Source organism: Trachurus japonicus, chromosome 5 (genome assembly GCF_045865225.1).
Source record: "Trachurus japonicus isolate A0001 chromosome 5, Traja_1.0".
Taxonomy (NCBI): domain Eukaryota; kingdom Metazoa; phylum Chordata; class Actinopteri; order Carangiformes; family Carangidae; genus Trachurus; species Trachurus japonicus.
Window position 1 is genome coordinate 10,650,756 of NC_140911.1, and position 55,426 is coordinate 10,706,181.

General features: G+C 43.7%; 1 protein-coding gene across 1 annotated transcript; it reads left to right on the plus strand.

The window, feature by feature from the left end:
- Nucleotides 1–204: 204 nt before the first annotated feature.
- slc25a26 (solute carrier family 25 member 26) lies at nucleotides 205–55,014 on the plus strand. Its single transcript, XM_085776143.1, has 10 exons — nucleotides 205–370; nucleotides 1,714–1,870; nucleotides 3,726–3,844; nucleotides 11,149–11,253; nucleotides 11,984–12,031; nucleotides 35,385–35,429; nucleotides 39,105–39,174; nucleotides 42,769–42,833; nucleotides 45,852–45,925; nucleotides 54,340–55,014. Exons 1-10 carry the CDS (start codon nucleotides 338–340, stop codon nucleotides 54,434–54,436), a joined length of 813 nt encoding a protein of 270 aa, XP_085632269.1. The 5' UTR covers nucleotides 205–337; the 3' UTR covers nucleotides 54,437–55,014.
- Nucleotides 55,015–55,426: the final 412 nt, after the last annotated feature.

A 55,426-nucleotide genomic window follows, 5' to 3' on the forward strand; every position in this document is an offset into this window, starting at 1 on the left:
AATATTATTATGTAGAATTCTTGTATTAGATATTAAAATATGTCAGCACTTTTTTTTTTTAATTAATAACTGGTACGACGGGGTGGCTGCAGTCAGATTGTGTTTATTTCTTCCTCGGTTACACACTCTTCTGTGAGAGACGCCAGTGAAACCAGCAGCACTCTCTCGAAGGCATTCGACGTCACGTGACTAGCGTGCGTCACGGCGTAACGCGGAAGTACTCCAAGCAATATGGCAGCGTCCTTGACAGGCATGTTTTGATTTGGGTGCAGTGTCAAACCATGCTAAGGAGTTGTGGGTTTGACGGAGCGGACCGGTGACAGACAGAGAGCGGAACATGGAGAGACGAGAGTTCGTGGCGTCGCTGGTGGTAAGCTGCTGTTTCCGTGGTAACTGCTCTAATACGAGCCAATAATGTGACCAGGCAGCTTCTCCTGTGACCACAGCTCATCACCCCGATGAATGAACACAGTATACAACTAGAGCTTAAGCTATAGACTGTTTTCTTGTTGAGTATATGAACTAAAAAAGTATGAACCTCTATGGAAAATACATTATCAGACTAGAAAGGAACACAGTTAGATCACGTGCACCTCTGAAGCCTCGTGCACACACAAATGACCTTTTAATTGCTCTTAATGATCCTCAGGTTTTTCTTAGCTCAGCAACTGTACAAACTTGAAAACAGTCTGATTTCAAGGGGAATAGAATAGCTAATTTTGTTATTATGAAGATTATCACAGATGTGCTGTCAGTCAAGTTAACCAGTTCTATTTGGTTTTATTTACTATTCTCAGTGTGTTTAAAGTTACCTGGAGCTTCTGACACTTGTGCTTGCAATAAGTCATGAGGAATGAAATAGCTCAGCACTGAGAGTAAGTGAACAGAAATAGACACACATAATGTACATTATCAGTCTGAGGACACTCTATATTACCAGGGTTTACAAAATAGCAGTAACAAACAAATAAGCAAACATTACAGCATCTTTCAGCATATATCTCATTTACTTCCAGACTTGAGCCATAATGATGCATGCATGTATTTTTCTCTTTCTTTCTTTCTTTCTTTCTTTCTTTCTTTCTTTCTTTCTTTCTTTCTTTCTTTCTTTCTTTCTTTCTTTAACACACACATCAATGATTGAAAGCACGTCTTTGTATCATTTTGGCGTTAACGGGCCTTAAAATGCTCCCAATTTCAGTAAATAGTTTGAAAACACATTTCTAGTTTGTGTTCACAGACAAATTGAAAAAAGTTTCAATCAAATCTTGATCACACAGGGTGCCATTCTCATGGATCTAGACAGCTGTGTTCCCCTAAAGCAGCTTATTGTTTTGATTGTGCAGCTATCTGTCTGTCTACCCAGCACCATGTAGTGTTTAGATCATAGTGGAGCATTTGGCAGAGTTCCCCCCCAGGATTTGGTAGAAACCCTGCAGAGTGATAGAAAGCTAAAAGAAGTATGAATTTTGGACTTAACATTGCTGGCCAAAAATATGGTGTGTCTGTTGAATGCATGATTTTGATTGAACAATAACAACAACTATGATGTTAGTTTTCTCTGTTTGTCTGTCGGTTTCTGTGCTGCCCTCAAGTGGCCGACAAAATCAATTAATTCAGGTCTGAGTAAGATATCTGAATCTTTGTACCACTGGAATCCAAGTGAGTATATCTTCAGCTCTGTGTCTTACAAAGTGATTTGATTCTCCCCAGGCGGGAGGCTGTGCGGGGATGTGTGTTGATCTGACCCTCTTCCCCCTGGACACCATTAAGACCAGACTGCAGAGTCAGCAAGGCTTCTACAAGGCAGGGGGCTTCAGGGGCATCTACGCCGGGGTCCCATCTGCTGCTGTCGGCTCTTTCCCCAATGGTAAGACACTCATTTTGATAGCTGGATGTATGTTGTATGTGAAGGACGTTTTCTCAGAGGTACACACTGAACAATGTACTGAGACTCAACACTGCACTGTGTTGGTTATAATGTCCACAACGTGTTTGAGTTGGATGTTTTGGAGCTTCATTTCACTGTTGCACATTAATTTATTTTGTTTACTTCTCGCGCCTCGAGTCACAGTGCAGTGATAATGAGTTAGAGTGCTGGATCGCTCTGACCACTTTGAAAGTTCACAATCAAATTAGTTTTCGTTCTTTGCTTTGTTTTGTATTATGAAGTTCTCAGCTTGCATCCTCATTAAATCAGTTCATGTTGTGAAAAAGTTCTGTTTTACATTATATTATATCATACATGCATATTTGTTTCTTGTTAAAGGTGTACAGAAATGGCCGTTTGTCCTGTTTGTCGCGCCGAGTTGTCACGAGCTGCAACACGAGTTTACCCGAGTAAGGAAAACGAATTTGATTGGTCGTTATCGAGCGGGCGGGATATTCAAAGCTTGGGGCGAGCCCGAGCTCCGCGTGTGTGTGCGTGTCTCAGACGTTTGAATGACGGATTACGGATCCAATATCAGTGGCTGGTGAATCGTGTACAGGCTGACGTATAATCCGTGCGCCTGCATTATCCAATGCGAAGAAAAAAATACACACTTTCATCCCGGATTTACTCAAAAATAGAATTTTGCACAAAGTTTGGCCTACATCGTCTGATAGATGAGTTATTACACTAATTTTATGACCCAGAGTGGGCTTAAATTCAATTTTCTTTTCTGTACACCTTTAAGAATGTTTTGAATGAGGAAACATATCTATGGTAATGTATGATTTACAGGAAAAGCCAGGAGTTAGATTTTTATATTGAAAGCAACATATTGAACACTTTTTCTTTGTACATGATTATATATCCAACATACTGACAAACTTATTAAAGGCCATCACCTATCACCACATTATGTCCAATATACTGAATTATTTTCAAGAATCACCTTGGATTGAGGTGACTCTCTTTAAGTATTACACAAATTTGTAATAGTGAGAGGTGGTCTGGGCCACACAACAGGGTCATCTACTCAACTGACGTCCTCTGTCACAGTTTCATAATGAACCAAAAGCCTTTCACAATTTCAGTCTTATTTCATTTCAGAGCTGTGTGCAGTGCAGTGATTCACTCAGCCCCTCCCTCCCTCTTTCTCTCCCTCTCTGTCTCTCTCACACACACATACACACAAATACACAAACAAACACACTGACAATGGCCCTGTCTGTCATAGTTGGACTAGCTAAAAACCAAAAACACATACGGGTTTATTTGCATAGAGCGGGGGAAGTGAGACCGGATCACAAGTGGTCACTTGAGACACATATGGAAACTGGTTCTAATACCAGGTGTGAACTGACGTACTAAGAGCTGTCCACTCCTGGTCGGACCACAGTCACACCAGACGCATCTTAATGCCAGATCTGACCAGGGCCAGAGCCTGAGCCCTTTTTCATGAACCCCTCTGGTGTCAGAGAGAAACCGACTAAGACAAAGACGTGTGAGTCACATGTTGTGAGGTTTGAATATAATTTATCCGATGCCGTTTCCTTTTGAATTCAGTTCTTCTGCACGATGAATTTATTTGAATAATGAAAGTAAAGCCTGAACTTTTCCCCCACAGGGACACACACTTTCTTAGCTTTTTACCTCTATTGCACATAGTGTGTAGACACAGACACACACACACACACACACCTCAGTGTCTCCCTTGTCAGTGGTAGTGAGGGATATTAATTGCTGTATGCTGGTTGACTAATGGGCCTTAAATGGCTGTGGTTCTGCTTGGTTTCAGCTGCTGCTTTCTTTGTCACCTACGAATGCACAAAGTCCCTGCTTGGCGCTGGCGGAGCCCTCGCAGCGCCACATGCGGCACCTGTCACTCACATGCTGGCGGCCTCCCTGGGTGAAGTAGTAAGTCTTCGTGTCCCTCATTCTCCCAACTTTTGTTCTCCAATTTCTCTCTTCCAGTAAACCTTAAAGCCGTGCCGTTTGTGCGTGTTTAATTGAATCTCAGCCGTCCTATGTTTAGAAGGCCCACTGACCTACGCACTTGTTGTTGCTCTTCCGTTCCACTTGCTGCTTCTTTCCCACTGAATGTAACTCCCAAATGAGCCCCACGTTGCGCTAAAGTTATTGCCTTTCAAATTTCACAGACAAACTATACAAGGGGGCAGCGGGGGAGGAGGGGGTGGATGTGTGGTTTTGGCTCTAGGCCCCCACGGTCCAGCTGGGGGAGTTACAGAGGCTTCCTCAGCACTGTCCCAGCATTTCCCCTCACCAGCTGGGTAAATAAGCTCTCATTACTGCCTATTGACTCATCTACTTTCCCAGCTCAGGCCCCCAGACTCTGCCAATTTAGTCAGGGGAATTCGAGCTTGAAAGTAACGAGGAGCGGCGCAATTTCCTCAGCCCATCCTCTCCCAATCACTCGCAGTCAACCACAGAATCTGAGCCATATGGGGGCCATGGGTATTCGCGCTGGCATGAATGGATGAGGGGTATGGAAAGAGCGATGCCCCCCCCCTGCCTATACCACCCTGGTTTTCTGCGAAATACCAGGTTTTCAGTATTCATTGCTTTTGGATGGATGTAATTTAGCCAAGTTTTGCATGTTTATGAAATGGGATTATCCCACATGGGAGGGTCGTTGCTGTGCTGAGTTGATCTGCGTCTTGGCGTGTGAGCGTTGGGGAGAGGACATCATGTTACTCCCGGAGTTGGTGCAAATTCAATAAGCATTTCACCTGTTTTGGATCATCTTGTTGTCATGATAAACACAACCATGATTGGGTGATACTGTAGGAGCACACTTAAAAGCCTGCACATTTTTCAACTTTTTCTCTATGGCACAGCACAGATGAGTGTAAGAGGTGAGCCTGAGGTTGCCGCTACCTTTAACCCCTTTCCTGCTGTTCTGGATTTGAGCACATCAAACACTTAAATCCTCAGAGTTGAGCTGAGCAGAGCAGGGGCGGCATCCCTCCGCATTCTGGCAACTGGATACGTCTTGTTCAAAGGGAGTAATCTTCAGGCTTAGCAATGAAAGGTCTACCTTAGTGCTGCCCCCGAGTTGCATGCAAGGCCCTAATTGCCTGTGCTATGATGCAACTGCTGCCACATACGATTCTGCGTCTCCTCACTCACTGCTTGTGACTTTTAATTAAAAGTTATTGCACTGAGGGTCTAACAGAAGTGGTGGCAACCGGAGTAGCTTAGGTGCAATAGATTTGTTTTGTCTGTCGCCATAGTGATCACATGGTTAATCAGTTAGCTGATAAACAGGAAATTGATTAATGAGAAAATAATCTCTGAGCAATTGTTTAATTTGCTTATCAAGCATAGTATGTCTTGAGTTTGAAGGTGTATGCTCTTAAAAGTTTCCACCTTTTGAAAACTTTAGGATGGTGGGTCAGACAATACAATGTTTGTTACAGATGAATAACAATAAAAAAAAAGAGCTGACATATAACCTGATACCAGTACCTGTAGATAGTTGCAGCCCCCTTCATATATTGGGTTGTCTCATTTGATTGGCTGCTGATCATCATTGGCTGATTTTTATTCAAACTACATGGCAAATAGATTGTAATTAATGCTGCTAGTCACTTTTCACCTTAAAACCAATCGTTTGGGCTTAATATTCTAGTTGCACTGAGACGTAATGGCCGTTGTGTAGTGTAGTCCCGCCTCCCGCCTTGTTCAGTGTGTGAGACTGATATAATGTATTGGATTGAAGTTCTCTGCTCTCTTCAACCTCAGTCCAAAGCTGAAGCACAAACCACATGGATGCCAACATGACTCCATCAGATTTTCAATAGCATAATATTTCATCTTCCACTCCTTGTTGTACTCTAACTCGTACTCTCTTGTACTCTAGCTGTTCTGGCAGTGTAGGACGACAGGGCGACTTGGTTTCTTGGGGTGTTTCTCTGTAGTTCTTCCTCCTTCTTGTCTCTCTTCCTGGGAGCAGCTGGGTGCTGGCAGGCTTTGACACACATGGAGCTTGAAGAAGAAGAACTTATATTCGGTCTTTTACTGACTTCCCAACTCTGCCTCCTCATCAGCCTGTGATCCTTTCCCCAGGAGTCCATTTAGTTGTGTTTTACCAACTGTTTCCACTCTGCAACATTCGCAACAGAAGCTTGATGGGACTTAGTGCTTTGCTAATCCCATCCCCAAGCCTCCCTCTGTGGAAGATGCGCTCGACTTGGCACTAACTCACGAGATGTGGACTACATTCAAAGTCTATTATGATCGTACCAGAGGAAGTTGTAGGTCAGAATTTTATTCTGCATGAATATATGAGATGGGAATTGAAAGAAAGAAAAGAGAACACTTACACACAGTTCACAATTCTTTATAGTCAAGCCTTTAGGGTGATTTATGATGGGTGATCTGCCTGCACTGAAACAACAAGCTTCACCCACTCTGTATTTGAAATACAGGAGGATTATAATATAATTATTTTCAAAATAAATTATTGATCTTAAAGCAGAAGTAAGTGGTCCGGTCGTTTTCGCTAATGCTGCGTTCCAGGCAGGCTTTTGAAATCGTAAATTACAGCTTCAAGTCACAACTTACGCCTTTGTAGCGTTTCAGGCAACCCACTCGTGTTTTTCCGACCTGTTTTACCGGTGAAAGTCACTATAACGGCCACTCGTAACTTCCGACCGTTGAACTCGTACCAGATCGAACTGGTACCACTTCACGGTTGGAAAAATACGAGTTTCCTTGAACGCACCATAACAGTCCTCGTCGCTACGTCACCACATACACGGCGTTCCTTGGCTGCACACACAGCCCTGCATGCCGTTCTCTCTCCTCATTGGATAAAAACTGTAGGATACGATAAATGTTTTCTCCTCGGCTCAGAGCAGAGCAGAGGGACTGAGAGACCCGTGTTTCAGACCAAACACTCTATGTAAGTGATTGCTGTCGGAAGATATAACTATTTAAGACTTATATTAACACAAATATATCACTTACTTCTGCTTTAATTTGCTCAATCATTAAAATTCAGGTAGTGGGAATAGACATGGTCCATGGATATTGGGTGTAAATTTACTACAACTTTTGGACAGTGGTCTTCAAATGACAACATGATTACCATTTCTAACCTACTTAACGCCTGGCTTATCTTGAACACAAAAGCAGGACTGCAGAGACGGAGAGGGGGACAGTCGGAAGTTGTAGAGGGAAATAACAAGAGGGTCAAGACAATGAGAGAGATACCCCCCCTCCAACCTCCCCCTCCCTCGCCAGAAGTGTCCCGGTGTTTGTGTGACTGCAATGGTGGGACGCTCCCATAAAGAATGTGTAAGCTGATGCCGTCTGTCAGGCTCTAGCAGGCTGTTATCCAGCCATTAAATCAGATTTATCTTCATTCCCATTCGCTCGACGTCTGCCCTGAAAGCTCATTTGTCAAGGCCAGGCGGCGGGCTTCTCCCGCATCTATAAACCCCCCGCCTCACCACCACGCGTCTGTGGGAGGATGTACTGGAAAATACAGTGTGACATGACAAGATAGGGGGACAGAAAGAAGGAGGTAGCACAGGGGAGGAGTTTTTTTGGGGGGGAGAAACTGGCAGCCACTTAACTTGGCACTGAGAAATAATCCATGCATCGCCTTTGAGCAGCGCCACGCTCTGTGATTTATTGGCTGTTGTTTCAAAGTTGGAGACACACACAGTGTCCTCATCTCTTCCCCTTTTCTCCATGACCTTTTTTCTTCCCTCTCCTCCTGGCTTCTTCCTTTGTCGTCTCATATTTCAGTCTGTCTTTGCTACTATGATGCATTTCCAGGAATAGGCTTATGATCAGGAACCTAGAAAAGTCATGGGAATTTGATGCTCGTACATATTGTGGCTACAAAGGCTTTACCGTGTTGCCACTGAGATTTCAGATGTGATGTTTGTGATGCGAAGGTTCTGTTATCCCGACACAGGTTAGTGTAACGACATATGAACATGGTTTTAGGGTATTTCTGCTCCTGAACACATTTCATCATCATTGTGGTGACATGTTGAGATGTGTTTAGTAAAAGTTTAAGTCAAGATAAACAAACCTTTCTGATGGAGGTAATTTCTCCATTGGTTTGGGTATTGTTAAAGTCAGGCTCTATCTGGCACTTATATGAAAATAATTTTACATTCTGCTCAGTTATCACCACATTGCACATTTTTAATTGGATTTTTCCCTCAGTTATTTGCTCGTCAGTTTCTTTATATGTGTGATTGCAGAACTTCCTCTTTGGCAACTTGCTGGTGAATGCAGTACATTGTAATGACAAATAACCCCAAATAATTAAGACCCAAAACCAGTTGCAGCCTGAATACTTTTCTTTTTCTCACCTGTTGTCTCTCTGTGATGCAGAAGAGTAATAACAGCCCTGATTGACTGACCACTGTGTCCTGATGGCCATGAGCATCTAATAGAGGGATGGGGGCGGGGGGGGGGCAAAGGAGCGGAAGACAGAGGGATGTTATGACTCCATTTGCAGATAGATTCGCTGGCTATGCCGATAATGTGTTGCGAGTCACCGCTAATTTCCCATTCCTTACTGTTGTTTTGCCAGTGATTGAGCACCGGCTCCGTACTGCGTTGTTTGGCGGCCATTGCTGGAAATTGAAAACACGCTCTGTCATTTGGATTAACAACAGCAGGCCAAGGGAAACTGAAAGGCTCCAATCACAGGCAGACAGCCTCCTAATTAACACCGCCTGATGGATCCAACAGCTTGTAAATAAAGATGAATGGTAGCAGGAATTTAAAAGACCGCCAACGGGTTTATCATAAGTTTACAAGCCAAAGCGCTGAGAATGAAGGGCGAGCAAAGTAGGTGAGGAAACAGGCGTCTTTCTTCCTGTCAGCCTTCCACCTACAGCCCTCCTCTAAACGTGAGGCAACAAGATTGCTTTTTAATGAGGGGCCCCTTCCTACAGCTTGTATTCCTTCTTTCTTTCCCTTTTTTTTTCTTTCATTCTCTCTAACATGATAGCGTACTGCTTCTACATCACCAGGCACGATGTGACTCTATGATCCAGACTTTCTTTCGCCCCAGCCTTATTTTATCATGGCCCGATTCATCACCACTGTTTCCCCCATTTGCTGAGATCTGAGATGGCCTCAGAGGCTGCACACTTCATCTTCTATTCACTCAACATCCTTCTCTCCACCCCCTGGCGCACAAATTACTCCCAAATAAACAATGTCCCTAATTTATTTGGTATAATCTCTGCCTCATTCTGCCTTCCCCTCTGCAGTGACAAGAGAGGAAAGGCCGTCTCCACTCCAGGCCCCCCATCCAATTACGTCAGTAATTACTTGTCATAGCCACTTTCTTTCTGTTTAGCTGGCTTATTCTGCTCCTTTGGAGAATTGGTTTGGGGAAAACATGATATACAATGTATTATAAATGGTAACTTGACCAAAGGGAGGGTAAATGGGATCTCTGAGATGGATGCAGCCAGCGTAGTAGTAGTTATCACAGGGGAGCGATGCAGGGGAAAGTTCGGCCACTTGGTGGTACTGTTGCACCGTAGTTGGGTTGCAGCTGGAACGTGGTCACACTCACCTGAAATACCAATGAGCATAGCACTGAAGTCTCCATAGACACTCATTCAGATGTTTTGTTTTTGCTCTCAGAGAACGAGGTTTCTCTATTTGCTTTGGCCTGCAGCTAAAGTGACACAGTGAAGATAGAGACAAATACAAAGATTTAAAAAGTAATTGATAGTTTACGGGATGTGTTTTTTTTTCTAGAGATACAGAGCAAAAACTTTGCCTGTGTAGTTCATATGTGATCTCTGCTTGGTCTGTGATTTCACTTGCCTTGCAGCACTGCTGACTTATCCCTTCTCCTTTGTGCTCCTCATAAATTCACGTTCTCGCTCATGAGGCGTCCTTGGTGTCTGGTAGAGGAGACGACCGAGAGGACGAGCAGCTGACAGAGATGAGCCCTTTAACAGCTGTCGTGGTCGCCTTTTCTCCCCACTCGCAGAACACAGCGGCAGAACTTTATCCTCCGGGGTCCGTCCGCTAAAAAACTTCTGCCGGGGTTCCCATATATGTATCGCTGAATGGAGAAGGGGTGAAACACAAAAAAGGGGGATGCATTTCATCTTTATTGCATTGCCTCCATCACTCTTCCTCCCTCTTTGCTCCTCTGCTGGCTTTACGTCGGTGAGGTGGGGCGAGGGTGGCACCGGCAGACTGGCATCTGTATGACCGAGGGGAGTCACAGCAGGGGGGGTGGCTCACCAATCGCTCTGTAAGATTGCTTGCCGTTAGCCAGTGCTTCTGCTCCGATGCAGGATAAATGGGAAATCAAGTCGCCAGGTGGGCAGCTGTGCCTGCTTGCCTGCCTTGAGGGCGATGGGAGTTATGAAGCATAAATATTCATGTCTATCTTCACTAGCTGTTGGCAGTCCATATTTTTGTTGACATATGGTGGATGAGTTGTAACTTTTAGTGGGAAGTGTGGTTACTGGGGTGTGCAGTGCAGGAGTGTCTGGACCTATCAGTGTGTTTGATGGAAGCGCGTGTTGTTTGGACACAGACACACAGTCGGTGCGATGACCTTTTTCTCTGGTGCTCAGGTGTCATGTCTGCTACGTGGACCGGTTTTGTTAATTGGCCCACTTGCACACTAACTAAAGCACTTGTTAACCTGCCAGCTCCATGTAATTGCTCTCCTCCGGCTGTGACATATCATGGCCACCTGCCACATAGCAGAGACATACACGGGGGCTAGCATCATGTACAGCACCTAGTGGAGCAGTGTGCGAGGTGGTGATGAGTCTCTGTTCACACACACCGACCTGCAAATTTATGCCAAACTGTGTATACACTATACAAAGTCCTCAAGAGGCAAATACAATAGGTGCATCTCAATAAATTAGAATATCATGGAAAAGTTTGCTTATGTCAGTAATTCAACTCAAAAAGTGTAACTAATACATTATATAGATCCATTACATACAGAATGAAACATTTCATGTCTTTATTTATTTAGTTTTTAATTTCAAAGGCATTTTTAATATGAAAATGTTGCCCTCTGAAAAGTATGTCCATCTACCTATATGTACTCAACACTTGGTTGGGGCTATTTGACTTGAACTACTGGAAATTTCCATGATATTCTAATTTATTGAGATGCATCTTTTATATATTGAGATTGTAGTAATGTGCTGTTTTTGGTTCTCTCCGTCCTGTAGGTGGCGTGTCTGATTCGGGTCCCCACAGAGGTGGTCAAACAGAGGACGCAGGCTTCTCCATCATCCACCACCTACCGCATACTACTGGGTACACTCAAAGAAGAGGTACATAGCAATCAAAGGCACTTTTTTTGTGTGTGGTTTTGGTCATCATTCCTATTGGTGATTATAGCACTGTTGGGCAAAGAGGTAGTCAGAAGATCAAAGAAATCTCACCTAAGGACTACACACAAAATATGGAAGGTTGAGGATGTGCTGAAAAAGAACATTTTAACATATCTGAAAAGAAAATCAGCTCTGCAACTGAAGGCCACACTCAAAAGATCTGGAAAGCATCAATTTGGGAATAATAGCAATACACTGTTGCACAGTCTTTCCTGTATTGTGGACCCAGTTGTCTGCTTTGGAAAGGTAAAATTGCCACCAGGGTCTCAGTCAGGTCTAAAATCAGGGTTTCAGTTGATGTTAAACCATCTGACAGGTGTTTTGTCTTGAATATACCAACATGTTCATCCTAACCAAGTCATCAGCAGCTACTTTGATGTGCAAAATGGAAAAGCCCATAATTATAAAAGTTAGAAGGTTGTAAAAACTGGCTTCATTATTCTTTAATCCTATATTTTGCACATATAAAGTTTGACCACAGGCCATAGGTTGTTGTAAAAATGTTTGTCTCTTCAGCTTGGATAAATATGATGTATTTTTTGATACGGTGTCTGCTATCCAGTAAATATTAATGGCTTCTTATATTTTCAGTTGATCAAATCAAAACCAGTCAGATGATATTAAATCAAGTGTGCGTGTGTGTGACAATTGTGTGTTTCTCTCCGAGCAGGGTGTTCGGGGCTTGTACAGAGGATTCGGGAGCACAGTTCTCAGAGAGGTAGGATTCATTCAGATGTTTTTTTTTTTCTTCCTCCACTCTGTCTTTCACTCACTCACTTCTTACCTGCCTGTCACTCATTTGTGATAATGATCAATTGCACAAAGCAGATCACATGCATTCTGTTCGTCCGTCTGTGGTTAAGTTCAGTTTGTACGGTTAAGTGAAGAACATCTTCCAGATCTTATTGAAATCAATTTCACGAGTTTATACTAAAGACAATTAGACGACTCCTCAAAGGCTGCATAGTGAATTCTTTTTGATAGGCCGGACTAATATTGAGAGTTTCCTTCTGCTCTGACTGAAGACAGTTTAATTTCTCTTGGGCTTTATTGAAGTTGGAAATATTGATTTACAGTTTTTTTCCCCTCACTTTCATCTCATTCAATTACTTTTTACTCAATTACTCTTTCATCTCCCTTGTTCAAGACGCACTCCCTTCTATTGGAAGTACATCTGATTAATTAATGCAATTAGTTACGTTATAAATGCAAAACAAAACAAGGATAAATGAGCATCGGGCTGCACTCCCTTGATGGCCGCTCACCTTTTTGTAATGAGAAAGCCGCTCTAGTTCTTTGATTCATGATCTTCTGTTTAATTGAACCTGCAGTGCATGATAACACAAAATAATTGTGCTGAAAGTGGTATAGATCTCTTACTTTAAGCTTCGCCCCCCGCCTGCAGAGTTTCAATAGAACTTGAAAAGAAAATGAGAAAGGCAGACAAAGAGGGAGAAAAGAGTATATGAAGGTGACACTTGTCTTTCCATCCTGTTTTTGGGGAGGTGGGAGAGGGTGTAATCTAGTCCCCTCCGCTGTGCTAGCCTGTACTTATTTTCTGCCTCACTAAACTGATGTTATTCACGCAAATTCCATCTGGACAGCCAGGGAAAAAGGACAACAAGACACTGTGATTTCTCCGAGGGGCTCTGAATAAATGAATACATTTGGAGGCTGGCGCGCGGCCTGTATGCATACTAACACTGGCAGATGAAACGCAACGGTGGCGGCAGGGATTTGGGACGCGGGAGCGGCAAAGGATGCGCCGCGGTGATTGGCTTTAACGTGTGTCAGGAAGGTAATTCATTTTCTCTCAGCCTCCTTCGCTATCCGCCTATCTTCCCCCCCCTTTGCTGAAGCGACCCTGTCAAGATAAGTTTGTTTATGTGGTATGGCTTGGCAGCCCCGCGGCCCCCCCCTCCTTTAGCTGGCCCACTAATTGGGGTCTCTCTGTGCTATATATTCATTAGGCAGCCTTCAGAAGGCATTTCTGGTGGGCATGATATCACATTAGTGTGGGATGTGAGAGGATGCACCACGGTGGGGAGGCTGGACTGGAGTCAGGAGGTGGAGTGGAGGTGTGTCTAACTCTGCATCGGACCAACCCACATCCACACCACTGCACCTGTTTGAAACGGTTATGCTGGCCTTAACTTTTTATTTAAAAATCTGTATGTGGACCATTGACTAATTTTTTTTTCTTGTGCACCACATTAATCTTTTCTTTGGTCCACTCTGTCAAGTTGTCTGCTGAGTCAGCACCTTTTGGGTTCCAGCCGAACAGAGCATGAAATCAGCGCGATTCAGATTGCGGGGGGATGAAGTTGCGCCGTGAAAAATGACTTTATTCTGCACTGAAAAAACGAAGGAGTATTAATTAACATCAGCAAGAGTTTGTTCAGGACTTTGTGAGAGAGCCGACTTGTTCCAAGCTCCAAGTCCCAGTAGAAGCCGTTCGTGCTGTCATGGTGCCGATTTGTATTCAGTATGTGAAAACACACAGGGCAGCCGTTTTAATCAAGTCTCCAACTGTATTTCATCATCAAGTGATGTTTGTCGTTTTGACAGGGGTGTCTACATTTCAATCTCTAAGGACGGCCTTTGTTTGTGATTGATACCGCCTGGCACCACTAGATGGCGTGCTAAGATTAGCACTGCTTTACACAGCTGCGTCTCAGTTTCTCTTTTTACTCTTCTCCCCTCTCTTTACTGTACAACCCCCCTCTCTCTCTCCCCTCTCCATGCCCCCCTCCCCCCATCACACCAATCCAGCCATATGACATTTATGAGCTGCAGAGCTGCGGTGAGAATGATGGCTTTTTTAAATTTTTTTATGGCGAGCCCTTTATTTTTTCTGATCAAAAGCGCTGTGAGCTGATCTCAGATTTGATCTTAACTGCTGCAATTTGAGTTTGAGTAATGGGCCTGAGATGGGCTATTAGATAGTAATTTATTAATGTGGTGGTACCAGGACTGTGGCGGGATAGGTGTAAGTGAGGTTGACAGTTTTGACTCAGGCACTTGGAACATCACCTGATTGAGTGTAGCATATGGTCACAGTGCGTTAGAGCCGGTGCTCTCATGCTCTTTCACCTACACAGTCTAGAAGCCCCTTGATCTGAGTCCTCCTTTACACACATCTAAGTGGGGAAGCTCACATACGAGGAAGGGAGGTAATTGAGCTAAGCCGAGTGAGAGTGAACAGTCCACTGCTCAGATGAAAAATGTCTTCCTCTTTTTCCCTTTTCTGGCGTTTTTATATATGTATATGTTTTTTTTTTCTTCTTAAGCCCCTGAATCAGCCCCAGAGCTTCTCCTTCCCAAGCAGCTGCATGGGATCTGGCAGTCTGAGGTGGAGGATGTGGTGGCAGGGCTTATGAAACACCTCTCCATCCATCCAGACTCCTCCTTACCACACCTCTACTTCCTCTTTATCCTTCTCCTCTTAAGTTTGATCCCTTATCTGCTTCCTCCATCAAGGACATGGCTGTGAGGAAAGACTTGTTGACTTGGGTTTTTTAAATGGGACCAACAGGTGATATTACATTGCTCCAATTTGAGGATTCCTGCAGTTGCTGCCTGTTTCTCAGCTGGTGTGAATGTTTTTACTGATCGTTTCCACCACGACTCCCCAGAACAGCTTCAACTTAGTTTTTCCATTTATTCACATTTTTTTTAATCTATAGGTCTATACACTTCCAAAGGCAAAAAGGCAGCAGCATTTAATTCTTACAGTTTTGATACAGATCACATATTTTGGATTAATTTGTTGAAAGTTCACAAAAGAAATCAGATAATCTTTATTCCATTAATATAAAAAGCACCCATCATTATTTCTCTTTGATAAAGCAAATATTGTCTGTTTTGCCTGACAAACAGTCTAAAATCCAAAGAGCAGTGGATAATGTGACTCAGTTTTAATTTTCAGTCAGTTTTCTAATCAATTAATTGACTTATTGTTTCATACTCCAGCGCCACATTCTCTTACTTTCATTCTCTGTCTTCATCTGTACCAGGGCCTTAGTCTAACCTCCTTCCAGTGTGTTTGATTTCCCTTGTTGTTTAACCTCCTCTCGGCCTCAGGCAGACTGGACCCAGGAGTTTAAAAGGTGGAGGTCTGGGTGAGAGTCTGCATGTTTGTGTGTACGGTATGTGCAATCACAACCGTGCTCTGACGTGGACACTTGTGTTATGATTGTCCGTCCAGAGCAGCGAGGGAGTTCTCCTTCCTCAGCTGTGGATGATGAGGTTGGATCTGTATCAACAGGCACGAAGCAGAGCGGAGCGGAGCAGAGCTGACCCCTCTGTGGCTAGTTTTTTGGAGAGGAGCCACTTTTCACTGTCTGACGCAGGTTCAAAAGGGAGAGGTGAGGGGAATCTCTCATATCCTGTCTCTGTGCGCACTGATCCACAGAGGCTCATGTTTATACACCCTCACATGACTGAGACAGAGCAGAAGTGAGGCAGAGAGACAAGGCAGGGGAAGCAAAAGGTGTTTATTTTCCTTTACATATGTAAAGTCAGGATTTGTGGGACACGTGTGGAGGAGCGGACGGTTCCTCCTGTTTTGTGTTTAGACTTGGACCCCGTCGGAGCAGCTGCCATTAGTCTGTCAGAGCCAGACAGTAAACCAACTCTCCTGAATGACTTCAACACCTCCGAAAAATCTTAACAAGACTGGATTAAATGAAATGGAAAATGTCACGAGATTGCACTGGAAGAAGGGAAAAAATAAACCAAGGAAAATATTAAACTCTTGGTTGAAAATGGTGTATATAATACCTACCAGTGAGATGAATGTCTACTCTTACAGTATATTGTTTCATTTCAGGCTGTTTTGCAAGGGCCATTTTCAAATGGTAGCTGTTGCATTCACACAGTCATAGAATAGATTTATTTCATCAGTCTTCTGAAAGCCAGTAGAGGATGAAAGACTCTGAAATGAAGTTTTGCTCTGTGGGTTGCAAATATGGAAGTGAATGTTTGAAAGAGTATGAGCTACTGGTGTTACTATCTTTTTACACTGTGATCAATGAGTAAGAAGACTGAGAAATCCTCTTGACCCTTGTGGATTTGACCTTTCACATGACTTAACCTATGAGGTGTGTGTGTGTTTGTGTATGTGAAGAGTCAGTGCTAGGTGTTAGGTGCTATATTCTATTCTATTCTATTCTATTAAGGTAGCCTATGGTTGTAATTGTTAGAGACACAGACGTACTGTACAAACTGTACATATGCATCTACATGAATAGTCTGAAATAGTAGTTCGGCCTTATTTGCTTTTTTTTTCTCAGAGAATCAAATGAGGACATTGACGCCAGTTATATGAGCATAGGTCAAGTTATGAAGCTAAAGCAAGCTAACTTTGTTTGGCGCAGTAGAGTAGGGTAGAAATTGAGGAACTTGGCTCCGTCCAAAGGTAACAAAATCTGCCTATCAACGCATCTAAAGCTCATTAATTAAGATCCTGAATCTCGTTTGTGTAATCTACACAAAAACTGAGGTATGAAAACATCAGTTTGCCGTTTTACAGAGGCCTATGTACTAGACTTTTTCTTGGCTGGCACCAGTCATTTATTCTGTTGATTGCCTGGCAGGTGGTCCCAGTCAAGAAATAGTCAGACACACAACCCCCTGTAAAAAAAAAAAAAAAAAGGTTGATATTTTACTACACTTTGTATCATGGTTGTCTCATCCATACAAAGTCTTAATTAGTGACCTTTAAAGGTGCTGGTTTTCAGTCTTGGATTCATATTTGTAACATAGACGTTAGTAGTATAAATTATCCCCTAGTTCCCGGCAAGGAAAGCAAAAAAGTGTACTTGGCAAAATGTTGAACGTCTAATTGTGTCTCCTTTCCAACAACTTATTGACTCTTTGAGCGTTCCTGTTAGTTGCTTCACTTTTTGTCCAAGAAATTTAGACAGGAACTCCACAACACAAATAATGCTATACCAGTAATATGCCTGCTTATACATTATTGCTCTATGAATTCTTCTTGATCCTCTCTCTACTGCTTATCTCTTTGCAGAGCGTAGTCAATCACTTGATTGCTACATGCAATTATGGTCGTAATTTATTGATGTATTGTAGAAGTAATTGAAGCAAAACGGCACAATAATTGCCAGTTACTCAGTTGAATTTGCTGATTCTCTCCATTTTATGACACTGTAAGGTTTGGATGGATGCTCAGACAGCACAAGACATTTGAAGATGTTACTTTGGACTCTTACTTTATTACCTGACATTTCATAGGACATGAAATTGTCAGTCTAATCAGAAATAAAGATATAGCTGGAAAGTTCAGCAGCGGAGGGAAGGGGAGTGGAAATTTTCTTTTTTTCGTGTAGGCCACCAGAATTCACTACTAGCCAGTACTTAAAGAACAAGTAATAACCACTTTCATCTATCTAGGCTGTGGTCAATGAGTAACATAAAGTATAAGAAGTAGTAGGATGGATGGTTATGGCTTTTTTGAGGCTGATCTTGATTTTTACCTCAAGATCTAATAGATTTCCATTGAGAAGCAGCTAAGATGACCTGTGTTGAGGATGTCGTCATTCAAGCTTTTTTTATTATGGTTGGTCCAAGGTGAAGCCATGTGTTTGTTGCCTGATGTGTCTGTTTACATCAGGGCCTGTAACAATATCGACGTCTTTGATGAATCCCCTGTCCACCTGCTTGAGTCATAGAATATGAATTTTGAAAGCTGTCCCCCGTTTGAGTTGTTTGCAGGTCAAGCTGACATTTGTTTTAAGAGTAATGGCCTTCTTAAGCCACAGAGAGCGATTCCTCTCTGTCACTGGATGATCTCTATCACTTTACCACGCACGTCACCTCGGGGATTAATGCTTTACTCCCACCGTCACTCTAGATAACGGATGGACGGGCTTCTGTTCACAGTGAATGGCTGCACCTGTCATTCACATTAGCGGTAGCTGTGTGAATACAATCGCATCTTCACATTTGTCTTTTTCTGCGCCTCATCACGCGTCCGTGCTGGCTCATGCATCCAGAGCCGTGCATCCCCCTCATACATCCAGTCCCATTTGGGCTCCACATTGGCAAGAGGACTAATGGTGCAAATCCGACTAAACCTCCGTAACCTTTCTTAGATCAACATGTGGTCGTATTGATGAGTTCTACAGTCGTAAGGAGTGAGCTGCCATGCTACCTGACCCCCACGTGTGCTTTGTGCTCTGTGCAGATTCTGCTGCGGGACAGTGCAGGGCTTTCTGTATCCCCCCCCTCTGTTTAGGATGATGCATTGAAAGTCTGTGCCAGTGAGACCCATGGATCACACACAGAAGTTAAGTGCCTTTGTCCCCATCGAGCTTTTCAATCCACTCAAAAATCCATCATTGCGTGGATATAATTTGTAATGCAGGGATTCTCCCTGCGTTTCCGCGTTTTTATTACCAAAATCATCTGCCAGACCTTTTTCCAGGAAGAAGACAGTTTTTCTTGACAGATATAGTTGTTTTTATTCCTCTACTCTCTGTAGTGTGTGTGTGAGTGCGAGCACTGTGTACATGACCATGGTGGCCATGTCGGTGGTGTGTGTTTTTCTCTGGGACTCGGTGTATGTTTGCTTCCCACAACTTTATGCATGTTTGTCTCAACCGAAGCAGAAAAACTTTGGTGCTCCACATGTGTTTCTAATAGCACACAGCCCCGTCGGCCTGGCAAGGGACTGAGGGTGTGTGTGTGTGTGTGTGTGTGTGTGTGTGTTTGGGGAGGGGGGTTAAGAGTGTGTTTAACGGAAAGGGGGAGTAGGCCTGGAATGGAGGGAAGTAGGACAGCAGTGGTTTGGATGTCATGTGGAAGGAAATAAGTGTCAAGACTACGCTCCTGTATGTTGGAATGTGGTGCCAGTATACAAGATTGAGAGTGATACATTATTCCCCTGACAGCAATACTTGCACTGCAGATTTCTTTTTCTTCTTTTTTTGAATTGGGCACCTGCTCCACTTGAGTTTAGTAGACATTAAAGTGACATAATACCCTAACTGTCTAATCACTGTAAAAACCATCAAGTCAATCAGCCCATTATAAAGTCACTGAAACAAACGTTTACATAAGTTAACCCTTCAGCCACGACTTATTTTCACTATAAATGCATGGGATGACAGGAGAGAGTGCGAGTTAAGGGAGTGGAAGGAGGATAAATCAGCGTCTGTGCAATAGCCAGACATGGGGAAGCACCCAGTAATTAGAGGTTAGCCTAACTCTTTTTTACAGCACCACTACACTTTTCATGAGAAGCAACAATGCACATCCGTCTCCCTCTCTCTCCGTTTCTTGCCTCCTCTCCAAAAACCAGTCCCTTGTGAATCCAGTTGGCTTTTGGAATGTAAATCATTTCAGACTGCGAGACACACAATTGGATTTTTCAGTTGCGTTACCATCGCTGTTGTTGCACTCTATGAGGTTTTCTGTTGCATAAGTGGCCTTTTTCCCAGACAGTCATATGAGGCTTTCCAGAAGAAGCACCTGCCCCCAACACCCCCCTCCCCACCCCCCACGCCCCCCTCCTCCTCCTCATCCCCACCCAGGCAACCATATGCCTGCCCCCGTTTCCTCAGCCGCAGTCATCATCTTGCTAGCAGCAGTGCTTACGACCCAAAAGCATCTGGAACAAACCACCTGAAGGTCAAGGGTCAGTCTGTGATGTCACTGCTTAATGTTCGATGGAAAAAAGAAATATAAAGTGTCACCGGCACCACGAGCATTTACCTCACTCAACCCCAGCAGAGGTTAGGAGTTCAAAGCAATCCATAATTCAACACTCATCTGCATTCATGGCAAGCTGAAGCTGTTCTTTAAGTGAGCCAAGGGGTTACTTTAATATTTGTGCTCGGTGTACCATGATAATCACTCAAATTATGTCGTATTCATGACAAACTGTTTTTCTGCGAACATTTTGGTGGCAACAATGAGAAGGTCTCGACTAAAAGAAAGGAGTGTTTGTCTTGAAAAAGACCATCGGTGAGTTAAACACTCTGGTTTCTACTGAAATATCTCAACAGCTATTAAATGAATCATGAATCACAGCAGATGTCAGGGAAGGGGTGGGAGCTGGGAGTGCTGTTATCCTTTGTTTTGTTTTGATTTTTTTATTCCTTCTTTCTCTGATAACTTATGAACCAGACGTTCAGGAGGTTTTTCCAGCAGCCAGATTATCCGTAGAGGTGTCCTCCTGTCCATAACAAACATCCAGAAACAACCATAAAGATGTTTCACTTTAAAAATCCGCATTTCAACTTTACATTTCAGGAAACTGGACTGACATTTACAATTCACCCTTTTTCTCTGAAATCTTACTTCACTGACTAAAACACTCATCTGGTTCAAAATGATGTGTTGAAATCCACCATGTTGCGAAAGGTGTATGTGGTTTAAAACAAGGTCAGTTTTGAATTTCTGGCTTGACAACCACAACGCTGACCACTATGAACAAATCACAGACATAAAGCAAATTTACGTACACACATCTTAATAAATTATAACACTTGTCTTGTCATTTTTAAGACGTTTATATGACATGACAGTGTAGAGTGAGAGGAATTGGATTCAGAGAGCAGGGCGGATGACATTTGCGATTGCCTCATAATTTCTTTTGCAACCATCACAAGGTCAGAATTTTAATTTGTTTTCATCACCTTCAGCATAGTTTGTTTGTAGTGCTAATTAGCAAATTGCAGTATTTTAACATGCAAAATTAATGGTGTCTAGCTTGTCAGTGATTTTTTTTTTAAACACTGGCATATTAACATTAACGCTGTGAACATTTAGCTTGCCAATTTTAGCATTAAGCTCAGATGTATCCAAGTGCAGCCTCATAGTGGCGCTAAGGTGTAAATACAGGAGCAAAGATGGATTTGTTTCACAATCACTGACAAGCTTGGGAACATAAGCTTTTACCTGAAGTTCTTGGTAGTGTTTTTCTATTCACTAATGTTTGTGTAGCTCAGCATTATGTTGTGTTGTGTCAAGGTCCGTAACCAATAGATCAGGTCCATACATGGGTTGTTTGACAGTCTCATCTATTCGACTGTGTGTTTGAGTCACTGCCAATATACACTTGTCTCACTATGGAGATTCTGTTATTTCCAGCTGTGCTGCTGCTGTGCTTATCTGATTTCCAGCTGATAACGTAGGTCCACATTTGTGTGTGTGTGTGTGTGTGTGTGGGAAACAAGGAGACAAACATTTCAGTGATTAGTTTGCTGGAATGACTCTGGTCTGTGTTTTATTGCTGTGGGCATTGCTTCCAGAAAACAGTGTGTGTATGTGTGTGTGTGTGTGTGTGTGTGTATGTGTGTGTCTCTATCACGTCACATCATTACTGTGGTTATTTCACAAATGTTTCAAATATAGCGCTGGAAAAATACATGAACAACTTTCAGCCAACATGACTGTGTTGCTGCAAACACTGTACTGGCATAACCGTCAGCATGCAGCTGCTTTGCCTGGCAAACAACCACAACTTTGCATAATCAGTTAAAACACAAAACAATTAAACTATAGAGCCATTTTTTTTGTGTGTGTGGGAAGTTTCACAGCAAATAACAAATTAATGTGGTGCTGTTGTTTTGCTGTAGCAGCTCATCCATGGTGACGTTCCTTTGTTCTGCTGTCTGCATTTGAATCTGATGAAAATATGCAGGTTAGGGTTAGGGTTAGGGTTAGGGTTAGTTACATTTGTCGCCGGAGCTGCCCAACTTTGTTTGCTGCCGACTGTGTAAGTGTCTATATAGCTGAGCAACTGCTGTTGTTCTACTGCAGGCCCAGGCTTCATATCGGTTCCCCAGAGTCTGTAGCCTGTTAAAACTGCCATATTTCTCCTCATGTTCCCTTCAGTTTGCTGGGATCAAAGTGCCATTCTCTTCAAAAGCCTGTCTGCACTTAACAGTACCAGTTAAAAACTTTGGACACATTGTCTCATTCCAATGATGCCGCCGTGGTGTGGTACTATAAATCATTCACACTGAAACTCATCCCACGCTCTGAGTAAACATCGTTGGCACCATCCAGCTGAACGTTATGTCAGAGATTCTCCAGAAATCTATTTCATTTGTAAACACGATTGGAAAAGACAATGTCAAACGACAATGTCAAAGCCGAAGTGGGTGGCAACTCAAGGCCAAGAAATTGCATGGCTCTAAAAAGCAATAAATAATATCAGCTCCAGACTTGTTATTGATACCAAACCTTTGTTTATCGTCACCTCTACCACCTGCATCCCATCCTCTCCTGTGCTCCAACCTCCCCATTCACTTTGAATCCTCTCTCCCATGTCTGACTGCTCCAGCCTCAGCCAGATCCTCAGGCAGCCGTTCATCTTTCTTCCTGTCAGCGGCTAATTGGTCGACCCCGGGGGCATCCTGTGTCGCAGCACACCGCAATTCGTTGGCCAATACGCACATCGATGTCATCTGTCAGTGGCTATATGACGGATTCAGACTGACATGTTTTTAACCATATGGAAGGGAAAGAAAAGTCTCAACCGAAGAAGAATCATTGCCCAGGTTTTTCCATCATGCAGATATCCTGTACAATTTCCCCGCTATTAACATGTGGACAGATGGCATATGGATGTGTTGTCAGCCTTTTTTGCTTATGTATGAAAGCTGCTGCTCCCTTCATTAAAGGCTGTGGAGAAAGAGCAGCATCAGGTGTCTGCTGATAAGGGAGATTGTGTGTTTTCCTTTCGCCTGTTCTGCTGTGTCACGCGTCCATTTTGGAGCAACAGTTCTGCACAGAGCTGCACACAGGTGGGAGGAAGAAAAAAAAAAAATCACCAGCGCAACATAAATATTATTCCGAGTTTCTGGGAAGCATTTCTCTCATGTCGATGGAATTGCTCTCTTGAATCTTTGCCAGCGCACTGTTTCCCCCCCACAACCACCTCTCCCTCTTTTCCTTTGCCCCCCCTCCACCTCCCTCGTCCCCTCTACCTCAGAACAAGTCTTAATTTGTCAGGAGTATTACTGCCCTGCGCCGACATTTGCTGGGCTGCAGCAGCTTATGGGAACCGGAGCCAGCTGCAATGTGATTGGCTCACGGGAGAAGTGCCGGCGCGAGAACCTCTCCTTAGTTTAGCTTGTTTAAACATATACACACACACACACACAGAGAGAGACACACTCACACACAGACCGTGCTGCCTTGGCATTCAAAACTGTCAGGTGGAATTCCTCAGCAAGTGCAGTCACACTCGTTCTAGTTCCTACAGCGCCGGGGAGTTGGAACAGTTGGGATGAGTGATTGCTCGTCGCTTAAGGCCGAACACTCCTCATAGTTACACAGTATAGGCCTTAAAGGGACACATGCTCCTGCTGCAGGATGCGTACAACTGCGCGGCCTCCAACACTCCCTAATCTGTGACAAATTTAGCTTTTGAGGAACTCCACTGAGCATGAGGGGGAATTATGCTTTGTATGTGTTATGGGTTTAGGTTTAGATAGGCATATGATTTGTGTGAAGTGTGCCTCTGGGGAGAGTAAAGACAGGTGTGTGTGTGTGTGTGTGAACTGTGAACTGAGACATGAGCATGTAGGGGTCTGTTTTTTGTAAAATGGGGAGCAGGCCTGAGCCTCCACTAACCAGCACTGCAACCTCCATGAGAAAAGTAATTCAACCTTCTCTCTCTCTCTCTCTCTCTCTCTTGCTTGCTCCCCTCTGTACTCTCAGTTTCCCCCCTCCCTCCCCTCTTTCCTCCCTCTCTCTCTCTCTCTCTCCCTCAGGCCTGTCTTATGAAGTGAGAGGCCAAACACAGGCCCAGAGTGCCGGATCAGGCTCCTTCTATCGATTGACTTTATTTATGTGTTTGTTTATTTATTTAAAAGGCCCTGAACCTCTCTGTCCCAGAGGTGTACTTAGGTGCTACACACACACACACACACACACACACACACACACACACACACACACACACACACACAGCCCCTCTCTCTTACTGGCCCCGTGCTCATACAGAATCCTCCTGTGCTCCTATGTTTAGCCAGGGGTTTTGCAGCGTCACTGTCGGGCAGAGCGTGTTGTCGTCACTGCAGTAACTAGGTGTGACATTAGTCATACGTGCACACATGACTTGGAGTCTGGTGTTTAGTAACATAACAAACACTGAACTGCCCCATAATAGGAAAATAATAAAACCCACCATATGTGGTTAAAACAGTGACAGTGTTGTACGATTCAATAGGCTGGTGCAGCCAGATTGACCCAGTTCTTAAAGTGTTTAGTAAATGATCAGACAGCTGGATGATCAATTATGATTGACATGATGGAATATTTTTTTAAACAGTTTTTGTTTTGAATAGTGTAAATTGAATCTATTATAATCTACTAAAAAAGTAAAAATAAACAGGCAGGTTAAGTTATTTATTCATGTGTGTGTTCTTTAGAAAAACTTTATTGACATTAAAATCATTTAATTTTCAATATGATCTTGTATATTATTAATATTAATATTAACAACAACAGTAAGTGCAGTGTTTTGTTTGGATTTCATGAATGTTTGGTGTAACTCGGAATTGTGAAATAGAGTTTATTTTTCTCACATTTTGTGTAGCATATTTGTCTTAAATCCACATTAACAAAATATTAAATAAATATAATTTTGACTATTGGCTTGAGGTCATAGTCAAAAGCAGCTGGAGTTATTTAGGGGAATAAGTGTTGCCCCCCACTGTTCACTCTGAGCTCAGGGTATTGCTACATGCATCCTTATCACATATCTGTCATACTTCATTAGAATAGCACTAACCAGCAACATGTCTCTGTGTGTTCTGGTTTCTCTTGTGCTTACTGGTGTTTTTGTTACCTTACCACCTTTGCGTGCATGTGTCATGTTCATATGTTGATCCAAACTGTCCCTGGGTGACAGACAAACAGGTCTGGCTTCTTCCCACACAGTGGTTTTCTAAGAATGAGGTTAAACACTTGGCAAAGTAACATATGGAGGTGTCCAACACCACCGCGCTCTCTGACATGATTAATGACTTTATCAACTTTCAACATATTAAAATCTGATCTCTGTCTGTTTGTTATCAGTGTGTCACCGCAGTCAGCTCCTCGTCATACTTTTGTGACACACAGCATCAGGAATGTGGGTGTGTCTGAATACTTGTGTGAGAAGTATGAGTGTGTGTGTGTGCGTGCGTGCTTGTATGAATTCGGCAAGTGAATCCAGCTTGCAGGCCTGTTGCATTAGCAGGTAATAAATGTGGACTTAGACTTGGGGCTTTGCTACACCTGGCCGGCCCATATGATTTTTTTTTTTTTTTCATTTGTGTGAATGCGTAGTGTGTGTCTGGTTGTGTGTATCTGTGTCTTTGTCTGTGTGTGTCTCTTGGTCTTCACATGGCCCGCAGCAATTCCTCACTTTGAATAAGGCTGCTGCTGATCACTTCACCATCTGACTCGCATCTGTTTTCTCTTAAAAAAAAACAAACTCCTCCTCTCCTCTCCTCTCCTCTCCTCTCCTCTCCTCTCCTCTCCTCTCCTCTCCTCTCCTCTCCTCACCTCTCCTCCCCTCTCCTCTCCCTCCTCCTCAAGATGTATGTAAAACACTGTTGAACTTGTAGCTTGGCCCCAGCTCTCGTTCCTGCTACCATGAAGAATTAAAATAAAATCTCATCTCATTTTTTTGGACACGTTGACAAACATTATTCAGGTCTCTAGGGTGTACTGTGCTACTACTAAAAGTATCAGAGTGCAAGGAAATGCTGCGACTGACAGATTGTGGTGCAGCTGAAAACAGCCCTGAATAGGACAAACAAACAAGAGGACAGTAAATCTGTTGCTCTAATCTCTTAACCTTAACTCAAAACTGACTCACTATTTCTCATAATGACTACTTAGATATCTGAAAGAAGCTATTGTTGATTTTATTTTCTGTATAAATTTAATTTGAAAGAGTACACATGGTCTCATTTGAAATGGTACATTTGGTAAATTCCAAATCCTCGGCTTTGCCAAATGGATTTGGAATGGTCACTCAGCATCAAGTACTAACAGCGGCTCCAGCAGACTTCTCTGGCTCATGAATCATTCGCTCTTTTGCTCATTTGCTCCACATCTGGTGGCAAGAACGGAGCAGAATGAGCGTGGAAGTTGTTGGGTTCAAGATTGCACCACAGTGTCTTGACTGTCTTGAGTTAGAGTGTGAGTAGTACTCTTCAGAATACTGTTATTTGTGTCTGGGATTTCATAATGTAGCGGTGAAATCTGGGAGGGCGGATTTTCCTGTCATTGTGATGACAGTAAACTGTCATCAATCCTCTACTGGCCTTTTGAAACCATAAAATCTGAATTTTGACAAGGCTTTACTAAGGTGGGAGGCTTTACATGTGGAGGAAACAAAAACCGATGCTCTCTTTTTCTCCACAGTGCTTGCATCTCAACCTGAGATAAGGGTTATCAGCATGACGGCAGTGTAAACAGTCAGATTGTTATCCATTGTGGAAAATGATTTGCTTTTCATGTATCACATTAAGAATTACATCATCTTGCATCAGACACATCAGAGATTCTTTGCCACAGTTAAAGGTACAATGTGTTCAAATCTCAATCTAACCCCTACACATTTGTAATGTATAATGTACATACATTACATTTCCATATATGACATCACAGTATGTAGCTTGTATACAATAAACATAAAAGTATTTAAACATCATGTATCGTTATCAAATCAGGAGTCAGAATAGTTTTATATATTGACATATTTAATCTTGCCCATATAAAGATGTATATATGTGTATCATATAATGTGTTAAATAAGTAAAAATCAAGCAGAGCCTCTAGTATGTTGATATTATGTAAAGTAGGGGCAACAAGGAAAACATATGTAAGCATATACATTTTTATATGCATACCGGTTTAGGCAGCACATACATATACAGTACAAAATATCACCTTATGCCCTATCATATAGAGTCTAGACATTTCAATATATTATGTACATATACAAATTTTGCAAAATATTCAATCTAATAGATGTAGCCTATGTTCAGAGGGTGTATATTCAGTAGTGATATACGTAATCTGGCAATCTGACAACATCACACATACTATGTGGGGACATACTGTACATCACATAATGTATTTCTGTCTGAGATTTGTAGCCACAGTAGCAGTTAGAGATGGCAGCGTTGGACAATCCACCCCTGAGGGGTCAGTTTAACTCACTGTGGGCTCCGTGTTACCCGCTGAGTTTTCTGGTAGTGTAATGTTGAAGTTCTTGTTTGTCGGCAGTTTAGAGTTTAAAGCTGTGGTTAAAGAGTTGACCAGATGTTGTCCTGGTGCTGATTTGAAGAAATGCCTGCCAGCTACGGTACTTTTTTCTTTTCTCTTTGAGGGCTATGGTAAAAAAAAAAAAGTCTCCAGTGTGCTGTTAATGTTAAGTGGAAGGTACACGTTAACATTATGCAGTTTTAATGAAACTGTATTATGATAAATATAAGACATGCAATGACAAATTGTTACATTTTGTTGGAGAGCATCTGAACTTTGGTTTCCAGTGAAGTTGGCTTTGAGGAACCTTTCCACAGTAGCAGTAGGTAGATGTTTTAAAGTAGGAAAACTCCAGAGATTGAGGGATAAGGTGCTTTTGGAAAAAATGAGTAATGTCTGTCAGCTGTTGCTTTGGCCATCTATACGTTTGTCTGCTTGTCCTTCCATCTTAATATCCATCTCCCTGACTCGTTCTGTCTCCTTCTAAATACTCATCAGTATGCAGAGGCTGTAGTATGACCTATTAAAAGTCATTTGTCAAATTGCAGCCAACTGGCTTGCCTGCAATCAGGCTCAATGTGAATATATTTTGACATGTGTTTTTCCTGCCCTCCACTGAGTGCCTAAAGACCTGTGACAGCCTGGAGCCTCTCTGAATACTAATACAGTTAGCACTAATACAGTTGGCAAGGACGCTTATACACACAGACACACACACTCAAATTGGGGCACTGTCAGCAAAATGACACAGCAGACGCAATCTCCATATTCATATAATATAGTACCTGACAGTCACAGCAAGTGGCACTGTCACCTTTGATCATTTACGAAATGTGTCAACTAGCAAACATGTAACGCTGCTCTTCAGACACACACACACCAGCAGAAATATGATTAAGCATGCCAACATATTTTTTTATACAAAAAAAAAACAAACAAAAAACACTCATAACACATGCAGTATAGCTGGTCCGTGTGAGAGCTGGTCATGCGTTTCCCAGCAGGGGAATCCTGTCACCGGAGGCCGGCTGGATGACACAGATGTTTGTGGGCTTTGGGAGCAGATGCTGCTGAGCTCCTGGAACACAGTTTTTACGCCACGGCCAAGGTTCAGAACCATAGTTTGGCTCGATTTCAATAAAAACTGTGCCTATAGCTCCGACCTCAGCTCAGAGGAGACCAGCTGTGATCCTCGCTGTTTATTTCAGAGTAGTATGCAGCGAGAAACACACAGGGAGAGAGGAGCGGACATTAAGGTGGTGAAGGTAGATTTGGTAGAAGGAGTGAGGAGACTTTGATAAAGGTTACGTGCAGCACAAAATGACAGATGCATTACAGGGCCAGAAAATCAAGGGCAGACACTAGAAACAGAAACAGTGGGTCAGACTACTGTGTGAACAAAGGGCTGAATCATCTCAGGAAAACTTGAAGCGGTCCGGAGGAGTGCAGCTTCTGGTCTAACTGGGCAAACTGTGTTTTTCTAACTCAAAAAAATGTCTCCTTCAAAAGAAAAAAAACCAGGCAGGGCCAGGTTTGGATGAAAATGGGTTTGGGCTTTGATTTAAGATTATTTTCATTCTCAATCTGCTTCTTCAGATAGTAAATCTGGTGTGAGTGTGTGTTTTCATGTTGAGATTTTAATGTCAGGTTCACAGGTCAGTGTCTGCAGCCCTCGACGTGTCAAAAGCATTGGGTGTGTTCATGTCCCTAGTGACCGTTTGGATTCGTTTGTTGATAGCAAACTGATCGGCTTAAGTTTGAGCTTTAAACCTCAGTAGCTTCCAATGGACATAAACATGGCTGCTGCTGCTCGGCCTTTCGGGGAAGTGATTTTTCTTGGTAACCGATCCTCTAAAAAAGCAGCTGCACATGTATTTTGTGTGAAGTGATAAACTGAGATAAAAACATGCTCTAATTTATTTGTTTTGTCAGTGAACAGCCTAATGTGATGCAATGCATTGGGATCCGGTTTGTTTGTGTCCCGAAGATGCTGATCCATCGTTTTCTGAAGAGACTCATGAAGTCAGGCCTGTTTTTCTAGAGTTTCAAAAGGACCCTGGATTCAGTGGCCATGAGCACAAGCGCACACACATTTGGCTTAGCTTCATGAGGCTGAATAGGCCATGGTAGCTGAGGCATTATATGAGGCAGTGGGATGAGACACAGTCAGCAGTTAGCACCGTGGATTTTTATGCTGCCTGGCTGCCTGCATGGTAGCCTAGCGTAGCACGACCCTGGCAGCCTTACGGCGCTGTGCTAGACTGCCATGTCATAGCTGAGGTCTAAATATGCCCTCAGCGCTTGTGGCAGACCTCTGTGTAACACAGTAATATATTACAAGCATGTGGTTTGCCCACCGGCCCAGCAGTTACACAAAGTGTCCCCTCTTGACTTCAGGTGCAGCACCTGCAACCAGTTACAACCAGGTGGGCCCTCACATTTTCCTAGAGCCGCTCACTGGGCCCCAAACTCACTCTGTCACAATCTGCACAGTGTAGGGGCTGCATCAAACAGGCTTTTTCATTAGTGACTAAATTGGTTGCCGTTTGCTCTTTGTTGGTTTTTATCTGTCTTGTGGTTGTATGCTTTTTGTTTTACTACATTGTTTTTTTATTGTTGACTTTTATGCATTTTTATTACAAATTGTGCAGCATTTGTAAGGGCTGCTTTGAATATTTCAGTATGAATAAAGTTTTATTATTATTATAAACAGATCAACTGATTAATAGCTGGATGGCTGACAAATGTCAAAACATAGTGACAAATACCATTAAAAATATTGTCAGAATCTGAGAAGAAAAGACCAAAGATATTCAGTTTATTAGTGCAGAACAGAAGAGAAAACCAGCAAAAATCCACATTTGGAACCAGAACTGAAGCTTTGGCCAGAAAATATTGACATTTTGTGCCAAATAAAAATAGTTTTATAATCTTTAGACTCATTGTCTCAGCTCTAGCACAGTGCTTGTTCATTGATGAATGTTTATCATATTATTTTGTAAATGGTAACTGCGTAGAACATTAATAACTGATGTGAAACTATTGCATTTCAGTGTTGTTCAAGTCAAAAACCACTTGAATGTTTTACTGTGAAGTCTCCTGTATCAATAAAGTGTTTCCACTACAATAAAAATTCAAATAAGGACGAGGCGGGGGAGGAAGGCTGGACAATAGCTGAAGTGTTGAATCCAAACTGGACTTTAACTGGAAACAAATCGAGTTATAGTTTATGAAAACCAGGTTTATCCACAATAGCAGAAGATTTGATGTCCACTGTGATGAAATGGTGTCAAAGTGGTTTATGATGAGTTTTTGCACAGTCCCCGTTTCCCCCAGAGCGTCAACTGAGTGAGAGGCTTTAGCAATTAAAAATGAGATCAAATAAATCTGGAGGCAGTGGGATAACCGTCATGTGTGTGTTTCATTATACCTCTCACAGTTGTGCAAGACCATGATTTTTTTTTTCTTTTCCAGTGGGAATAAAAGGCATAAAAAAAATAATTTTGAAAAACACATTACCCAATATTCAACCTTGAGGCACTTACACAATAATCCAAATGAATAATAACTTTCTCACGTCATTCTTTAAGAACTGTATTTACAGATCCACAGTGTGATTAGCATTTGAGAATTTAACCCTTCAGTTGTCTGATACTGTATCTTTATATCTCGGCTCATTACAGTGACCTTTGTAAAAGTGGCTGCTGATACAGTAGACTGTGAAGTTTCTCTTCACAATCCTCCTCCTCCTTCTTCTTCCTCCTTCTGACTTCTTGAAGGTTTAAACAAAGTTTTATGGAATATGAAGAATTTGCCCATGAATGGTCTGAAAGGAATAGTTCAGCCTCAGACTTCTCATCAATGTGCCACAGAGTAATGAGCCTTGAATGGACGGAGTATTTCCTCCCCCTTTGGAAACACATGTGGTTCAGATGATCTTTCTTCAATCACAACTACTGGGACAGGAAGGATATGAGTGACCATGTGTCTGTCAGGTGCAAAGGTGGCGGACATGTCTGTTGGCAAGGTTAACGCCGCCTCAAAGACAAAAGACGAAGAAAAACAAAATGTGCTGCTCGGTGCTCGCTCCTCTGGGATGTTTTTTTTTTTTTTAAATCTTGTGTTTTTATTGCAAGCCAGAGCGGTGACACATGGAGAGATTGCTGCCGAGGTGAAAAATGTATCCCACAGACGGTAACACGTTGCGCACACAGCTCAGTAGAAACTTAACTTAAAGCAGATATCAGTGGAATGTTTTTGTTAATATAAGTCCTAAATAGTCCTATTTTCCGTCAGCAATCACTTACATGAAGTATTTCAGCCTAAACACGAGTCTCTCCGTCACTCTGCTCTGCTGTAACCCGAGGAGAAAATTTTCCTTGTGGGATACAAGTGTTATCCAATGAGGGGAGAGAACGGCATGAAGGGCTGTGTGTGCAGCCAAGGGATGCGCGTGAATGTGGTGACGTAGCACGAGGACCAATTGATGCCTGACAAGGGCGGGGGCTGCTAACTCATGGTGCGTTCAAGGAAACTCGTACTTTGTGTTTTTCCTTCCTGTGAAGTCATACCAGTTCGATCTGGTACGAGTTCACGGGTCGGAAGTTACGAGTGGCCGTTATAGGGAACTTTCACAGACAACAGGACGGTAAAAACACGAGCTACGGGTTACCTGGAACGCTACCAAGTCGTAGTTGTGACTTGAAGCTGTAACTTACGGTTTCAAAAGCCTGCCTTGAACACAGCATTAGCCGAAACGGCCGTGCCACTGATATCTGCTTTAAGGTTGCTTTTGATTGGGATGTTCACAGCGAGATCAAGGTCTAGACTAAGAGAGGAGGAAGTGAGAGAGGGAGAGATGGATTACGTGTCCAATCCCCTCTCTTCAGCACTTCTCTCTGTCTCTGCCCATCTTCGTTTCTCTGTCAGACGAGAGATTTATTGTGTCTCTCGTCTCCGTCCGGTCGCAGCTTCAGGTTGTGTGTTAGGCTGGTGAATTAGAGCACGCTGCTACGAGATGAGTCGACTCACTGCACTGTGCAGTGATTAGCTCAGGTATATCCTCCACCCCGGCCTCCACATTCAATTTAATAACTCAAATAAACAAACACACACACACCTGGATCCTGCCTTATGCCACGTCTCGTCAGGTTCATGCATGTTTCAAGTGTGTGTGTGTGTGTGTGTATGTGTGTATGCGTGTGCTCCCTCACCCCTCCCTCAACTATAAATGGCTTATCAGTTTTAATCAGACCACATCTGGTTTTCAGACGTTCAATCTCTGCTGGGCAACACAGGCACACACACACATAGGCACACACGCACTTACACACATATTCACACACACACACACACATGCACACACACCGCAGGCACAGTGTGCTAGGAGTGTCAAACCAAGTCATAAATCACTGGTGGATCAGTCTTTCCAGATCCTCTGCTCAACCCATCTGTCTTCCCCTCTCTTGCTTCACTTGTTGCAGTGCATCAAAAAGTCCAGCCCAACTTTAGTGCACGGTTAATGAAATAATTATGATTTTTTTTTATTTTGAAGGTACAATTTAAACAATATAATAATATTAAGAAGAAGAAGAATTTGTATTCACCACCTATATGAGAACAATACGTTGTGATAGGAGTCTGTCTCTCCCTCCCTTCCCCCCTCTCTCTCTCTCTCTCTCTCCCTCTCTGGCCTGGAAAAGCAGAACTCATCGAGGTGGTAATAAAAGACAGGTGCACTTTTATTCCTTCTGAAAGCTCGCTCTCATCTCACCACAGTTGGAAAACAGAGGTGTGCTCGCCGTTCGTCGTATAACACCCCTCTTTCAGGGGGCTGCATACCAGACCTCTTGTCCATCAAATAAAGTTTTTAGATTATCTCAGAGGACTGAGAGAATTTGCCTCTGTCTGTCTGGATCGACCAGATGGGCATGAAGAGTTTCCACTGGAACATTTCTGTTGGCTCTGTGTGCCGGCCGGGTCTGCTTTATCAGGCAACGACCATGTGTGTGTGTGTGTGTGTGTGTGTGACTGGGCTGTGGGCTGCGTAATAAACCCTCCCCTCCTTCCATGGATGCATAATAATTAATATAAATTTCTTCATACCATGGGTCCTGAATTGAGTGGTTAACTTGTTGACAAATGATCCAGACACCTACGGCATAAGGAAATTTACGCTCCTGCACTCAGGTCATACTTGAAATAAATGCCATATTGTCTCTAACTCATTCATTATTCCTTATTTTTAGACGACTGTGTCATAAACAAGCTCGCTGCAGCTGTTTTTCAGCAGATTGAATTTACAGTCGTAGCAGCAAATGTGAAGCCTGCTTTTGTTTATCTCTGAGTGAAATTGAAGGCTCATGTCAAAAAGTAGTAAGTCTGCCATGACTCTCGCTGTAAGCTGCACTGTCTGCAAGGAGGGAGAGATTGACAGGAACTAACAGTAAGAGTGTAGTGGAGCTTAGTGGACGGCCAGTTGGAGCGTACACTAATCATCTGTTGATGTTTACACTACTTTTACTATGCTTGTCTTACAAGGCTGATTTCAGAGCAGTATTGACTTTTCATGGATTCTGGTTGAAACAAGTACGAAAGCAAATTTAAAAATATACCGAGGTATTCTGTTTCTCATTAGATGATGACTGGAGGCTTCTTTGCTTCTTTCTCAATATCTCCACTTATTATGAAATGGGCTTGTTTCTTATTTGTCATATTTGGCTTTTGTACAATTGATCTTTTACGAGTTCATTTCAGAAATTTAATTTGATCTGCTCAATTGAATTTACGCTTGTTTGACAGCTTTATGTCTCAACTTTTGTTTTTAAATGGCCTTTAATAAAGCTCAGTCATTATAAAAAGATCCTAAAAGTTTTACGCTCAGCTCTCGGAGAGCAGATGCGGAAGATACTCTTGAACCTAATCTACCGCAGATTGACTGTTTACATGAGGTCACTTCATTTGGACTAAGAGCTTAATAAGCTCATTAAGTGGCATAAACACAGCTCATGTATGGTCTTTGTGTTTGTCGCTGACTCACAGTTGGATCAGTCAGGTGCTAACGTAGTCTGATGGAACGTGTTGGCGCAGGCGGCACAGATGGATGAATGATCCGGTTGTTGCTCTGATCAAAGACTGATGACACAGCTCGGTGTCACTTTATTTATTTCTCTCTTTGGTTTTTGTTTTTGTTCCCTCTCTTCCTTCCTGTGCTGCTCTGCCATTCCTGCAGCGTCAGAGGACAGGAAACATGTGCATGTGTGTGTGTCAGTCTGTGTGCGCGTGAATGAGAGAATATATGTGTCTAGGTTTAGTCTGAATTCGTGTTTTTGTGTGTCTCTCTGTATGTCCGTTTATATTAAGTATTCCCATTCCTGTGTGTGTCTGTGTGTGTGTGGTCTGACTGTGTGTCATTTGCCCCTTGATTTGGCACTGCCATTGATTTCCTCCCGCTGTAACTTCCTGCCTGAGGCGATTTAGTGTTTCCAGTGGCAACACTCACTCTCCAACCATCACTCTAGACTCACTCCCTCCCTCCCTCTCTCCCTCCTTCCCTCTATTCCCCTCTTCCAAGTTTGCTCAATCCACCCATCCATCCATCTATACATACACGACTGTCAGACCACAGCCCCGTCTCATTCATTAATCATCAGCAGTGAGAAGGAACAAGGGAGCAGTCAGACGAGGGAGGGGGAAACAGAGAAAGGTGGCAGGAATGACAAGTGCAGCCGACTGGAGGTTAAAGATGAAACTTGACCCTGCGGGGAATCAGAAAGTAAAACTGACATAACCCTGAGAATTACAACTTTGTTTCTTCTGTGTTTTTTCAGATCCCGTTCTCCCTGGTGCAGTTTCCACTTTGGGAATATTTAAAGGTATAGTATCATAAATGTTGTCCCGCTCATTTTATTCGTCTTTATTATCCATGTATTTTATTTCTGCCTCGTCCCTCCACTTCTCCACCACCGTTCCCCCAGCACCATCATTTACACTAATTATTCCCTGTGGTAAATCCATAGTAAAGTTCTAACAGTGTGCTTATGCTCTGACACATTCACAGCCGGCTCACCCTCTGCATTCCCCCGTATCAGCGTGGCAGGAGAAAATGGCACTTTTTACGCCTCGTTTTAATGGGTTGTCACGACTACCATCAAACCAGCCCAGAATTTATTGTAACGTCTGAGCATATCCAGTTTTTTCTTTTTTTTTTCTTTTTTAAATATCCCTCTTGACCTCTTTCTTGATGTCTTTCTCTCCCGTGTCTCTCGGCTCCTGTTGCCTCCTCTGTTGTTACATTGTGCGGCCCTGAATACATAAAAAGCCGTTTCTTTTTTTGAAAAAGACGGAGTGACATCATGTCTCAAGGGCGCGAGAGGCGGACAGTCAAACATTCCATCAACGTTGAGAGAGCGAGCAGGCCGAGTTTAAGATGGAACAATATGTGGCACAGCTGTGTGTGTATACGCGAATGTGTGTATCTGTGCATTTGTGAGTTAGAGAATGTCGTTCACAAGTGTCTCTTTGTCCCTCAGTCAAAAGGCCTTCTCTCTCCAGACCATCTGGACACATCCGTTGGCGGAGAGCTGAACTGCTGGAATCTGGACCTCTCCTCTCCTCTCCTCTCCTCTCCTCTCCTCTCCTCTCCTCTCCTCTCCTCTCCTCTCCTCTCCTCTCCTCTCCTCTCCTCTCCTCTCCTCTCCTCTCCTATCCTCTCCTCTCCTCTCCTATCCTCTCCTATCCTATCCTCTCCTATCCTATCCTATCCTATCCTATCCTATCCTCAACATGACATGATGCTCTGAATAATGAAGTTACAATAGCAGAGGCCAGGATGAAAATATAAAGCAGCTACCTTGAGGTGTTTTTTTCCAGAGTGACCACCAAGATGTTCAGAGGCTTTTATAAATAAGAATAACTTGATTTAGGTTGAGAAAAAAAAAGCCCAAGTTGAAGAATTTGAGAGAATGAATGTGTGTGGCATGATCTCCCATCTGCTCTGTGGAATAGTAATGTGCTGCGTTATGATCTCTTTCTTTTTATTTCACAACGAGCCAGCACAGCTGTCAGTGAGAGAAACAGAGAGAGGAAAAGGAAGAAAACCAACCACCCAACTGCTTTAGGCCTCTTGGAAGAGGAGTCAGCAGACAAATCCTTTCGCAGAGTGCATTAAGTTCAACTGGTCATTGAATTTCTTGGATATCGTGAACAGGTTTGTTGCAGGCAGGAAAAGTCGAGGGATTTGGAGAATTGATTGAGCAAGTCGCAGGATATGAAAGAATTTGACACATTGGTCACTGCATAGAGATTTAATGCCTTTTCACACCAGAAACTATTATCCATATGAATATTTTTCCCCTCTTTTTCATTTCACAACAGTGTGGTTTTCAACTGTGCAGTTTACTCCATCTGTTCTGACCTCAAAAACAGCATTAGCAGAACAGAAGGGTGTAACACTTTTAGGTTATGATTAAACACCAACGAACAGCCACAAAAAATTAAAGGAATTCTGCTTCACAGGCATGATGGGAACTCAAATGAGTCAGATGGACAGCACCATCAAATACACACACACACACAGGCACGCAAAAATACAAACACATACGTGACGTACCGACACTTGCACACAGACCCACCACCTCTTTTCCTGTGGGAAGCCATCCAGGTGCAAACTCTGACCCTGACATGGGGGTTCACAGGTCAAAAAGTTTGTTTTCCCAGGTTTACCCCTTATTATTTATTCATGAAACAGAGGAAGAGAGAGGGAGTGAGTCAGAGAAGGGAGAGAGACAGAGAGGAATCCCCCAGCGTGAGGCCTTTGATGTGGAAAACAAAATCTCCTTTTTAATCTGGCCTCTAATGGAATACACATGACACATCCTGAGCTCGTGTGCACTCTCTGCCGGTCCCTTTTTTTTTCTCTTTCTCCCGTCTTCTTCTTCTTCTTCTTCCTCTGTGTTTACTTGTTTGTGTTCGCCTGCGCGTGCACGCACACATGGCTTTGTGATGTTCACATGTGTGCGAGATAGGAGGAGAATGAGATAACATGTTACAGATTAAATGTGCACGGGGTTGGAGGGTGGATGGGGGGCGAGGGGGGTTGGATGGATAGACAAAGAAAATATTAGTAATCGCTCCATGCTGTTTCTCAATTGCTCTCCCTGAGAAGTAATCATACCTTGCAGTGCCCGAGGCAGCCCAGCTGTCCGTGTGCATTTTATACAAAGACTAACCTCGCCTAGCCGCTCTTCCTCGCTGCTTTGCTGAAACTACTGGGGGGAGAAAAAGAGACAGCCTTGCCCCCCCCCCCCAAAGTCCTGAGTTCATCCTCAAAACAAAAACATCAGGTGGTTTCACTCAGTAGCCAGTTGCATTTGGGCAGGAAGTCCTGTGATTTAAGGGGTTTGTTCGACACAGAAACGGCTACATCTGTCCTTGTTTTCATTTAACATTACGTTTTAATTTGTGTAAATCAAGAAAATGCTTTGGAGTAATGTAAACAGAAATCGACTTGGCAAAAATTGATATTCTTATTAATGCACGTCAAAATTAACACAGTCTGAGAACAGTACAAAAAATGCATGCAAATGAACTCTGTGTACCAACATACCTAAGGATAGTGGCAGTATCCAGAATTCCCTTAAAGACATTTATAGCATCCTCGACCTGCCCTTCTGAGAGAGAACTAACTTTAACTTATTCTACAATGAACTTCATTAAAATCAACAGTTTGTTGTCTTCAAGTCCATCTCATCATATTTATTTGTGCTGCTCAGTTTGTGGTCCGCCTCAAGCCCATTCATTCCTGACTCAAAGAACACCTCACAAATTTGTTGGTTGTATTTTTTTAAAAAAAGCCTCTGTAATTTATTGACAACAGCTGGTCACTGTAGCTTTTAGCAAACATTACTCAAAAAAGAATAAATAGTGAATTTGTTGGCAGCAGAGCGGCGTGTATGTGTGGAATATGTCATCCAGCGCAACAATGTGAGTCCATGAAACTGGTTCTCACCGATGTTTTTAATAATAGTTTCGACAACAATGTAGCTCTGTGGCACCCAGGAGCTGGACGTCTCCGTTCTTTGGCTACACAGACAACGCGTTCTGAGAAAAACTGCAGAAAAGTATCATACTTGTGCGTAATTTGTTTATGACAGTGCATCAATAAATGGATGTAAAGGATTGGTTGGACTTGTGTCAGTTGCCAAAAATGATGCCATTAAGCAACATGTGTAAGGATTTAGCCTGATAGAGTGGGAGCGTATTCTCCAGCCTCCCTCATGTACAGTCCCAGTTCTTGGGAAACAAGTAGCATGACATCACTGGGGAGAAAAGGCAACACAAAAATAGCCGGACAAGTCGGTTCCCAGCCGTGGGCCTGGACCCCAGACCAGACCAAGGTTCACAATGTGTTTTCAATGTGTCTGATATCTGCACTAACTACAATCTCCTCTCTCTTTCTCCCGCTTTCTCCCCTTTTCTTGCTCTTTCATCATCCTCCCCTATCGACAACCCTCTCTTTCTCTCTCGACATTTCTCTCTCTTTCTCCCAGACTCTGTGGTCGCGGAGGCAAGGTCACACGCTCTACTCTTGGCAGGCTGCAGTGTGCGGAGCTTTTGCAGGTGCAGGGGATTATATGCTGCTTTGGGAAAGAGGAGGGGGGAGAGGGTGGGGGATGGTAGGGGGGGTGGAGAGGGAAGGAGGGATGGATAGATACATGGATAGGTGAATAGATGGCCAGGAGGGAAGGACAAGTTTAGCCAAAGCCAAGAAAAGAGGGCAGAGGAGAAGATAAGAAGTTTCAGCCTTTCTCTGAAATACTGTTGCCAAACAGCAACTGACTCCTCAGTTCAGTGACTGTGCATCACTAATGAGAAAGATCTCATTATTACGCTCCTCAAGCCCTTCAGCTAATGAAAATCATACCATTGGAAACTCTGTGGGTCTGTTCAAGCCAGGACGAGTATCAGGGGAGACACAGACAACCACGGGGACAACGGAGGAGGGATGAGAGGGGCCGGTTCCTGGGTATGGGCCCCTGCAGCTGTGCGACCTCCTGAGCACTGGGGCCTGAAGTGGTTTAAGAGAGAGGAAAAAAGAAAGGCACAGGAAAAGAGGGAGTGGACTGAAAACAGGATGAACAGGGGAAAGGAAAGAGAATTATGAAGCACAAGATAGATAATAGTTCCCTGTTAACCAAATGTTAAAAGTTATACGTATCTTAGTTGTCCTGTGTTTAATGATTATGTAGTTTAAAGAGTTTGATCTCAAGAAGATCATTGTCGTAAAGGTTGTAGACATGAAATACACTCCTTTCACAAAAATAATCAAAACAACCCCCATGCACATACACACACACAGAAAAAGGCGAGGGAGAAAATATCAACAACTAAACCAACAAATTAAACTCAGTCACTCACAATCAACCACTTAAACAAATGAAAGGTTCCTTATGTTGCATTGAAAAACTTTTCAGGGAGTGAACGTCATGTCACACTGATAACATAGGTGAATTAGAATCAAAGCAAAACCTGCAGGATTGAAAGACGTGCTGCGTTCAACATGGTATTCAGCTGTTTTGCCAGGACATTGTTTTACTATGACAACAATCCATAATACTATTATTGATAGTCAGTGATAACGATGTGTTTCTGGAGACAAGGAAAAAGGTTTTTGAGGATGTGTTTTTACTGAAACTACCAGACAGGTTCATGGAGGCGATCGCGTCCCAAAACATTTTTCTGGCATCAGCCTTCAAGGTGTGTACACACACTGAACCTGATTGGCATCTTCTCCACTTTGTGTTGCATCCGTGTGGGTTGGACGAGTGACAGCTGACATTCCATTCGGCTCATGCAACATCACTGCCGGCGTAGCTCCTCCCAACTTTGAGAAGGTCAAACACCTGTCAGAGAATGCAGGGATGTTTTAGCAGGTTATAGTTTAATACGTGTGAAGCTGTGTGTTGTTTGTGCTTGTTTGGCAACCTGCATGAAGAAAAAAAACGCACACAAAATGGTCAGATGCTGATGCAGAGAGACAGCATCAGCACTGCAAACACGTAACTGTCTCTGGTGCTTTCAGAAAGCAGTGATGGACATTTCACTTGTACAGTATCAGTATAAGAGAGAGAGGAAGGTAGTATGTGCGTGCAGTATTGTAGCTCTGAATAGCAAATGTGTCACATCATCTATCCTTCAACCCGGTCTCCATCTTTGTTCGTGACAAAAAAAAAAGCAGAACAAAATGTCAAAATGCATATTTCAGAAGAAGAACAGTCCTGCGCTGGAGTTGGCCCATGGAGCTGATATTGGATAGTTCAAGCTTTCAGTCCATAACTCTTGCGACACCACAGCGCGCCAGACAGGACAGGAAAATTGAGGTTAGCAGCTCTGGGGGCGATGAAGAGATGGAGATGGAGGTGAACGAGACAGCACCCCGAGGAGACGAGATGTGGCTCCGTGCCACCCCCACCTGGGCTCGGTCCACGATGGGAGGAAGAAGGAGAAGACGAGGGAAGGAAATTAGAGTAGAAGAAGTGAGATGAGAGACATGAGATGTGGACAAGAAAAAAAAAAAAAAAGATGTGAAAGAGTTTTTTGATAAGGAACAGATCAGATCAGGGTGTTTGCCCACATCAGTGAGGCTGAAGCTTTTGTTCGGCCAGTGGGGAACAAAATCTGGATGAGACTGAGGTAACTTTATATAAATATGGATGTATGCAGGTGTGTTGAATTTCAGTATTCAGCTCAAAGCAAACTGACGCACTACTTTTCCAGAGTGTTGATGGAATTTTTAATGACAGGAAAAATGACAGAGAGGTGTTGAGCTGGAAGAATAGAAGACGACTTGAGCCAAAAGCTAGAAAAAGAAGACGAAGAAGGGGGGGATCAGGGGGGTCGGCAGTTGGGGGGAGGAGAGGAGGGGGGAGTGTGGGGGCGTAGGTCCTGTGACCGAGCCGCTGTCCAAGAGGGAGCCTCAAGTTTCACTCGCTTCCCCTTACATTGCACTTCGCACTCTCTCTTTCACTCGTACATAATCTGCTTGACACTGGAAATGCTCACACAAGCGCATTTAATCATCGCAAATATCTCCACTAACACCGCGCACTGACTTACGACGGGCTTGACCCTGTCTGAACCGCCTGGAGAGAACCGCCTAGCCCGAGACGGGATTACATCACCGACTGGTTCTTTCGCCGTCTAACCTTCATCACATCACATTGCGTTTCCAGCCAAATTTAGATCCTCCAATTCAGCGCTCCATGTGCAAGATTTATAAGGATAATGCATCCTTTTATTGCTCTCCAAGAATATTAGAAAATAGCCCTGCAGTATCTTTTTCATCCTTGCTGAAGTTTCAGTTTTATTCACCCAAGCAAGAGAAGAAAAAAAAAGAAAAAAAAATCATTTAAACCCACTCTTCTAAGCAGCCAGCAGTAACTAGTAAAATGTAACAGTGTGTTACACCATGCTGGACCTCAAGCTTTCCTGTATCCTCAGCTCACTTACAGTCACATTGCTCCTCGGTGGCCCGTATGGATGTGTTTACCCAGAGCAGTTGCTATGTTTGTGGCAGAGTGTCACACACACATGCACACACACTCGCACAAACACGCATACATTCCCACTTAAACACACACGCACACTGCAGCTCAGCGGGGACACCTCTGGATCGCGCCGCCCCTCTAGCTTCCAACTTGGAGTGCTGGAGGGAAGTCAGGGTGTAACTGCTGTAATAAAACCTTTCAGTGGGAGTGAGTGTATATGTGTGTGTGTGTGTGTGTGTGTGTGTGTGTGTATCCAAATGCGTCTGCTTTTAATGCTTGTGCGTACAAGCAGGTGTGCCTGTGTGTGTTTGTGTTCTTGTGTGTGTTACAGGAGGGAGTGTGTGTAGCTCAGGGGAAGGCGTGGGTTGGATGAGGCCGGAGGAGGGGGGGTGGGGGAGGGGGGAATAGAAGTGTGTCTGTCTGGTTTTTGTGGTCTAATAATGGGGAAGGTCTCGGATGGGGAATATTATCATTTTTATGAACTCTGCGGAGACGGGGGCCAAGAGCTGCACTGTTTATTGCTAAATTAATACGTTACAGTAACTGCGGTTAAGTAATTGGACTTTTTAAGGGTTTATTTTGAATATTTAAAGACTGTTCTGAGAGCAGAGAGAGGCCCCCTTTTATGTCTTGTACTTCACCAAACGTGTGTATTTGTCTTTTGTAGGTGCAGTAGCGGCGTTTGTTACCACTCCTCTTGACGTGGCGAAGACCAGGATCATGCTCGCAAAGGTATACACAGTCAAACACACACAGCAGCGCACAGCACACCCACTGGCAGCGACTTTTAAACACTGCTGTCAGGTGATGCCTCGCAGGCAGAGAGCTGAGCCGACCTGCAGCCTGAGCAAATTTCAACAGTGTCAGCAGCAGCAGCAGCACACAGGACGGAGCGAGGCCGAGGTAGCACCGGGACAGTAGTGAGACGTACACACACACACACACATTCGTCTTCTGACCTGGACTATGGATAGTGTCGGAGAGACGTATTTGTGCGCATGGTTAGTGTTAGAGTGAGGACTTGTTGCTGCTCCAGAGGAATTTCCATCTCAAGGCTGCTTGTCACCGAGAGGTGAACCAGAGGACCAGTGTCCCACTCCGCTACTCTGTGGAAGTGTTCTAAGGCTGCCCCCCCCCACCCCCCACCTCCACCTCCACCTCCACCCCCCCTCCTCTGTGTGCAGAGCAGTGGACCTCCCTCCTCCTCCTCTTCCTCCCCCTCTCTCCACCTCCTCTTTTCACTTCTGGCTCGCTCTGACTGTACGTCTGGCTTCCCTCACTTCGTCCTGTGTGTGTACGTGTGTATGTGTGTGTGTGTGTGTGTGTGTGTGTGTGTAAAGGGTAGTGAGTTCAGAGTTACCCCAATCCGCCCCCCCCCCCCCCCCCCCACATACACAGACACACACAAACACACACTGACTGTCCTTGGAGAAGACACAGTGTTCCACCTCCCCTCCTCCTCCGTCCTAAACTAATGAGATACTGGAATTAACAAAACACTCGGCCGGTCTTGATCTTCTGTGAGAAGCCGTTGGCCGAAGGTGGAACAGCGCGGTACAAAGGCTTCCTGTAAACATGATCTGAAATGCAGCTGCTGTAATTTACCACCAGCAAAGGACTCGGCCTGCGTTGCCTCAGAGCTGTTCGGTTATAACTTTATAAGGCCAAGATTTTGATTCAGCAGATGCAGGTTAACAGGGGAAAAAAAAGGCTTCATCTCGTTCAGTGAGAATGAAATAAAAGCCAGGAGTGAAACTTCTTCAGCTGAGAGATTGGAGGTGTCTTAGTTTAAAACCTGTTCACAGATTATAAGGATTTTTAACAAGTTAACAGTGTTGTAACATTCAAAATTTATGATGCAGCTCATGTTTGCAGAAATTAAGCTAACAGTGTCAATATTTGCTGTGAAGTGAACCTTTCTTATTTATCTTGCTGGGTACAACAGTTTGCATTGTAACTGAATATTATATTTGTTTATATATTTGCTATTAGAACATTTAATTAATATTAATATATTGCCTGTGCTATGATCTAGTCTTGGAGATCACAGATTCCCAAGGTAACATTTTAAAAAGTTTCCAAAAAAAAAAAGGATTAGTTTTCTGTCAGTGGCCTTATGAATGAACTCATAGTCATTTAGCACTAATTAGAATAGAAGTGTAAAATGTGCACTTGTAAAGTAAAATATGACCAAAACGGATCTATGCTGCTCTGGTTCCCTAAAGGTGTGACATGTCATTTTTCAATATCATGTCAGTTCAAAGTTTGGTCCCACAGCAACAAAGGAAGGACAAGTCGAGGCAGGAGGGTGGAACGGAGACAGACGGAGCGAGCCGGGCTGGTGTTGATGGGTATGGACGGTTTGGATCAGTCGACGGGGGGAGGAAATGTGGGTGTTGGAGCTTGTTACTTCAGTTTCCTTCCCACAGCAGCAGAGGAGAAGGCTTCTCTCTCTTTTTTTTTCCTCCTCCGGCCCGGCAGGATGAATGAGCGGTGTTGTACAGTAGGCAGTCTGGCGCGGAGGACGCAAACGAGGGCGGATGTCCAGGGCACAGCTGGACGTGTGAAGCTCCTCCAGGACAGGACTCCTGCCACACCACCCTGCCTGCAGCAGCAGTGACAAGCCTGGCACATCACACTGCTGCTGCTGCTGCTGCTGCTGCTACTGTACAACACTGCTCCTCTGCTCGAGCTGGCCTGATTCCCGCCAGTGCACCACACTATTGCCATTAGTGTCACTTTAACTCCCCTCCACATGTCAGGGTCAGGCTGATGTGTTCAAACGCCGTCTTGACGAGTCAGTGTAGATGCTTCGTGTTGTTTATAATGATTGCGAGACTTAACATAACAAAGCAAACAAAACAAAACGAGAGGAAACTCATAGATTGAGCTGTTTGAACTTTTTTTTTATGTCAGCACTAGTTGCACAGGGACTATGTGTGTGTGTGTGTGTGTCTGTGTGTGTGTTTTGGACACCCTCTTCCTCCGTTCCCTCCCTCCACCATTCCACGGCGGTAAAGGAAAAGAAAACTTGTCAGACGAGGAGAGGGGAGACTCATTTCTCAGCCACCTGTCTCCAACAGAAACATAAGGAATAGGGGTGGCTTTTTCTTTTCCCTCGCACATGAAGATAGAAAAAAAAATGCGGGAATCTTCCTCCGGTTCCAGCAGATCCTGGAGTCGCAACCTACAAATGGACGTTGCAAACTGTTTCCTACATGTTCAGCGAGCTGTGGCGTGGATTGGCGTGCATGCACCTACACACACACACTACAGCTACTATCCTGGTTTTAGCCTTTCCCTCCACCGCCTCTTTCTTTTTCTGCTGCAGCCACCCACCCTCACTTAACCCCACCAGGCCTTATCCTGCAAGCTCTGCCACTTCCCAGTGATGGATTAAAAACTCTCTGGCCAGCTAAGCCGTATTGTGTAAATAAAAGTGCCAGACTCACGGGTGTTGGGTGGTGGGGGGGGACTTGTTGAGTGTGTTTTTGGGTGGGCAAATGGCTCGGTGTGTTTTCTGAGCCGTGAGTGTATGGGTGGGTGATGGAGGTGTCACCTGCGCTGACACAGCTGTCCATGGCGAGACGGAGGAATGAAAGGAGGAGGAGGAGGTGGTGGTGGTGGTGGTGGTGGTGGGGGGGGGGGTCTAACCGGGGGCATCTGTCCGGGGGAGCAGGAAGGGAAGAAGACAATCTATCTGTCATCACACCTCTATAATGCTCTCTCTCTCTCTCTTTCTCTGTCTAGGCTGGCTCGACCACAGCAAGTGGCAACATCCCAGTGGTGCTGTACGACGTGTGGAAGAGCCGCGGCCTTACAGGGTGAGTGTGTGTGTGTGTGTGTGTGTGTGTGTGTGTGTGTGTCTCCATTTTGGACAGTTGCTCCAAGACTAGGGATGTCACGATTATACATTTTCTTGGTACGATTATTGTCAGAGAAATAATCACAGTGTTACAATTATCACAATTATTATGCATTAACACTATGAATGTGTAAAATCAAATATAGTCAAAAAGTAATTACATTACTCATTGTTAACACAAAATATTTCAAGTATCTATTAATATATGACCAATTATTAATCCCCAGGGGAAGTGTTTGAAATATTCGGGTCATAAATTGTCATCTATACCAAATTTTTACGTATCATTTTTTTGTTTTGTTTTGTTTTGTTTTTAAATACAAATGACACTTACTAACGTTTAAATTCCTACCAATTCAATGTTACATTAATTAAATGGACCAGTATCTGAATATTTACCTTTATTTTGGCAGACATCTGCCGATATGGTTCCGACATAATCTTTTTTGGGAAGTGACAGTATTTGGGAATCTTTATGATTAATTAATTGTGCTGTTTAATACCACGATTAATTGTGAAAACAAGTAATCGTGACATCCCTATCCAAGGCTAAAATTGTGATTGCTTAAAACTGTTTTATCTCAGCACTTTTTGGGAGGTGGTGAGGGGGAGGGGAGGAGAAGGGTTGGGGGGGGGTGGATTTATAGCTGCAGCTGAAAAATGAGATGTATAAAAGCTTTCCCTGCCATCTTGCTGCACCGGCCTATTGATTAAGGTGTTACAGGGGGGCCAAGTGGAGGGGTTTATTTGAGTGTTTTGATGTGTTTATGATGCACAGCAGACAAAAGGCCAGGTCTAATGGGGCCACAGAGGGCTGCCAGCACTAAAACAAACCCTCATCTCACAGTGACTGATGGGGCTTCTTGTGTACAAGCCGCCATCATTTAGTTGGGATGCACCTCGGCTCGATTGCTCGTAGCAGATCTGGTCTGGGCCCGGGCCAGGGACCAGTGGGACGCCGCCCTCCCCTCTCCCCCTCCCCTGACTCACAGACACACACTGACAAGCCACTGTATCATTGTTTGTTTGTGTAGCTGCAGTACTGTAAAATCTAATCAGTGAGACATTACACTTTGTGTTTGATATGAGCCACAGGGGGATTCTCCTCCAACTACTTTAAAACGATGTTTGAGACTCCAAACGTTCACGCCCTGACTACGAATCCCACTCTCCTCGCTGCTACAGCAACCAAGTGGTAATGTTCAGGAGAGCTCTTTGATGCCGGTGCCCACCTCTGCACCACACCTTTGATGTTTTTTTCTTTCTTTTTTTTTTCCTCCTCTTTCTCTCCTTCCCTCTTTCCTCCAACTCTGCTCCCGGGCTCAGCGATATCTCCGAGCTCAGAGAGCGTAGACCATAAGCTCTACATCATGATGAGCCCCTGAAAACCTTCCTCTCTCTCCTGATATAGTATGTTTAACTAGTGGAAGGTGAAGAAAAGAAAGAGAGGGAGCAAACTTAAGAGAAAGAGATGAGAGAATGAGACGCAGAGACAAAGGAGAGTGTGTAGAAAGTGAAAGGGGGGGGACGGTTGTTCCGCAGGGCCAAAGGCCTGGTGGTTGCGCTGGTGCATGCCTGATACAAATTGCTGGGGCTTTAAAGCTGTAATTATGGTAATAGGCCCAATTGCAGTGTAGTGAAGCTCTAAAGTGCTTCCATGTGTGTGCCATGCCCCGGAGACCCCGGGTGAGCAGAGAGCGGTGGAGCTCACACCGGCCTCCCCCAGTAACCTGCAAAACAACCAAACTGCACCAGGAGTCGTGTCAAAACAGAGACTAATAGGCAGCATGTCCTCCAGGCTGTGTCTGCTCTGTGCCTTATGTAAACCACAATGGGAGAAAAGTAAACAAATGACAGGTTTTTCCCGCATATGCACAACAAAGCAGAGAGTCTGGAAGGTTGCGGTGAACCTTAATTGTACTTTTATGGCAGCGGCAATCTGAGTTTTTCGGCTTAGGTAATCAGGTCGAGGAAGGTGAACACTGTTCCCCCACCCAGTTCAAATACATCTCTCACTTACAGGGGTGTGATTGGAGGAGCAGAGATCTGCTGTGAACCTGTCGGCTCAAGTGAAACCTACTTTACTTTTACTTTTTGTTTTATCAAGTGAAAAATAGTTTTTAGTTTTTGTTTTTTGGGGGATTCGTTTTTTTAGTTTCCTGCCTTGCATTGTGTGGCTCAAACTAAAGAGAAAGGTCATCTTTATTTTTTGTTAAATGCATTTGTTGCAGATCTCAACTCTTTGACCAGAAAATTAAAGATGATACACAAAATCAGAAAACACAGCTAAAGATTCTGCAGCCTTGAACCAGTTCTTTCTTTCTTTCTAAAGATATTAATCTTTAAAAACATTCAAAACTTACATTAAAGACCCTTTAAATAATTTCTAGGTAATTGAAGAAGCTCTGGGACAATTTATTTTTATGAAAAGGTGTATTTGGCAACAGCATGCAGTGCACATTGCCACAGACACAGTGTGTGTGTGGTTTTCTGTGGACGAGTGTGTGGTTTGTGTTTTTAGGAGAAGTGCTTTAACATCTGTGTTTCTGACTTGACTTGTGTTATTGTCATCCACCTTTGTGTCCAAGTAATTCAAGTACACCCACCCCCTACTGCAGGAATGCATAAAACATCAAACTGTCTCAGTTTTGATTAAGACCCACACACAGGTTAGAACTAGTCTCTTTCTTTTTAAATGTACGCTATAAAAGAGCTGTATATCTAAGAGGCGCTATTTATTATAACCTCGGCGTTGTTCCTACGAAGGTGCCAGAAATTTTGCACCAACACCTTTCTAAACTAAAGCCAAGACATTTTCTTTGAGCTCATCGCCATTCTTCCATATGCTCCTGTCAAGCCTCGAGACTATATTTAGTGCGATTCCTCAGGAGAGGTGATTGGCGGACATTCGGGGAATGACGGCGCTCGGTGGCCGGCCAGGCTGTGATGTCAGAGTGAGTCAGGGAGCCCAGGGGGAATATCAGAGCTCTGGCTCAGCTGTGACGTGTCAGGGTCCACAGGTGGGCCCGGCCCCAGATAGGAAATGTAACGCCAGTCCAGAGCTGAGACAAAACAAGAGCGTCGAGTTTAAAATTAGTTCATTCCTCTCACTGCTGGCCGTCACATGACAAGACAGAGTGGAATATGTCAGGACTTGTTGTGTCTAGCGTGTCGTCGTTCGGCCGTCCAGCTGCCCGCTGGACAAGTTTTCCTCTCCTCACTTTTGTCTCTTTCCGTCATTGGATTTTGATGAGCTTTGGATCCTGTTAAATATTGTTGTGTGAGTAATGTTCAGAAGTTGCCTGGAGGGGGGAGAGGGCCCGTGGCTTGGGTTTCAGCAGATGGTGATAGATAGCTCTGTCGAGATGGAAAGAGCTGAAGGGCAGGACAACAACCTCTGACTAATGTCTCCACGTTTATTTGGAGCATTTACACCAGTCCACGCTTACACAAACACACTTGAATACTCTCTCCCTCACACATACACACTCACTCTTTGTGTCTTATACACACACATACGCAGACCAGCCGTGCGCAGCCAGCCAGCCCTTCACTGAGCGTCTTTTGGAAACACCCGATCTGGGCCGGTGCATTCTGAAACGTGGAGTTGTGTGAATGGTTGGGATGTTTGGAAGATCCGTGACATGCTTGGTACCTTGTAAAGCTTTGTACTCTACAAAAGTGATGCGCAAGTGTGAAGTCCATCGGTGATCTGTGAGGGACCGAGCTGAAACACACGAGGAGCCACAGGTTTATTTTTAAAATGAGAATTTTATTTGCCCAAATGACGTATTGATCATTTACAAAACCAAGTAAAATTGCTCTGGTTCCAAAAGACGTCAAATTAACAGAACTGGGCTTAGTCCGGGATCACAGAGTAATATATCAACCCAAATGACAAACATACACGCTAGCTGATCAGACCAGCTGTGCACACAGAGCGATAACATAAACACCTTAACTAGCAAATAAACAGAATGGGACAGTTAGTCTGTGGAAATCAAGATTTTGTTGATGCTTCAAAACCAAACACAAGTTTAAAGAAATACTCAATAATCAGAACGAAATAACCCCAGTCCCCCCGTGATGTGGCAGGCACTTGGTACAGTCTTAATAGGCACTTCCTCTATTTAAGACTCCTGCTTCCTGAGGCACATCCTTCACCCCATCCTGACCAGATGATCCTGGGAGCTGGAGTGAGGAAATTCCCCCCAAGCACTTATCAAACTAAACAAAAAAAGATATATTGAACAAAAATGATGAATATACAAATATTCATGCTACATATAGAACTAATGCAACTGCAACAAATACTAGATACAGCAGGTATGTTGTCTGAAAAAAAAGAGCTTTGTGTCTTTTTTTTGACAAGTGTCAAAAGTCTAAGATAGTGAAAAAGGTGTCAGTGCATGAGAGTTGCTGCCATTTGCTGTAGGTGTGGCCACCACACGACATAACCCAAATCTTAAATTACCAGTGAAAGAGCTCCACTCAAGCAGCCACATATCGTAGCACAGTAGGACACAGTAGTGTGACCCACGTGGCAATAAATCTGACCCTAATTTCTGATAAAGACTTGGACAGTAGCCTGTGGTGGGAGTCTGCACTGAGACTATTAAGTCAATATTGTTAGAGCAGAAAAAAAGACCTGCGGCCCCTTTTGGCCGCTGTGAGCTAAATGCTAATATCAGCATGCTAACATCCCACTGTTTGCACAGTTTGACCATGCGCACCACTTTTTATTTTATGCCTTAGTCTGTCATTTGCCTACTAGTGCTTTAAAGGAGACTTAAATTTCCCCCTTTTCCACAAATTAAAATAGTTCCCATGGTGTCTTAAAGACATGTCTGTGACATGCTTCGGTCAAATTACCCCAAGGATCAAACATCACAGCACTCTTTTCATCTGCTACCGGTACCGGTACTCACAGGTAGAGGTGGTATTATGAACATTTTAAAACTAATAACAGCATTGAATGACAAATGAGGGAACAGCTCGTAAAACCACATGGATTTCATTATAGGAATTCTGCAAATTACAGATTTTTTTTTGTCCAGCCTTCAAAAAGTGATATTTCCATAATATGTCCCCTTTAAATGCAAAGTTCTGCTGCGGCTGTGGCTGATGGGAAAGGTCATCATTCCCAAAAGTGAAATAATGATTTGATGATCAGATGGATGGTTCAGGATTGGGACAAAAAGGTCCTGTTTGCTGTAACCATTCGTCCTCACCACACCGGATATAATGAGGAATACAACTACGCTGTAAGATGTAGTGGACTTAACACAGAGCTCTCAGTCTCCAAAGCTCAGCTTCATCAGTCCCCCCGACTGAGTTGGTATTTTACAGTAGTGGTGTATCAGGTTGGTTGATTGATAAACACAAACACATACTATCTTTTTTTATTTCATCTTATCCTTTGTCAGCTGTTATTATCTCCACTGGTGATGGCACAGTCTTCACACCTCTTCTCACAACAGCTTTGCTACTGTGGTAATCATCTCCTGCACAAACACATCACCGCCCGCAGCCTTGAAAATGTTGTATTTATGTCCATGTTGGTCGCTATTAGCTACATCTTGGTCCTCTCAGGATCTCTCCAGGGAAATCTATGGAATGCTTTGTGCTCATTGCTTGTTTCTGTTAAAACACCCTGGATAAACACAAATGTCCTGTGTCTTATAAGACACAGATGAGGCAGTAACACATCGAGCGGCGCCTGGATGACAACAAGAGAAAATGCTTCATCGACTTTGAGATGTCATACGCACACAAATATGACCCAAACCCTGAGCACAGCAGGGGTGCAAAAAACACTCTGCCAAATGTTTAATTTTGAACCAGATTTATTGGAGATCCATCCAATAGTTGCTGAAACATTTCACTGTGAACCAAAAAATGTGTTCCCAATGTGATGCAAAGAGCAACAGTCAGAGGACGATCAAAGTGTTCAGGACACACCGTCTGTGGAGGTTTTTTATTTTGTGCCAGTCCACAGAGTTTGTGTTTGGATATTTCACTTGATATGTGAAAGCTGTGAGCTGCTGCTGGAGCTGGAGCTGGAGCTGGAGCTGGAGCTGGAGCTGGAGCTGGAGCTGGAGCTGGAGCTGGAGCTGGAGCTGGGATCAGAAACCTCGACAGGATTTATTATATGGGCAGAAAAAACGTCTGTAGGAAATCTCATGGCAGTGGATTCTAGTCAGTAGTTGTGGAGATGTTTCAGCCTGGAGCAGAGCGATGGACCATCAGACCAGGACAGTTCCTCCAATATTTCAGAAGGCTTGTAAAAGATAAAATGGACAGAAACAAGGGTCGAACACACAAGCCCACACAGATGATGAATGCAGACAGACATTTTGTGTGCGTAGACAGTTTTACGTACTTTCTCCTCACACACACACACACACACACACAGACAGAGCAAGGCACACAAACACACAATAGTCTTCATCCATTACATCTGGCTTGGATGGGTCCAGACCATGTGAGCGTGGGGGCGTTTTGGCAGACGAAAGGTGTTGGTAGGCAAGTACAGAAAGAGAGAGAGAGAGGGAGAGACAGAGAGAGAAATGGGGAAAATAAAAGGAGAGAAAGAGAGAGAGAGAGGAAAACGCAGATGAACAGACGGCACAATGTGAGCACGTGTCTGAGAAGTGGATGACGCAGCAAGAAAAGGAGACGGAGGAGAAATCCCCGAACAACTGAGCCAGCTGAGGGGGCCGTCGCTGGACAGGGAGGCCGAGAGAAATGGATGGATGGACAGCAGAGGGACATGTGTGGATGTCATCTGGCCATCAGTCATGCACTGAGAGAGAGAAAGAGAGAGGAGAGGGGGGGTGAGAGCTCCAGGGAGCCCCCAGGGTGGGGGCTTGAAGCCTAATCCCAAAAACAGCTGTGTGTAGTGGGGAAGGAGGGGAGATTGGAGGGAGGGGGGGTTTGTTCTTGGGAGATGGGTGCTCTCTCATGTCCCATCACATCCTCTGACCCCTGCAACGTCAACAGCTTCTTGTCAGGGCTCGGTCGCTGTGACTCGTGGGCCCCTTCTCACTCCTTGTAAAGTGGTTCCACGCAAAGAGGCTTCATGTTTGCCCCCCCCACCCCATCTCCCATGGACCCTCTGCACTCGAGCCGGCCCTGCCTCCGAGAAGCTGCCGTAAATCACTGGCAGATACTGTCGATCGGTGCAGTGATACATGAGAGGGCGTGCGCTGCCCTCAGCTCTGTTCACAGCGTTTCTTAATAAAAACGCGCAGCAGGCAAACTTTGGGGAAGAATTTTCCAAGCTCAAAAAAAAAAAAAAAAATCAACTGTAATCGTCCTGTAATGCTGCCTTGAAATGAAGATCGGGTGTGTGCATGTGGCAAAGCTCAGAAATTCCCGACATGCCGTGAAAAATGTAAGGCGCTGTATGTGGTAGATACAGTGGGATTAGACTTAATTCACTGGAGAGGATTGTGCTGTGGGAAAAATAACATGCTTCCAGATCCAGCTTTAGTCTTGTTGTGCTATTAATTTTCTGTCCTGTCACCTCTTGTGTGGACGTATTTGTTTTGTCGCTGTGCTTATCTGAGACTACAGGAGTTGTGTATGGTTGGAAGTAGCGCTCGTCCCTTCACAGAGCTTTTCCTGCTTGTTTTTACACTGACAGTGAAAATAAACTCAATTCATGTGTTCAGCTTTAGGGTCAAAAATGTGAAGGTTTGTTGCTACGTTTCTCAATTAGGGACTTTTACAGTAAATGCTAATGTGTGGTCTTTCCTGATATCAATGCTAAAACAAGCTCGAGCTCTTAAAACCAAGAGAAGCTGCAGCAATAAAATCACTGTCTTGTCTCAACTGGATCTCTTTCTTCATTCCTTCCTTCCCTCCTTCCTTCCTTCCCTCCTTCCTAGTCAAAAGGAAATGAGAAGTGAGAGAGAATTGTAACTGAATTGAAATGTAGCTGTGTGCTCCTCAACCACAAGGACTGACCTGGATTTGTACTGTTTTTTCTTTTTTTTTTTGGTTAAGGCATTAAGTATGTTTCCATCTACCTACCTACCACAGTTATGGAAATGTGAAATATTAGCAAAGATGGCAACATATTGCAAAAGTATTTTTACACTTGGCTGAGTCTGGACAGTTGGTGTATTGATAAAAGACAAAACGCAACAAAGTGCAATGGAAAGAGACATGGCCAATCGATCATAACAATTGAAGCATGTGAGTGCTGAGCTGCAGTTCAAAATCCAGAGCTGCTATGTTTGCTGTGATATAAAATCGGCAAATCCTCACATTTTAGAGACTGAAACCATCTTAATGTCTGGTATCAACATGGTTGATGACTGTTTTTAATGCTAAATTTAAAGGATATTGTCTCTCCTTTTTCCACAGGCTGTTTGCAGGTAGCATACCGAGGATAACCTTCATCAGCATGGGAGGTTTCATCTTCCTGGGAGCCTATGAGAAAGTCCGCCGTTCTTTGCTATAGCAGCTGGTCGTCCAGTGATGGTCGGGTCCGGAGCCCAGACCTGCAAGAGCTGCAGCGGAGAGCATCTTCAGGAAGCAGCACCCTTGTCCCCTGGAGGGCCCACCATGCACTCCAATGCTACTGGGCCCCTGAACAACGAGGGTCACCCGGTGCTCAGGGGAAGAGCCGTCCACAAGTTTGATAGTATGACTCACCATTCCTGCTGATCTGTGCCCTGCAGGTTGACTTGACCAGACTCAGTTGCATTTGTTGAACTGCACAATATGAGCAGTGAAGCATCTCTGCTGTTTAATGTGTGAGTGAATGAATGAGTTACCGTTTTAAAGACTGTCTCTTCTTCTACTTTGCTTCCCTTTGGGCCGCCTTCTCCACATTGTTTCATGATTATTTTAGTGTTTTATCCATATTTTCTCCTCTCCATTAAGCCAAGCCACCTGTGTTAAAGATCCACCGGGGAGACACAGTAATATCTCATCATTGTTACATTCCCGCTGGAGCACAACTGAGCTCATCCATCTGCAAGAGCTTTAAATTCATACTAGAGATGCCTCCAACAATAAACCACTTTGTTAAATTAACACGGCTTTTGTTTTATTAGGAGCCCCAGGTGTCCTGCATCTCCCTCTGTGTTACAGCTGGGGGGGTATATCTGTCGACTTTAATGTGAAATATTAATATTAGGTGACAGGAAAAGATCAATTAAGATGGCGACTGTCTCTGTAAGGTGCAACTTGCAGGTTTATGCAAAGTTAGTGTGATCCAAATTAAAATACCGTTGTTGATTTCCAGCAGGGCAATGAGAGAACAGAAGACAGATTGCTCCATCACAGAGTTATTAATGGTGATGGATGTTGTTTTCACAAAAATCTATATTTACAAAAGAAAGATGTTTAAACTGTTGTCTGAGGGTTTGATTGAAGATCAATGAGGTGTCTGCTAACTTGGAAAGCTGCTAAGCTGGAAACGGGGAAACGGTTAGCAGTACTGTCT

Bases quoted from the DNA above. Each gene is read 5' to 3' on its own strand.
- slc25a26 (XM_085776143.1), top strand. From the start codon at position 338: ATGGAGAGACGAGAGTTCGTGGCGTCGCTGGTG. The intron at 371-1,713 runs GTAAGCTGCTGT...GATTCTCCCCAG, and splicing joins AGTTCGTGGCGTCGCTGGTG to GCGGGAGGCTGTGCGGGGAT. The intron at 11,254-11,983 runs GTACATAGCAAT...CTCTCCGAGCAG, and splicing joins TGGGTACACTCAAAGAAGAG to GGTGTTCGGGGCTTGTACAG.